General features: G+C 39.2%; 1 long non-coding RNA gene across 1 annotated transcript, besides 2 other annotated features; it reads left to right on the top strand.

Annotated features, from left to right (window-relative positions):
* Window positions 50,965–51,807: an enhancer, noted in NCBI's record as "NANOG-H3K27ac hESC enhancer chr3:105791574-105792416 (GRCh37/hg19 assembly coordinates)". NCBI's record gives its function as "activates a minimal SCP1, AML or CMV promoter by ChIP-STARR-seq in naive H9 embryonic stem cells {active_cell/tissue: H9 hESC(naive)}" and the evidence as "EXISTENCE:reporter gene assay evidence [ECO:0000049][PMID:30033119]".
* On the top strand, window positions 54,351–64,112 carry LOC105374026 (uncharacterized). The gene is made up of 3 exons (XR_924310.3): window positions 54,351–54,561; window positions 57,703–57,764; window positions 64,036–64,112. It is a non-coding gene; the product is annotated as an uncharacterized LOC105374026 (long non-coding RNA).
* Window positions 55,818–56,112: a silencer, noted in NCBI's record as "tiled region #7303; HepG2 Repressive non-DNase unmatched - State 24:Quies". NCBI's record gives its function as "represses a minimal TATA promoter and a strong SV40 promoter by Sharpr-MPRA in HepG2 cells {active_cell/tissue: HepG2}" and the evidence as "EXISTENCE:reporter gene assay evidence [ECO:0000049][PMID:27701403]".
* Window positions 64,113–72,089: the final 7,977 nt, after the last annotated feature.

Here is a 72,089-nt window from a genome sequence, read left to right as displayed (position 1 = left end):
TTGTGTTTTTCCTCTATCATTATTATTATTATAATAATGCCATTGTTACATTGGAGAGGAGGTGGAATGTGTTTAATAGAAAGCAGGGACTTTGGAGTTAGCCTAGACATGGTTTCGAATTTTGACTCTTTTCCTGAGAAGCATTATGTCCTGTCTTAGTCCAGTGGACTGCTATAACAAAATACTACAGACTGGGTGACTTATTAACAACAATAATTTATTTCCCACAGTTCTGGAAGCTGGGAAGTCCAAGATCAAGGCACCATTCATTGTCTGGCGGGGGCCAGCTTTCTTGCTTGTAGACAGTGCCTTCTTACTGTGTCCTCACACAGGGGAATAAGCAAGGAATATCTCTCCTGCCTCTTTGATAAAGCAACTAATTTCTTTTATGACCTAATCACCACCACCACCCCCGCCCAAAGTCCCATCTCCTGATACTATAAACTTGGGAGTGAGGATTTCAACATATGAATTTGGGGGGAAATAAAAACACTCAGATCATAGCCTATCTCTAGGCACGACACTTAACCTCTCTCTCAAAGTTAGGCTATTTTTAATTATAAAAAAAGGGATAACATCTCTCCTCTTAGGTATCTTTAAAAACCATATAATATAAATGGCTTATCACAAAGTAAGTTTATATTAGTATTTATAACATAACTGCTATGTGTTAATTATCCTTCATTTACCAGCATCACTATTGATTAAACCTAACAAAGAACACACCAAATATGCTTTATAGATCTTAGAATACTGCTGCTTTCTTTACCCCTGCCTCTCATATGCCAGCCATTAATTTCTGCCACAACATACATGAGTGCTAATGGCCATGGATCTTACATTTTGGGAACATCTCTCCCTGTTCACTGGTAGAATTTCCCACAAGCAGATAAAGCAAGATATGAAGATAGCACAAGGGCGTCATGGAAACTGCTTCTTTGTCCTATCTGTTAGGACTTTCTATGTCCCTACACACAAAAACTTATTGAATGACTTTATAAGGTCACAATCTTAAGAAAAAAAATTTTTTTTTTGCTTATGAATCTATTAACTTACTTATCTGTGCACAAGTGATTCTCACTTTAATTAACCCCCATTACTATCCTATGTGTTCTAAAAGAAGTGAATATGCATGAGAAAAAACAAGCATTCCCAGCTTAGATTTCTTAAAAAAAAACCAGAAAGATCTATGGATAGATAAATTGCACCGTAAGGCTGCTGTCTGAAATGAAGACTACAAATGACGGCTAAGAGAAGTAATAGAATATGCAGGCATCCTGTTTGGAATTAATATGTACAATCTCCTCATATTCCAAAACGCCACACTTGTAGGTTTTCTTTTTCCTGGAGTTTCTTATTATTCATTCAACTCACAAAAATTATTAAGCTAAGTGAGATACTAATCGTCAGTAGGGAAAAGGAAAGTTATGACAATCTATTAATATAATGACCTTTGCCCTAAAGAAACTGCACTCTATTTGAAAGTCCTCAAGTGATTTAAGTCTTTCATCAATTGTTTAACAGTTGACATGATTTAGTTTATAACTATTGGATCAGCCCTAAGATTTCTTATAGCCCCACTCAGTTTATATCACTAAGGTAGATGGCAAGGAATAGTCCAGCACAGCAGCGTCCAATAGAAATAGAATACAAAAAAAATCATATATATAATTTTTAAGTTTTCTAGTAGCCATGAAAAAAAGGTAAAAAAGAAACAAAAATCATTTTAATATTGTATTTTATTTAACCCAACATATCTAAAGTATTATCATTTCAACATGAAATCAATATAAAAATATATTAATGAGTATTTACATTTTGTTTGGTAATCGGTCTTCAAAATCAGTGTCTTTACACTTACAACATGACAATTTGGAGTAGCCACATTTCAAGTACTCTGTAGCCATACATGACTAGTGGCTAGCCTATCGACAGCATAGTTCAAGCATTTTCTCTAAGTAACTTATTCATTTCAATTATATATCTGTATCCAACTGCTCCTGTGCATTTATCCTTACAATCAAATCTGTATTATTGTAAGAAACAGAGAAGTTCCCCATCTTCTAATACCAGGAAAGGCAAAATAGGGCTTGGTGTTTTTGAGCTTAGATTTTAACCTATAAATTAACGTTCTTTGATATATCTTACTAACTGTATTCAGAAAAGTTTTAACATTTATGACAAAAGAGCCAGAATGGCAAGATAAAATTATAGTTCTGGACAGGAAATGTCAATGGGTGCTGGAAGCCACTGAAAGAACACCCAGAGTTTAGGAAAGCAGAGAATAGAATTGTTGTGCCCATGGCAACATTTATATGGGAAATGTCTCTCTCATTCCCTTTCAAGATCACCATCAGTGTCACTCTAACATTTATATATGGCCTTGATGAAAGTGTGAAATATAGGACAGGGTCTTAAATTGAAATATTACCATAGTTGACCAGGAGGTAGAGCACCTTCATCATTTTTAATCCTGTTTCTTTTTCTAGCTATTGTGGCTCCTTATAGAAGCACTCAGTTTAGATTGCTAAGGTAGGTCTCATAGGTAAGATGTGGAAATGTAGCATTTGAATGTTAGTATCACCTGTAAATAAGAACTATGAAAAGTCTGAGGTTTTACTCTGCTTTCAAGCTAGTATGTTAGCTTGCCACAGTTTCATAGATACTAGTAGATGGCATGAGACCCTTGGGTCAGAGACAGAGGGCATAATTATATGTTCCCATTAGTCCCCCTTGCCTCCAAAGTCCCAGGGGGTAATGCAGAATGGCTCGAGGAAATGCTGTACACATAGTAAATACGTGTCACACCTTAGGAATCCTAGGTTAAGAAAATCTCAATCTCCCGAAAGACCAGCTAGTCAACCTGCCCAACTTTTATCCTGGAGGGAAACATTATCTTTATTATCTTGGAGAGAAAACAAATCTTCCCTCTGCCCTAGACAGAGACACATACACTCTCTCTTTTCCAAGGCTATTTACCATACAAACATCCTTGAAAAGACAATAAGGAACAAAGCTATCAATACCTTTGTTCAGAAAATAGGCAGATGCAAGAACTACCTATGGATAAATGTCCCCCAACAAACTTATATTAAGGCCCCCCACTGGCCCTCTTATTGTCTACCAGATAAACTCCTGCTTTCCTCACTTATTCAACCTATGTTTGTTTATTGCTTTTTATGTGCTATTAGATTTGAAAGATTGTCAAATATTTGCAAAAACCAAGGTCTAATAGATGTAAAAGTTTCAAAAAATACTCAGGGAAAAAATTAAGAGAATTCTAATCATTTCCACAATAAGGACTTTGAGGAACTAATAGATCTTCTTAAGAGAACTTAGTTTCCCCAAGTTTCTGACAATCATGAGATCTGGATCTTTTGGGGGTCCAGGTTGCACGTATTAATATTTACTTACCAGGTGCCCCGATTTGGGGATTAAGTAAAATATAATTATAAAAAAAATTTAGTCTCTTGCTTCCATATGGCATTTTTACATCCTTTTTTTCTGATGGCAAATAATAACACACTTATACAAAGTGGCATTTAACATCAAATACATTTCATAAAACATGTTTTGATTGTATGAACTCATAAACAGATATTGAACCCTTCATATGCATGCCGGTTATATTTAAACATAAAAAAACCCATTTAATGTACAAATAGTCCCTGATAACTCTGTATAGAATCCAACTTTTTAAACAGCTGTGCAGAAGAGCTTCATAATTTAGGGTAGCAAAAGAAGATGGAAACTACATACAATTTTAGGCTTCAGGAGAATTTAGGTCAGTTAGAGGTCATTCTCCAAAATTGAATCAGAAAGGAATTCTAAACTATTGCTCAACTAGGACCCACTTTGGAAGGGTAAATTGTGCTGTACTCTATGATTTGTAGAGACCGCAGAGGGGTCCAGGTTTGGCTCACTTTCTAGCTGACCATAAAGACAACTTGGGAATAGATTGTCACAGGGACCCACTAAATGAATCACAGCCCATTTCCTGCAGCTCCTCCGTGTTTTTGAATGCCTTAGTCATCACACTCTTGGCTTATGGGAATCAGTTCCCAAAGGTCACATAGATTGCACTTCTATGGTAGTTTGATAATTTTCTGTCTACTTTAGAATAGTCGGCCAGCATTTTAAAAGTCATTTTATGTGACCGTATGGTGTGTATGAAAGAACAAGGGCTTAAAACTAGAAATCTGGACGTAAGTCTTAGTTTTGCCATTATTTGCCACTGGGCAAGTCACTGAAACTTCCTGGTCTTCTCACCTGTAGAATGGCAGGATAGGTAAAGAGGTTATGATTCATGACCAGTAAAGGCTTTTCCAGTCTTACCTTTGTATCATTCTATCTCATTTAAGACCTGGCCTTGTAAATTGTGTACTAGGAAGAACATATCTAGGCACTTTGCAGCGTCTGCTGCTATTACTACTTTATCAAGTAAGTTGCTTGGTGCCCCATTCAAAAAGCATTATGGGCAGAGCTACAGAAATGTGTGTAGCTGTTTGTCAGCATGGGTAACTCCTCAGTGACACTTGGATCTCATGACTTACTTCTTTTTTCTTGGGTGACTCAAACTCTCAGGGTCATCCTCCTGGGAGACATGTCACATGGTGATATAAAGCATGCGGCAGATATCATCAGTTTAACCAAAAGGTAAAGGAAAAATACAATCATCTTCCAGTCCACTCATTCTGAATCTTCTCACAGCATCAAAGGAAAGCTCAAAGATGGATTTCTTGCAATTTTCCCCCTTGACAGTGTGGGATACTTCAGTCAGATGAATAATACATGCAGTTGCAAGGAACACAATTTTAAAAGAATCTGGCATTTACAAAGCAGCTTTACTTCTGGAAAGAGTAAAGCCTTTGAATACTCTGTCAGTTTGAAAAGAGGTTCTGTGTCACCCTATCAGGTCACACAAACCATCTGATCAAGTGCCATTTGATGAAAGCATTTATTAATGTCAGAGTAAGAAAAATCAGCTTGAGGGATGGAAAAAGCCTAGAGGATTTATTTTTAAACCTTTAGGAATGAAAAGGAGTGGGGAGATTTCTGTTTCTAGAATGAAATACAATATAGAATTTGGATTTGACTGAATGGGGGAGCATGAGTCCTAAATCAGTGAAGAATTGTTTCCATTTTTTTGTTTGTTTGTTTTTGTTTTTGTCTTTCAAGTCTTGAGACTGCTTCCAGGAAGAGGAAATAGATGAACATTTCCCTATTCCTCCCACTAAGAGTACTAAAAACCTTGGGGCACACAAGAAATATGGACAATTTCTCAGACAATAACTGCTCTATCCTAGTCAAATAACACAGAAAAAAAAACTGGTCCTATCCTCCATGTCAGCAAAGTCTAAATGGGTAATTCTGACTCCATTCTCTCCTGCCTATAAAAAGGTGTGCCCACAGCCCCAACAGAGTGGTATCAGAGAAGACCAAGTAGAGAGATGAGACCTTCATGACCCCCGTCAGTATTAGTGAGCCCAGCTCCCATCCCAGTGTCAATGGAGAACACATGGTAAGCCTGGGCTTCCACCCCAGTGCAGCAGCAATGAGGTGCTTCTCCCATTCCTCCCTTGGGTATTAGTAGAGGAGGTCCAGGGGACAGTCAGGACTTTCAACATCACCTGTTAGTAACAAGGACACCTGTACATGATGCATGGTGTCACTGGAAAATATACAAGCGGGGGGCTGAAACTCCCATATCCACCTAGTAGTAAAGAGGGTTTCCCCATCTCAGGTGGCAGTGGAGACTTGAGTAGGGAACCTGGACTTTTACTTCCACTCGGTAGTAAAGAGACAGACTCTGGAGTGCTATTGGAGAAATCCAGTGACAGCAGAAGGTTAAAATGAGATTCTGTGTCTTAACATTTTAAAAGTGCACATTTTGATAAAAAATAACTCATATTAAAAGCCAGAATGAACATGCTAGCATCAAGATAACAGAGATGTTAGAATTATTTGACAAAGATTTTGAAGCAGTCACAACATGTTTGTTTTAAAAGCAATGATGAACATGTTTGAAATAAACTGAAAACTAGAAATTATCAGCAAAGAAATTGAAAGCCTCAACAAAGACAAAGAAAAAATAAAGAAGAACAAAATGGAAATTTTAGAACTGAAAAATACAACACAAAAAATAAAATACTTGGTGGATAGGCTCAGTAGCAGGATAGAGGGGCAGAAAAAAACAGTCAGTGAACTGGAATATAGAAGAATAGCGAGAAAATAGACCGAAAGAAAACAAGCCAAACCAACCAACCAAACAAAAAATGCCTCAATGACATATAGGATTATAATACATGAATTAACATTTGTGTCATCTGAAAAATTGAAAAGAGAGGGGAGAAAATGTGGGGCTGAAAAAATATTTAAAGAAATAATGGACCTGGCATGGTGGCTCATGCCTGTAATACCAGAGGCCAAGGCGAGAAGGTTGCTTGAGCCCAGGAGTTTGAGACAAACCTGAGAAATATAGTGAGACCCCATCTCTACAAAAACAGAAACAAAAAATTAGTTGGATATGGTGGCATGCATCTGTAGTCCCAGCTACTCAAGAGGCTGAGGTCAGAGGATTGCTTGAGCTCAGGAGTTTGAGGTTGCAGTGAGCTGTGATTATGCCACTGCACTACAGTCTGGGATACGGAGTAGACCCTACCTCAAAAAATCAAAATAAAACAAACAAAATAATAAATATTGAAAACTTCCCAAATTTGATGAGACATACACCTATAGATTCAAGACGTTAAGCAAACACCAACTATGATAACCCCACAGATATCTATGCCAAGACACATCATTACCAAGCTTCTGAAAACTAAAATAAAACACGAAAAACAGGACTGGGCTCATGCCTGTAATCCCAGTCATACAGGATGGGGGCAGGGAAGTGCTGAGTAGAAAAGGGTGTGGTCCCTGGTGAGGGCTCCACCCTCCAGCCTATACCCAAGAATCTAGGTGAGGATAGGCACTCCTGTTTCCACACCCAAAATTGCATTTTCCAAGACCACTCTGGCCTGCCACGCCTCCCATTCTGTGCCTATAAAAATCCTGAGACCCTAGCGGGCATGCACACAATTGTCTGGACATCAAGAGGAACACACCAGCAAAAGAGCACATAGGCGGTGAACGTTGAGAGGAGTAGAGGAGTGGTAGAGCATACAGTCAGACACCAACAGATGCCAGCAGGCCATCTACCGTGGGACAACGAGGAAGCCGGTTAGGGGCAGCCAGACTCCAGGGGAAGACCACTTTCCCACTGCCTCCCCTTCTGGCTCCCCATCCATCTGCTGACAGCTACCTCCACTCAATAAAACCTTACACTCATTCTCCAAGCCCATGTGTAATCTGATTTTTCTAGTACACCAAGGCAGGAACCCAGGATACAGAAAGCCCTCTGTCCTTGTGACAAGGCAGAGGGTCTCATTGAGCTGATTAACACAAGCCACCTGCAGATGGCTAAGCTAAAAGAGCACACTGTAACACACACACACTAGGGCTTCAGGAACTGTAAACACTCAACAATAGATGCTGGTGTGGGGTTGGAGCCACACAAACCTGCCCATCTGCATGTTCCCCCTAGGTGTTTGAGCAGTGGGGCACCAAAGAAGTGAGCCACACTCCCATTGCATGCCCTGTGAGGGGAATAAGGGAAATTTTCCCATTTCACCAGCACTTTGGAAAGCCAACACGGGCTGATCACTTGAGGTCAGGAGCTTGATACCAGACTGGCTAACATGGTGAAACCCCATCTCTACTAAAAATACACAAATTAACTGGGTCTGGTGGTGCATGCCTGTAATCCCAGCTACTTGTGAGGCTGAAGCAGGAGAATCACTTGAAGCTGGGAGGTGGAGGTTGCAGTGAGAAGAGATCGTGCCACTGCACTCCAGCCTGGACGATAGGGCGAGACTCTGTCTCAAAAACAAAGAAACAAACAAACGAACAAAAAATCTGTAAAAGCGTACAGAAAAACCATCACCATATCTAAAAGGGAAAGGGAAAACTAATTTGAATATCAGGTTTCTCATCAGAAACCTTGGAGGTCAGAGGGAAGTGTCACAATATTTTTCAAGTGTTGAAAGAAAAAAAAAGTCATCCCAGAATTCTTTATCCCGTGAAAATATCCTTTAGGAATAAAGAGGAAACCTCTAGGATGAAGGAAAACTGAGGAACTTGTGGCCAGCAGACCTGCACTAAAAGAATGGCTGAAGGAAATTTCCTAAACAGAATAGAAACAATAAAGGAAAGAAATTTGGAGCATGAAGAAGAAAGAAAGTGCATGGTAAACAAAAATATGAGTAAATACAATATGACTTTTCAAAGTTAAGTACTGTTACTTGGCCTCTGCTAGTCTAGGATTCCATCATTCTCATTGCTAAGAATCTTAGATCTGTGATAAAAAGCCCAACTTACAAAGGAGAGCCACTACTGACCACAACTGACAATAATGTTGGCCCACTACACACACAGACATAGACACGCACACACACACACACACACACACACACACACACACGCAGTGTACTAAGTTGGTAAATACAGTGTCCCGTGGGCTGACAAGATGAACACAATTGGGGAAATCTGTGAGGAAATAAAGAAATCAGGATCATGGGGAAGAATAAACTGAACAAATATTTGATTTTCAGTCATGATCTCATTGGGAGCTCTGGAGTGCAAATGGCACCACAAAGTTGTTCCATCTTGATGCACAAGATTGTTTACCCTTGATTCAGTTAGCTCTAGCTATAAGCGTCCTCCGGGCAGTTCCATAACTTCCCAGACATTTCAGGGTAAAAGATTTCCCATTGGCCAAGGACAATTCTCCAGAGAAGAATTCAGATGTTAATCATTGCAACACTTACAGTAGCTGCAATATGGGCACACCAACTCAGTAAGTAGTTCTAGGCAGGGCACCAACTGTGTTTACTGTAATTCAGAGAAGGCATAAAAATCCAAGTGGGCTACACTGGGAAAAAAAGCTATATAGTGAGATTGAACATAAGAAATGGTTAGAGTTATTTAGTAGGTAGAATGGACAAGTGATATATTCAGCAAAGTGATAGAGGCAGGATTGATTATAAAATCAATCTAAAATTATTAGAGAGTGAAGAACTCCAAAATTCATATATGGTCTAATCAAATGTTATATCTTCTTTTGGTAATTAACATTTTGTTTTTCTTTTAAATATGTAACGTAAATTCATATACATTCAAAATTCCAAAGGTACAAAAGGGTACACAATTAAAAAAACACCCTTTCAAACTTACTTATTGGTCATCCATTTCTCTTACACAGAGTCAAGTTCCTATCTCATTTCAGAGAAAGTCTATGTATAAACACATAAATATTTTATATTTGCCTTCTTATTTACATAACTGTAAATACATGTTTGAGATCAACCCATATTAATACATAAAATTGATAGTTGTTTACATTTCTAACAGTTTTGGGGAGGACAATTTGGCCTCTATCAAATTCATAAATATGCCTACTCATTGTGGTCAACTGTGCTGAGAAATATTTTAAATATTTGCTTCCATCCCTATGGGGAGATAATTATATATCCACACCCCATTGATGTCAGCCTTAACCACATGACTTTCTTTGTGAATAGAAAGAAACTGCATAATATTTTTGCAACTTCAGAATATTTTTATATGACTGCATTATATTTTATTTGGCCACTTCCATACTGATGAGCATTTAGGGTGGTTGTAATAGTTTATTATTACATATAATATAGTAACAGATATCCATGTATGTATACCATTTTATATAGTCCTGAGTATAGCTACAGGATAAATTTAAACAAGTAGAACCACTGAGTTAAATGCTATAGCTTACATCAACCAGATTACACTAAACTATTCCATAATAACAAATGATGTCAAACTCTTGGTAGCTTATAACATTAAAGATTGCTCTCTCACTCATGTTACATGTCTATTGCAGGCTACTTTGGCTTGGATTAAAGGAGTAATCCTCTAGGACATGCTAGGTTTTTGGTAGAAGGAAAAGAGAACGTGACTAACTGTGTGAGGGTACTTAAAGTTTCTCCTTGGAAATAATAATACATGTTGCTTCTATTCACAAAGAAAGGCATGTGGTCAAGGCTCAAATCAATTGGGTATGGATATATCCTTATCTCCCCATAGGGATGGAAGCAAATATTTAAAATATTTCCCAGCACAGTTGACCACAATGAGTAGGCATATTTACAAACTTGATAGATGCCAAATTGTTATCCTCCAAACTGTTAGAAATGTAAACAACTATCAAAAATATATATTTCACCCATTTCCTCACTGATACATTATGACATCAGACTCTTTAATCTTGGTCATTTCAAAAGAGAATATATTTTAATATAACCCTAATTTTAATTTATCTTATATTGAGTGAAATTCAGACTATATTCATGTTCATATTTAAGTATGCCTTGGCAGAGAAATATTTGAGAGTCTTCTTTGATTAACAGTCTTTTAACTTCTTTTATCTGGATACCACAATTCTATTAATTCAGTCTATGATTATTAATGTTCTGTTGTTTTTAAGTCAGCTCATGTCTACAGAATCCAGATTTTTTCGACATACTGACAGCTGTTAAGCTCAGTCCCTTCTAGCTGACAAGCCATGTCCTCACCATTTTGTATTTTTAGCAAATTTTAAAAAACAAAACACAAATGTGTATTTTTGTGTCATTCTTCTGGATAGAATCTTTTTGTATTCAGTCCAGTATTTCAACCTATACTGATAAAAATTTGCATTTTTTAAAATGAATTCTCCTGTTAAAAACTAATGTAAGCAGATATGTTGAAAATCCAGGCAAGAAAATAAAATAGCCTGTCTATCATTACTCAAGGATGAATATTTATTTTATCACCTTTCTTGTCAGTCAGACCACCTAGAACTGAACCATCTGGGAATCTGATCAATATGCTTTCTAAGACTTTATTCAGACACTCAAAATAATTAATAGTGTCAAGCAGGTTTCTGGCTTTTTCTCTAGCTTCTTCTCAGTTGGCAATTTTCAAACAAATGTACAGTAATTAAAATCATCATTCACATAAACTTCTCTTCCATAATGGGGTGTCTCTTTCCTTAGGGTTTTTGAGAGTGATTAAGAATTATAGGACTGGGCACAAAGTGGCAAAGAAAAGTGGAGAAGATTGAGTTATTGGGATGGCAAAATTTTTTTTCCAGAGGTAAGGTAAAAAAGTCAAACAACAATCAATTCTATAAACCCAAGGTCTGCAAATAGAAAGGACCACCTATGAATACAAATCCTAGAAGGTCCAAAAATGAGAATCAAAGTTGGCAGTAGAGAACACCTGAGTTCGATTCATATAAAGGCAAGACCAAGCCAACTGTTGTTTAGGGGCAGGGAAAACTCAAAATGTGGTCAATTGCTTTGAGTATTTAACTTGCTCTTAGCCAGGGAGGATGTCTGGGGCACAAAGGTTTTCTGTCCTGTTCTAAGGGTTCATTGTGTCAGAGCCATCTGACAGCCTCCTGTGTATCCTCCTCCTTAGAGCTAATAGGTGTTTCATAAGGATATTTACATTTATATTTGCAAATATAAAATTTTAAAGCATAGTGTAGAGTTCTTGAATGGGACATGAAAGACATTGCAAGCTGCCCATTAATTCACATCTAACAATACTTTCTAACTTTGATAAAGTTCAATAAATTTCAGTAGAAGAAACTCAAAAGTAATACCATTGTTTTAATTTTAGCTGCTATAACAAAATACTGGCAGCCGCCGCCGCCCGACCGCCGGGAGGATGGAGTTCAGCGGGCAGCGGAGCTGTCTCAGTCTTTGCCGCCGCGCCGGCGAGCGCCGCCGGGGAGGCAGCGGCTGGAGGAGCGGACGGGCCCCGCGGGGCCCGAGGGCAAGGAGCAGCCGCCTGCCTTGGCCTCCCAAAGTGCCGAGATTGCAGCCTCTGCCCGGCTGCCACCCCGTCTGGGAAGTGAGGAGTGTCTCTGCCTGGCCGCCCATCGTCTGGGATGTGAGGAGCCCCTCTGCCTGGCTGCCCAGTCTGGAAAGTGAGGAGCGTCTCCGCCCGGCCGCCATCCCATCTAGGAAGCGAGGAGCGCCTCTTCCCAGCCGCCATCACATCTAGGAAGTGAGGAGCGTCTCTGCCCGGCCGCCCATCGTCTGAGATGTGGGGAGCGCCTCTGCCCCGCCGCCCCATCTGGGATGTGAGGAGCGCCTCTGCCCGGCCGAGACCCCGTCTGGGAGGTGAGGAGCGTTTCTGCCGGCTGCCCCGTCTGAGAAGTGAGGAGACCCTCTGCCTGGCAACCACCCCGTCTGAGAAGTGAGGAGCCCCTCCGCCCGGCAGCTGCCCCGTCTGAGAAGTGAGGAGCCTCTCCGCCCGGCAGCCACCCCATCTGGGAAGTGAGGAGCGTCTCCGCCCGGCAGCCACCCCGTCCGGGAGGGAGGTGGGGGGGGCAGCCCCCGTCCGGCCAGCCGCCCCATCCGGGAGGGAGGTGGGGGGTCAGCCCCCCGCCCGGCCAGCCGTGCCATCCGGGAGGAGGTGGGGGGGTCAGCCCCCGCCTGGCCAGCCGTGCCATCCGGGAGGAGGTGGGGGGGCAGCCCCGCCCGGCCAGCCGCCCCGTCCGGAGGTGAGGGGCCCTCTCCCGGCCGCCCTACTGGAAGTGAGGAGCCCTCAGCCCGCCAGCACCCCGTCGGAGGAGATGGGGGGGCATCCCCACCCGGCCAGCCGCCCGTCCGTAGGAGGTAGGGGGGCAGCCCCCGCCTGGCCAGCCGCCCCGTCCGGAGGAGGTGGGGGGGCAGCCCTCCGCCCGCCAGCCGCCCCGTCTGGGAGGTGAGGGGCGCCTCTGCCCAGCCGCCCCTACTGGGAAGTGAGGAGCCCCTCTGCCCGGCCAGCCGCCCCGTCCGGGAGGGAGGTGGGGGGGTCAGCCCCGCCCGGCCAGCCGCCCTGTCCGGGAGGAGGTGGGGGGATCAGCCCTCCGCCCGGCCAGCCGCCCCGTCTGTGAGGTGAGGGGCGCCTCTGCCCGGCCGCCCCTACTGGGAAGTGAGGAGCCCCTCTGCCCGCCAGCCGCCCCGTCCGGGAGGGAGGTGGGGGGGTCGCCCCCCGCCCGCCAGCCGCCCCATCCGGGAGGGAGGTGGGGGGGGGTCAGCCCCCCCACCCAGCCAGCCGCCTGTCCGGGAGGTGAGGGCGCCTCTGCCCGGCCGCCCCTACTGGGAAGTGAGGAGCCCCTCTGCCCGGCCAGCCGCCCGTCCGGGAGGGAGGTGGGGGGGTCGGCCCCCCGCCCGGCCAGCCGCCCGTCCGGGAGGGAGGTGGGGGGGTCAGCCCCCCTGCCCGGCCAGCCGCCCCGTCCGGGAGGGAGGTGGGGGGGTCAGCCCCCCTGCCCGCCAGCCGCCCGTCCGGGAGGTGAGGGGCGCCTCTGCCCGGCCGCCCCTACTGGGAAGTGAGGAGCCCCTCTGCCCGGCCACCACCCCGTCTGGGAGGTGTGCCCAACAGCTCATTGAGAACGGGCCAGGATGACAATGGCGGTTTTGTGGAATAGAAAGGCGGGAAAGGTGGGGAAAAGATTGAGAAATCGGATGGTTGCCGTGTCTGTGTAGAAAGAAGTAGACATGGGAGACTTTTCATTTTGTTCTGCACTAAGAAAAATTCCTCTGCCTTGGGATCCTGTTGATCTGTGACCTTACCCCCAACCCTGTGCTCTCTGAAACATGTGCTGTGTCCACTCAGGGTTAAATGGATTAAGGGCGGTGCAAGATGTGCTTTGTTAAACAGATGCTTGAAGGCAGCATGCTCGTTAAGAGTCATCACCAATCCCTAATCTCAAGTAATCAGGGACACAAACACTGCGGAAGGCCGCAGGGTCCTCTGCCTAGGAAAACCAGAGACCTTTGTTCACTTGTTTATCTGCTGACCTTCCCTCCACTATTGTCCCATGACCCTGCCAAATCCCCCTCTGTGAGAAACACCCAAGAATTATCAATAAAAAAATAAATTAAAAAAAAAAAAAAAAAAAGAATGGACTTTCCCAGGCCAGCTGTGGTGGCTCACGACTGTAATCCCAGCACTGTGGCAGGCCAAGGCGGGCAGATCACCTGAGATCAGGAGTTCAAGACCAGCCTGACCAACACGGAGAAACCCCGTCTCTACTAAAAATAAAAAAAATTAGCTGGGCGTGGTGGTGCATGCCTGTAATCCCAGCTACTTGGGAGGCTGAGACAGGAGAATTGCTTGAACCCAGGAGGCAGAGGTTGTTGTGAGCTGAGATTGCACCATTGCACTCCAGCCTGGGCAACAAGAGGGAAACTCCATCAAAAAAAAAAAAAAAAAAAAGGACTTTCTCAAAGAAAATGTATTTAAATGTCTGCACCAATAATTCCAGCATGTGTATGAATAAATATGATATGTCCTTTACAGTGAAGGTCTAATAAGATTTACTTATATGCCTTTACCTTCTTAGAAAGTCTCTAAGAAATAAAATATCTTTACAATCAAAAAAAAAAAAAAAACAAAAAAAAAACAAAATACTGTGAGTAGCTCAGCAACATTTATTTTTTTTCCAGAAGCTATGAAGTCAAGATCAAGTTTCCCAGATCTGGCATCTCCTGAGATCACTTTTCCTGGTTTTCTCACATGGGTGGGTGGGGAGAGAGAGACAAACAGAAAGAGATAGAGGGGTAGAGAGACAGAGAGAAAGAGAGAGAGAGAGGTGGGAAAGAAAGAAAGAAAGAAAGAGAAAGAGAGAGAGAAAGAAAGAAAGAAGAAAGAAAGAAAAAGAAAGAAAGAAAGAAAGAAAGAAAGAAAGAAAGAAAGAAAGAAAGAAAGAAAGAGAAAAAGAAAGAGAGAGAAAGAAAAAGAGGAAGGAAGGGAGGAAGGGAGAAAGAGATCTCCTATCTCTTCTGATATGGGCACTAATCCCACTGTGAGGGCTGCACCATCGTGGCCTAAGTGCCTCCCAAAAGCTATCTCCAAATCCCATCACATTAGGGATTAGGGTTTCCAACATATGAATTTGGGGTGAGGGGGGAGGGAGGACAGAAACATTCAGTCCTTGGCAATCCTGGTGCTTGAATATCAATGTCAAATATTCATAATCCAATCAGAAGATTTTTACATAGAGAAATTCATGCAGTTAAGTCTAAAAACAGGAAGAGATAACCATCAAAGAATTCTTGCTGATCCCTGAAGCCTGATATCTTGATCTTTCTCCTTTCAATTTCTTATTTGCAAATTCTGTGAATAAGTGGTCGGGGTTAAATACAACCTAGACATGTAATTTGTTTTCTGTCATAACCTATGACATTGAAAACAATTTTTTTGTATTTATTTCCAAGATAGTTGTCCTGTAATTTTGACAAATACCTTATGCCTGTCCTTGTAAGGAAAAAGAGTACATGGCAGTTTTCCTAATGAGTCCCTCCTTTTATCATTTTCCCACTTCAGAGGATTATAGTGACAGGTGATTGACAGAACAGAAATCGAGTATATAAAATGTTTATTTCACAAAATATAGCCATGGATGAGGTCCTGAACTGGGCTGTGAGTGGGGACAGAAAAGAAGACATTTAGGACTTGAAGAAAAGGAAAACTGACAAAATTAAGAAATTAATTGTCTTTGGGGGTTGGGGGAGAGATGCAGGGAGAGGGAGTAGTCAAATATAATTAGGGTTTTGAGTAAGGTGAAAGAAATAAAATAATAGTAGATGATTTGTTTGAATCCAATGAAAACTTTAACAGATGAACAAAATGTTTTGATAAACATCATTGTCATAATACTGAAACCATAAAACTTGAATAAACTGGATCTCAAATTTACCATGAAAATCTTATTGAAAATAGTTCAGAAAGAAATGCTACTGTAATTTGTAATAGAAATATCTTATATTTGCTGTATGGCTGTGCTGGAAACTGGAAGAAATTATTCATTGCATTTTCTCCATATGCTTTTAAGCAAAGAGCCATACCTTAACAAAACAACTGGCAAACTACAATCAATCAATCTCTCCCACTTTCTGCTTCCAAGCAGCCTGTGAGTGATAACAATGATTTTTGCATTTTTAAATTGCCCTAAAATATCAAAAGAGCAATATTTTGTGCCCCGTGATAATTATATAAACTTTAAACCTTAGTGGTTATAATTAAAGTTTTACTAGAACACAGCATGTGCATTTGTATGCATACTACCTTTGGCCACTTTCATGCCACAATGGCAGACTTTACTCGCTGCAAGAGAACATATGGCTACAATGGTCTACAATTTTACATCAAATGCCTAAAATACTTATTATCTGACTCTTTACATAAACATTTGCTAACCTCTGCCCTAATATAAGTTATAGATTTAAAGATAAGTTAGAAAACAAATTTAAAGATAAGTTAGGAAACAATGCCTAGAATATTTATTATGTGACCCTTTACAGAAACATTTGCTGACCTCTGCCCTAATATAAGTTACAGACTTAAAGATAAGTTAGGAAACAATAACACTAGTTGAAAGCCTAACTAGAAAAATCTGTGATTTAACTTTATCACATTTTCATTCATCTATTCACTCAATAAGTATTTATGGTGAGTCTATTGTCTGTCAATCATATGTGAGGTGCTACAGATAGAAATGCAAAACAAATTTAAACAGTAGTCTATTTCCTATTAGAGAAACACTCTCAAAATGAATTCTTTTCATTATTTCTGGCAAGAGAATATCAAGGAAATAGACTGCAGTTACAATAGAGGGCTTCTTCTTAAGGCTCAGTGTTACTTGCCAGAATTAGAGTTTGGACAAAATAAAAGGGAGAATGTGTAGTGAGTCCAATTCATCCCAAATTCATAGATTGAATTTGTATTCATTTAACAACATGTAGCAGTTTTGGTGAATCTAATATATTATAAAAGATTATATTATTAAGAATCCACCTTCCTAGTATTGATTTGGTTTTTATTTCCAACCCTTTAAACAATTCAGTGAAGTAGGTATCCCACATCATGAGAAAACTGAAACAGAATAAATTGCCAAGCTTTTCAAAATAGTGTACTTTTAATATATTTGGTACATTTGAATATAATCTCTCTCACTGCTTTAGCATAAAATCATAAAATCTTACCCATAAGTATTTACAAATATTGTCAATTTTGTTGGAAGATAGATAAGCATGTTACATTACATGGCACACAATCATCAACTTTTTAAATATTCCTTTTCAGCAACTCTTTTCCCTAAAGATCTTCGCAAGTCCTCACTTTAAAAAATTACATAGAAAACCACTGATGGGCCTTTTTTTTTTTTTTTTTTTTTTTTTTAGATGGCAGAGTCTTACTCTGTCACCCAGGCTGGAGTGCAGTGGCACAATCTCAGCTCACTGCAATCTCTGCGTCCCAGTTCAAGCGATTCTCCTGTCTCAGCCTCCAGAGTACCTGGGACTACAGGCACACACCACCACACCTGGCTAATTTTTGTATTTTTAGTAGAGACGGGGTTTCGCCATGTTGGCCAGGCTGGTCTCAAACTCCTGACTCAGGTGTTCTGCCCACCTTGGCATCCCAAAGTGCTGGGATTACAAGCATGAGCTGTAATCCCCTCTGATGGGCTTTTATTTTTTTAAGTGAGTTTCTTATAGAATAACTTATATAGTAATTACATACATGTGCATACATGTGTTTCTTGTGTATAAATGCTACAACATTTCCAGCTAGTTGGATTTCAGTCTTGTTATATTCCAGTCACACTATTTTGAAAAATTTAGGCAAATTAGTTTAGAGCCTGAGTTTCCCTATATTTAAAATGGAAGCAATACTTACGCTGCTGAATGATCATAAGAATTCGAAATTAACAAGCAAATATCAATTTATTTTATCAATTCTGTTAATTTCTTAATTTCTATCTATTTCCTAGTTCAGCAAAACAAAGGAGCTCTAAGACTATTTCAAAGGCAGAAAAAAGGTAATGAAAGAAATGACAAATGGCTACACAATTAACTCTTACGTGGGGTTCAAAAGTGGTCATTTAAGAAGGTTGATAAACATTTTACACTTTATTTATACATTTACATAATATGTATACATGCATATAGTTATATTGGAATAAATGTTTACTACTCAAACTGTCCTTTAAAGAGGACAATTTGTCCATATATATTTATTTCTGGTCCCTCACAAAACTTCTAAAAAATAAAAGTAAATTGATTTTAAAATGTAACTCACAAAAATAAATAGAATAAATCAAAGCATATTAGGCACAACTTTTTGGAGTATGGAATGTGCAAGAACAAGTGATCATGGACTTAGAAGGCCCAAAGATACTCAACACTTATGCAGCAGTGGGAAAGCCAGGAAGCAATCTAGTGGTGCCTCAGAATTCATGAAAGGTAAGAAATGAGTCTGGGTGCATAACACCAAAGTATAAACTTAGCACTTTGGGAGGCTGAGGCAGGAGGATCACTTGGGGTTAGGGGTTTGGTATCAGCCTAGTCAACATAGTCAGATCTCATCTCTAGAAAAAAAATAATAATTAATTAATTAATTACTTAGTTGGGTGTGGTGGTGCACACTTGCAGCTCTAGCTACTAAGGAGACTGAGGGGTGGATCACTTGAGCCCAGGAGTTCAAGGTTGTGGTGTGCTAAGAACACACCACTGCACTCCAGTCTGGGTGAAGAGCAAGACCCTATCTCCGGGGGAAAAAAAAAGATAAGAAATGATAACAGCATAAATATCTAAGGAGAAGGAAAAGGGGTTGGTTAACACAAATTGGAATTTGATGAAAGTCTATTTGAGAAATTGTTGAAAATCCAGATCTCACTCAACATTTCAGCAGAAGTCTCTTGGAGGCTTATTTTCCAGGAAGAATGGAAAGGAAAGTCCCCGGATTTCTCAAGAGGAAAAGTAAAAAAAGGATGCTATACCCAAATAGGAGCAGCCGGTGAGTTTGTACCCAACATTAAAACTGAGCAGCCCATGAGTTCGTACCCAACATTAAAACTGACCATATTTCTCTCACCATTCAGTTTCTAGAAAGCTGGCAGCCAGACTTGTAACTTTAGGCAAAATTATTCTTCCCTAGGCAAAACTACTCTTTAGGCAAGACTACTCTTCTTTTCAAAAGAAAAGACACCGTCATTTGAGGTTTCCCAGCCAAAGATTACAACCAGTTCATTCTATGGTGAATTGGTTGTAATCTTTCAACCAAAAAAATTCAACAAGGCTATAGCTTTTAAACAGTTTTTGGTCCCCTACTTCACAGAACAGATTTAAAAAGGATTAGTAGACACCTCATGAAAGCCTGTAACATGAATGATAGAAAGAAAACCTACAAATATACAAATAGAGAAAAAGCACTAGGAGGAAACAGACTATACAAGGAGATGAAAACCTCAAATATATATGTATTAATAATCCCAGAAAAATTTAAAAAAGAAATTGCATTCACGACACAAAGATAGAATCATATACATATATGTGTGTGCTTAGAGAACAAGAAACCTATTAAAAATGTAAAATATGATATTAAAAAAAATCTCAGTGCAACAGTTGAAAGATAAGATAAAAAAATAAGGTGGGGCCAAGATGGCCAACTAGAAGCAGTGGCGATCAGAGGCTCCCATCAGAAAAACCCTTAATATGCATGTGAATCCTTCACCAGCAACCAAGGCATTCAGGTTCTCTCATCAAAATTGACTAGAAGGCTGGTGTGACCTATGAAGAAAAAGAAGAGCAGTGTGGTGTGACAGCCCACCTGAGAGCCACATAGGGAAGGGGAACCCCCTCCCCCCAGCCAAGGGAGGCGGTGAGTGAGTGCACTACCCAGCCGGGGAAACTGTGCTTTTTCTACGGAATTGTCCAACCCATGAACCAGAAGATCCCATTCGCGAACCCACACCACCAGGGCCTAGCATCCCAACTCCAGAATTGACAGATTCTTACAGCCTCTCAGCTAGAATCTGCTTAAGTCCACCAAGCTCCTGGGGAGAGGGGTGACCAGCACCAGCTGCAACTGCCTGCTGTCTAAGCCATTTGTGCTCCTTGGAGGAGGGGCAGCAGCCATCACTGGGACTCACAACTGCCTTACATGCTAAGCTCCCTGGGTAGGTAAAGGGCAGCACCCATTTCTATAGGTCCAGAATGCGATTTTCCCCTGGTGGAGCTGGGGAGGCTGGACAAGTTGGTCCCAAGACTTGTCCCCACAGCCAAACACACCGGCTGTGGCAGTCTGCGGCCAGAGGGCCTCTTCACGCCCAACCCTGACCCATCCTTCCTCACTGGGCAGGGCCTCCCTGAAGGATCTCCAGTAACTCCAGCCAGAAGCTCAAGGACAGAACCCAGATCTCTCTGGGCCTGAGCCCCTAGGTGGGGTGGTGGCTGCAGTCTCTGCAGACCAGCAGACTTAGCCTCTGGTCCTGGTAGTTCTGAGGAATCCAGGCTGCCCAGATGAGTGGGTTTCCCCTCAGTGAAACACACTCTCCACCAAGGAACAAGTGCTTCATTAAATGGGTCCTGCCCCCTATGCCACCCAAGTGAGTGAGACCCTCCAACAGGGGTTGTCAGACACCCTATATAGGAACAATCCTACTGGCATCATGTTGGTGCCCCTCGAGGTCAGAGGTCCCAGAAGAAGGAGCAGGCACCCATCTTTGCTGCTCTCCAGCCTCCTTGAGTGACATATCCAGGCAAGGGAGTGAATCATGAATCGGGCCTGAAGTGAACCCTCAGCAAACTGTGGTAGCCCTATAGAAGAGGGACCTGACTATTGAAAGAAAAACAAACAAGCAGAAAGTGACACAACAGCATCAACAAAACAACAAAAGGCCCCCACAAAAACCCCACTTAAGGGTCAGCAGCCTCAAAGACCAAATCTAGACAAACTCACAAAGATGAGAAAGAATCAATGAAAAAATGCTGAAAGCCCAAAAGGCCAGAGTGCCTCTTCCCCTCCAAACGATTGCAACATCTCTCCATCAAGGGCACAGAACTGTGTGGAGGATCAGAGGGATGACTTGACAGAAAGAGGCTTCAGAAGATGGGCAATAAAAAACTATGATCAGCTAAAGGAGTATGTTGTAACTCAATGCAAACAAGCTAAGAACATTGATAAAAATTTAGAGGAACTGCGAACTAGAATAATCATTGTAAAGAAGAACATAAATGACCTGATGGAGCTGGAAAAAAAAATGCAGCACTAGAACTTCATGAAGCGTAAACAAGTATCAACAGCCAAGTCGACCAAGCAGAAGAAAGCATATCAGAATCTGAAGACCACTTTACTGAAATAAGACATGCAGACAAGAATAGAGAAGAAAGAATGAAAAGGAATGAACAAAGCCTCCAAGAAATAAGAGACTTTACAAAAAGACTGAACCTACGATTGATTGGAGTACCAGAAGTAGATGGGGAGAATGGCAACAAGCTGCAAAACACACTTCAGGATATTATCCAGGAGAACTTCCCCAAATTAGCAAGACAGGCAAACATGCAGTTCAGGAAATACAGGGAACACCATTAAGATACTCCATGAGAAGATCAACCCCAAGACACATAATCATCAGATTCTCCAAGGTTGAAATGAAGGAAAAACTGTTAAGGGCAGCCAGAGAGAAAGGCCAGATCACCTATGAAGGGAAGCCCATCAAACTAACAGCAGACCTCTCAGTCAAAACTCTACAAGCCAGAAGAGATTGAGGGCCAGTATTCAACACTCTTAAAGAAAAGAATTTCCAACCCAGAATTTCGTATCCAGACAAACTTAGCTTCATAGTGAAGGAGAAATAAAATCCTTCCCAGACAAGCAAATGCTGAGGGATTTCGTTATCACTAGGCCTGCCTTGAAAGAGCTTCTGAAAGAAGCACTAAATACGGAAAGGAATAACTGGTACCAGCCACTGCAAAAACACACCAAAGTATAAAGACCAATGACATTTTGAAGAAACTGCATCAACTAGTGTGCAAAATAACCAAATAGCAGCATGATGCCAGGATCAAATTCACACATAACAATACTAACCTTAAATGTAAAGGGGCTAAATGCCCCAGTGAAAAGACACAGATTGGTAAATTGGATGAGGAATAAGACCCATCAGTGTGCTGTATTCAGGAGACCCATCTTACATGAAAAGACACACATAGGCTCAAAATAAAGGGATGGAGGAAAATTTACCAAGCAAATGGAAAGAAAAAAAAAAAAAAAAAAGCAGGGGTTGCAGTCCTAGTCTCTGACAAAACAGACTTTAAACCAGCAAAGATCAAAAAAAGACAAAGGGCATTACATAATGGTACAGGGAACAATTCAACAAAAGAAAAGCTAACTATTCTAAATATATATACACCCAATAAAGGAGCACCCAGATTTATAAAACAAGTTCCTAAAGACCTACAAAGACACTTAGACTCCCAAACAATAATTGTGGGAGACTTTAAAACCAACTGTCAATATTAGACATATCAACGAGACAGAAAATTAACAAGGATATTCAGGACTTGAACTCAGCAGTGGATCAAGTGGACCTAGTACATGTCTACAGAAATCTCTACCCCAAATAAACAGAATATACATTCTTCTCAGTGCCATGTGGCACTTATTCTAAAATCGACCACATAATTGGTAGTAAAACACTCCTCAGCAAATGCAAAATAACGGAAATCATAACAGTCTCTGAGACCACAGTGCAATCAAATTAGAAATCAGGATTAAGAAACTCACTCAAAACCACACAATTTCATGGAAATTGAACAATCTGCTCCTGAATGACTTCTGGGTAAATAATGAAATTAAGGCAGAAATCAAGAACTTCTTTGAAACCAATGAGAACAAAGAGACAATGTACCTGAATCTCAGGGACACAGCTAAAGCAGTGTTAAGAGGGAAACTTATAGCACTCAATGCCCACATCAGAAAGCTGTAAAGATCTCAAATCGACACCCAGCATCACAATTAAAAGAGCTAGAGAGGCAAGAGCAAACTAATCCAAAACTAGCAGAAGACAAGAAATAACTAAGATCAGAGAAGAATTGAAGGAGATAGAGATAAAAAAAAAAATCCTCCAAAAAAATCAACAAATCCAGGAACTGGTTTTTTGAAAAAAAATTAACAAAATAGATAGACCACAAGCTAGACTAATAAAGAAGAAAAGACAGAAGAATCAAATCGACAAAATAAAAAATGACATACGGGATACCACCACTGACCCCACAGAAATACAAACTACCATCAGAGAGTAGTATAAGCACCTGTACACAAATAAACTGGAAAACCTAGCAGAAATGGATGAATTCCTGGATGTATACATTCTACCAAGACTAAACTAGGAAGAAGTTGAGTCCCTGAATAGACCAATACAAAGCTCTGAAATTGAGGCGGTAATTAATAGACTACCAAACAAAAAAACCCTAGGACTAGACAGATTCACAGCTGAATTCTGCCAGGAATACAAAGAGGAGCTGGTACCATTCCTTCTGAAACTATTCCAAACAATTGAATAAGAGAGACTCCTCCCTAACTCATTTTATGAAGCCAGCATCATCCTGATACCAAAACCAGGAAGAGACACAACAAAAAAGGAAAACTTCAGGCCAATATCCCTGAGGAACATCAATGAGAAAATCATCAATAAAATACTGGCAAACCAAATCCAGCAGCACATCAAAAAGCTTATCCACCACGATCAAGTTGGCTTCATCCCTGAGATGCAAGACTTGTTCAACATACTTAAATCAATAAATGTAATCCATCACATGAGCAGAACCAAAAACAAACACCACATAATTATCTCAATAGATGCAGAAAAGGCCTTTCATAAAATTCAACATCCCTTCATGTTAAAAACTCTCGATAAACTAGGTATTGATGGAACATATCTCAAAATAATAAGAGCTGTTTATGACAAACCCACAGCCAATATCATATTGAATGGGAAGCCAGAAGGATTCTCTTTGAAAGCTGGTACAAGAAAAGGATGCCCTCTCTCATCACTCCTAATGAACATAGTATTGGAAGTTCTGGCCAGGGAAATCAGGCAAGAGAAAGAAATACAGGGTATTCAAATAGGAAGAGAGAAAGTCAAGTTGTCTCTGTTTGCAGATAAGATGAATTTATATTTAGAAAACCCCATCATCTCAGCCCAAAAACTTCTTGAACTAACAAGCAACTTCAGAAAAGTCTCAGGATACAAAATCAATGCGCAAAAATCACAAGCACTCCTTTACACCAATAATAGGTAAGCAGAGAGCCAAATCATGAGTGAACTCCCATTTGCAATCACTACAAAGAGAATAAAATACCTAGGAATACAGCTAACAAGGGATGCAAAGACCTCTTCAAGGAGAACTACAAACCACTACTCAAGGAAATAAGAGAGGACACAAACAAACAAACAAAAATTCTATCCTCATGGATAGGAAGAATCAAGATCATGAAAACGACCATATTGCCCAAAGTAATTTATAGATTCAATGCTATTCTCATCAAACTACCATTGACATTCTTCAAAGAATTTAAAAAAAAAACCTACTTTAAATTTCATATGGAACCAAAGAAGACCCGGTATAGCCAAGAGAATGCTAAGCAAAAAGAACAAAGCTGGAGGCATCATGGTACCTGACTTCAAACTACACTACAAGGCTACAGTAAGCAAAACAGCATGGTACTGGCACCAAAACAGACATATTACCCAATGGAGCAGAACAGAGACCTCAGAAATAACACCACACATCCACAACCATCTGATCTTTGACAAACCTGGCAAAAACAAGCAATGGGGAAAGGATCTCCTATTCAGTAAATGGTGCTAGGAAAACTGGCTAGCCATATGCAGAAAATTGAAACTGGACCCTTTCCTTACACCTTATACAAAAATTAACTCAAGATGGATTAAAGACTTAAACATAATATGCAAAACCATAAAAACCCTTGAAGAAAACCTAGGCAATACCATTCAGGACATAGGCATGGGCAAAGACTTCATGACAAAAATGCCAAAAGCAATTGCAACAAAAGCCAAAATTGACAGATGGAATCTAATTAAACTAAAGCGCTTCTGCACAGCAAAAGAAACTGTCATCAGAGTGAACAGGCAACCTACAGAATGGGAGAAAATTTCTGCAAGCTACCCATCTGACAAAGGTCTAACATCCAGAATTTACAAGGAACTTAAACAGATTTACAAGAAAAAGACAAACAACCCCATTGAAAAGTAGTCAAAGTATATGAACAGGCACGTCTCAAGAAAAGATATTTATGCGGCCAACAAACCTATGGAAAAAAAGCTCAACATCACTGATCACTAGAGAAATGCAAATCAAAACCACAATGAGATGCCATCTCATGCCAGTCAGAATGGCAATTATTAAAAAGTCCGGAAACAACAGGTGCTGGCAGGGATGTGGAGAAATAGGAACACTTTTACAATGTTGGTGGGAATGTAGTTCAACCATTGTGGAAGACAGTATGGCGATTCCTCAAGGATCTAGAACCAGAAATACCATTTGACCCAGCAATCCCATTACTGGGTATACACCCAAAGGAATATAGATCATTCTACTATAAAGACACATGCACACGTATATTTACTGCAGCACTATTTACAATAGCAAAGACATGGAATCAACCCAAATGCCCATCAACGACAGACTGGATAAAGAATGTGTGGTATATATACACCATAGAATACTATACAGCCATAAAAAGGAATGAGATGATGTCCTTTGCAGGGAAATAGATGAAGCTGGAAGCCATCATCCTCAGCGAACTAACACAGGAACAGAAAACCAAACATCACATGTTCTCACCCATAAGTGGGAGTTTAACATTGAGAACACATGGACACAGAGAGTGGAACAATACACACCAGGGTCTGTTGGGGGTTGGGGGATGAGGGGAGGGAACTTAGAGGACGGGTCAATAGGTGCAGCAAACCACCATGACACATGTATATCTATGTAACAAACCTGCACGTTCTGTACATGTATCCCATTTTTTTAGCTGAATTTTTTTGTTAAAAGGTGAAAAAATAGCCCAGAAAGAAGAGCAAATTTATTCCTGAAACACCAGGGTTTCAGTCTAGGTCCTGCTGCTCACAGCACAGAAAGCCAATCACTGACACAAAAAGTATTGCCAAGGAAGAAGGATTTAATTGGGTGCTGCAGCTGAGGAGATGGGAGCTCAACCTCAAATCCATCTGCCTGACCACTAAAACTCGGGGTTTACATAGCAGGGAAAAAAATATAATATGTGTAAGAAAATAGGAACGAGGGAGGAGCAAAGAAGCAATCAGGATGAATGAGGGGTCCAAAGTCTCATTGTCTGGCTGTGGTGATCTCATGAGTTTCAGTTCTTCGATACTTTTTTTTCTCCAGAGGCCTGAGGGTCCTTTGCTGAGGAAGGAACTAACATAAAACAAATGTAAGCTTCAAGCTTTAAGACGAGAAAGGTCAATTTCTATGTTTATCCAAAAGAACAGTCTATGGGACTATTGGGTCAGTTTCAATGTGACAAAAAGATGAGTTATATGAGATTTATATGAAAAGCAGTGAGTCAGCCCAAAAGGCATAACATACAAATGATAAAACAGAGCACAGTAAATCATTAAATAATCAAGAAAACTTCTCTGAACTAAAAGACATGAATTCCAAAGTTGAAAGATTCTATTAATAACCCATTAAGTGGGGTAAGAGTTTACCCCAGAGCACTTCAGAGTGTAAATTCAGAACCATGGATTAAATAGAAGACTCTAACACTTTCAGAAAGATAAAATAGGTCACACTTAAGGAATGAGAAAGCAGATTGGCTTTAGACCACTTAAGAGCAGAGCTAGCAGCTAAAATACAATGAAGACATTACTTTTTAACTGAGGTTAAAAAGATCTGCCTTGTTTCCTTTTCCTACCCCAAATGACAGATCAATGGTAAGGAGAGATTGAAGACACTTTCATACATTCAAGAGTTTCACAAATTTAGCTGTCATGCATCCTTCATGAGAAACTTCTAAAGGAGTGCTCTATGAAAATGAGAAAATAACCAAGAAAAAGGGAGATATGGGATCCAGAAGATGAGATTTTCTTTGCCATTTTATTAAGGCAAATATAAAGGCAAAGAAAAGCTCCACGATGAAGATGATAGGAGGTACCAGGAATGCAACAATTCATTGGACAGAAAGAGCAAGAATGGAGAAGCTGAGAAGGCTCCAGGAAGATATTCTATAAGAAAATTAGAACCATAGAATTGTTTATGTAACTGGGAGACTTTGGGCATCTTTCATTGGTTAGTACATAGAAAATAAAGCTAACAACAAATAAGATGATTATTAACTACAGAGGAAAAAAAAAATGCTTTAAAAAGGGAAAGTAGGGCCGGGCGCCGTGACTTATGCCTGTACTCCCAGCACTTTGGGAGGCCGAGGAAGGTGGATCACAAAGTCAGGAGATCGAGACCATCCTGGCTAACATGGTGAAACCCCGTCTCTACTAAAAACACAAAAAATTAGCCAGGCGTAGTGGCGGGCGCCTGTAGTCCCGGCTACTCGCGAGGCTGAGGCAGGAGAATGACATGAACCCAGGAGGCGGAGCTTGCAGTGAGCCGAGATCGCGCCACTGCACTCCAGCCTGGGCGACACAGCGAGACTCCGTCTCAAAGAAAAAAAAAAAGAAAAAGGGGGGAAAGTAGTCAAAGTTTATACATAGCTTACCTGTGAACAGTGCTTGCATACATTTAATAATTTTTCCTGAATATTTCCAATCAAAATTATCCAATAATTACAGAGCGAAGATAGAGAATTGGGAAGTATGTATGTTTATCTCTGAAATGTAGTAAGTGAAAGAGTTCAATCCTTTTCTTCCATTGTAGAAAGTGGAAAAGATTAAGAAATAGAAATATATTCTTCTTGTTATCAACAATTGTTCTTATTATTTTTACTTATACCAGCGGAGGAAAAATACCAGAAGTAACAGCTGAAACAGCTGAAGGTTGCATCTGAGAAAATGCTAATGGATGGAAGGGTAGGGGCAATTGCTATTTTTCTTAATAAGACTTGTAGAACCACTTGACCCTTTTAAATATGTGCAAATGTAACTATCATAAAAATAAAATTTAAAGAAAACTTATGATTACACTAAAATGTGTTATTTTTTAACAATTAGAAGTTGATTCATTGACTTGCACAGCCAGGATAGTGTTTATAGAAATATTATAGTTTCCCTTAAAATATGTATTCATATTACACAACTTCTTATAGCTGGGCCATTAAAAGATTGTAACTTGGTGCTGTTCTTATCATTATTATTAAATTCAGGATTACATGAGTCCTTTCACCTAAAATTTTGTGATTACCCATTAACTACTTCGGTATGTGAAACAAGCTTTTTTTTCCCTCAAATACCTAATATAAAACTGAGAAAAAATCTAAATGCAGGGAGGAATATAAGGATGTCACTATCATCTGTGGTCTTCAATTATGAATATTTTTGTTTACTTAAATAACCATGTTGCTGAAATTACAAAATTAAAGAATTATAGAACCAATAGTGAAAAATTTGTTATCATGATGACGTAGGTCCTGGTATAACCTAGTTGCTTTCTTGTCATATATTAGAACTCAAATGTAACATAGGTAAAAATTTCTGGCTTGGATCAAATGTAGTATACATATGTAGACTGCTCAGGAGAAAAATAGGGACACTTACCCAGTGGTCTATGTGGTGATACTTAAAGAATTATTTGTGTATGGCTCTGGGTGTATGTGTGTTTAATTCTTAGAGGAACAAAAAGGACCAAAATGGCTTGGAAATTCTTTAAGTATATTGACTACATGATAATAAGCTTGGCCTCTTTTAAAAGGATGTTATTTACTATTGGTCTCCTAAATTAACTGATCTTTTAGAAGTGTTTCATTTATTGTTTCCATTTTATGGTAAAATAGTGGAAGCAGTAAGTCATCTCCTTAATCAGAAAAAAATGATTAGTAAAATTTAATGAGTTGCAACACTTAGGGAAAACCAAGAAGATATATACTAGAGAGGATGAAGAGAACAATAAGTAGAACAGACGAGGCTTTTATTTTACCTTTTCTACATCAATAACTTGTACAACATTATCTAATAGTTTTATATTTTTTTCTGTATTCTAAAATACCAGCAAGGAATATCAGCAAGAATCTGAAATAGCAGATTCTCTCTCCTACAAACCAGGTGTCAAAAAGTTCAGTGAAGTATTTCAAAATAATAAAGCAAGTAAGAAAAAAATAAAATAAATGGATAATGAGGTGAAAAGAAAATATGTTTTCAAATGAGCTTTCAAATCTAGAAAGGACAGTATGAGCTAGATCTTGAAATAAAGAGCAATGGGAGTGATTTAGAAAACCTGTACCTAAAGATTTTGCATACTTTATAGAAGTGAACAAAGTGCCAGTGAATCTCAAGTTCAGTAAATATTACCTGAAGTCAAATTATCTGTGAAGTAGGAAAATATGATTCCAAAGTCACTTATGGCTCATTTCTCTGTACTACCAATAAGCATGATTGACTTCTTCTCTATTGCATGCAACATCAGCACACCTTAAGATCATTTAAGAAGTTACAGGTGGCCCAAACTTATCCTAGCAGCTCTTTGGAATGATCAGAGTTTTGTGACGGAAAGCACTTAAAAAAATGTAATACAATCCTTAGTCTATCTATGCCAGCTAAACCATAAATAACATTAAAATAATTATATTGATTAAAGAGTAAAGCATCCAATTTTACAATTTTAAATAAAATAAAATATTCTTAAAACATAGGTGGCAAATACCAATATTAATTTACTTTTAGGTTTCCAACAATGAGACAATGTGACTAAGGTGAACGCAAGAGAAAATGCTGTAATAAAACATAACCAGCACTAACTCTTCTTAAATTTATAATTAATTTTTTGTGTTCAACGATAGATATTTATATAGACATATACATAGATGTATATACACACAGACGGTTGAATGAGTCAAAAATTTCCATTAAAATTGTGAAATAGAAATCCATCACCTCTCTCCCTAACAACCACATTTCCCACACCTCAGAGTTCACTTTCAACATTTGTAGATGTTTCTTTACCTACATATTATCAAATAACGTTGTAATATTGATGCTTTAAAAAAAGTTAAATGTCAATTTGTTGATTTTCCACAATGGGGAATGTGAATTTAGCATTATTTTCACTGTCTAACCCTCTCTACTGCATAAATTTCTACATACTTCAAAGAGAGTTTTAACTTTAGTTAGAGCAATATTCAAGGTTTACATTATTACTATATTTTTTTAAATTCTGGCTGGGCTGCATTTTACACTAGAATTATTTTTCTTTTCTTGAGCAACTCTCTGTATACTTTGTTGGTATTAACCATAGTGTTTTTTGTTGGTTTAGTCTTCTGTGTCCTAACTCTTCCTGAGTTGTTTGAAATTCATAAAAATTGTATCAAGTTCCTGAATGCAACTCTTCAGAGGCCTCTGATCTGCTCCAACTAGATTGGTTGTGATCCATGCCTTGGAAATTCCATGATCCTGAAATTTACCTTCAACTCCAACCTGGAGCAATCTCTTTCTCTCTTTTCTGAGTTGGAGCTTCTATTTCCTGCATCCTGTTTTTCTCTTTCTTGATTTACTCTCTCATTAGGGTGAAACAAGTTTTCCAGTAGTTTTGTAAGAAAGACAGCATGGGCGATAAATTACAGTCATGTACCACATAGCGATGTTTTGGTAAACAATGAACCACATATAGACAGTAGACTCATAAAATTATAATGGAGCTGGAAAGCAGGATCCTAGCCCAATGCATTACTCATGGTTTGTGCTGATGTTGGTGTAAACAAACCAGTTTACACCAACCGGCTGCCAGCTGTTTACAAGTATAGCACATACAATCATGTATAATGCATAATACTTAACAATGATAATAAATGATAATGTTACTGGTTTACGTATTTACTATACTATACTTGCTTATTATTATTCTAGAGTGTACTTCTTTTACTTACATGAAAAATAGTTAATTGTAATAAACCCTCAGGCAGGTTCTTGGGTAGCTATTCCAGAAGAAGACAATATTATCACAGGAATGACAGCTCCATGCATGCTTTTGCCCCTGATGACCTTCCAGTGGAAAAAAGATGTGCAGGTAGAAGACAGAAGATGTGCAGGTAGAAGACAGATTACTGATGATCCTGACCCATAGTAGGCCTAGGTTAATCTGTGTGTTTATGTCTTAGTTTTTAACAAAAATGTTTAAAAAATAAATAATAATAATAAGATGCTTTACCAATAGAAAGAAGCTTATAAAATAAGTATATTAAAAACATATTTTCATACAGCTATACAATGTGCTTGTGTTTCAAGCTAAGTGCTATTACAAAAGATTCAAAAAGTTAAAAAAAGTAAAAAGTTTATAAAGTAAAAATGTTAGAGTAAATTTATTTTAATTTATTTTTAAAGAAAGAAAAATGTTTTTATACAACTAGTGTAGCCTACGTGTAGAGTATTTATAAAGTCTATAGTAGTGTACAGTAATATCCTAGACCTTCTCATTCACTCACCACCCACTCTCTGACTCACCCAGAGCAACATCCGTTCCTATAAGCTCCATTCATGGTAAGTGTTCTATACAGGTGTGTTATCTATAATATTTTATATTGTATTTTCTATATTTAGATATGCAAATACTAATCATGATGTTACAATTACCTACAGTATTCAGTTCAGTAACATGCTGTACAGGTTTGTAGCCTAGGAGCAGTAGGCCATAGCTTCTAGCCTTGGTGTGTAGCAGGCAACATCATCTAGGTTTGTGTAAGTACACTCTATGGTGTTCATACAACAACGAAATTGCCTAAAGATGCATTTCTCAAAACGTGTCCCTGTCGTTAAATGATGAATGACTATACTTGAAAGATTTCAGGTTTGAAAATATCTTTAGTCTACCCTCACACTTGACTTATATAGCTCTGCTGGGTTTAGTAATTATTGATTCAAAATTATTTTTTCTCCACATCTTGAAGGCATTTCTGCATTGTCCTCTAGCTTTACTGTAACTTCCATAGATCACAAGCCTTTCTAATTATTGATCATGTTTATATTCTTTCTGGAAGCTTTTAGAATCCCTTTCCTTTGCCTTCAAGTCCTGAAATTGAATAATTATGTACCTTTGTGTTAGCTGATTTTTGGCTATTGTGCTGGGCATAATCTGGAAATTGATATTCTTCATTTCTGACAAATTTTCTTGAATTATCGTTTCCTACTTTCTAGTTTTTCTATTATCTCTTTCCAGATTTTCTGTCAGTTTGATGTTACATCTCCTAAAGTGGTTCTCTATTGTCTTATATTAACTTCTAAAAATTTTTTGTGTCTTAGATTCTTTTAAAAAATTTGTTTTGCTCTATCTCTGAGAATATTTTTATCTTTCAAGTTTTTCTCAAGTGTATATTTCTGCTGTTTTAATTTTTAAGAATAATTCATTCTCTGCTTGTTTGTTTGACACAGCATCCCATTATTTTTCCATGGATTCAACATATTTTTCTTAACTCTGAATTTAGTAATAACACTTATTTTAAAGTTCCCCTTAATCTTTATAAAATCTGCCTCCTCCAAGATGCTTGTTTATTTTTTTCTCTACCTGTTCGTATTATAAGTGGTAGATTAAAAGCTTTTTTAGAAGCGCATACACATAGTTTTTCTATTGCAGACTTCACAGTAGGAAGATCTAGCTGGACTCTTTTATTGGGAAATTCTGAATGTTATCATTTTTAGATCTTTTCTTGGTGTGGCCAAATTTCCCAGAAAAGAATGCTCCAGAGGGTAAAGTGATCTCCACTTTTATTACATAAACATTAACTCCTAACCCATAACCTATATTCAACTGTCACTGCCCCTCTCTAATCCAAAGACCATCCTAAAGGTTCTCAACCTATTGCTTGAGTCTGCTGAGACAGAACACTCAGACAAGTCAGGCAAAGAAGATTTTATTCACAGATAGGTAGCAAGGTTTATGGGTGTTTTTCTCTTTTTCCATTTAATTTTAAGGGAGAGGATTAAGAGCACAATGGGAAGATGTTCAGTTGTATATTGTGAGAAATTTGACTTGATTTCAACTTTTAAAGCATTATTCATATATACAAGGGCTCACTTGGAGTCTCACGTACATGGGAGCAGCACCAGGCTTTGCCATTGGCACAGCCGCATTAATACTCCTCTCTGACTTCTCATGGATTAACTTTGAGTTTGATCAATTCCTGCATTATTGCTATGGTTTTAAGCCCTCCCTTTTAGTATTGTTTTAAGGCCTCTATTTTGTCCTTCCTGTCTGCTCTTCTGATTATTTTGCGTTTTGTATTGAAGGTCCAGTTTTATAAACTTTCAGAATTATGTATGTGCGTTTTTAGTGAGCACGATCTTAAATGAAAAGTATTTGCACTATAAAAAAGCTAAAGGAACTCAGGAGACAGTCATAGATAAAAGTAAATAAGGAAGGAAAACTACTTAACCACTGAAGTCACTTTGTCCAATTTACTGGCATTTAGTGTTTTTTACTAAATAGATGTTAGGCCCAGTTTCAGGAAAGTGTAAGAATATTTCCCTTTTAGTTTAATATTCGTCACCTTATAGGCTTCAAAATAGTTTTGCTAAAGGGACTGGTGGGTTAAAACACAAAATATTCAGACTCTACTGGTAAGATGGTGAATTTAGTGTCAAAAGCTTTTAGAGAAGAGTACTTATTAAAAATCAGTGGCCTTTGGTTCTTTCATTTACTCCCAGGGAATCTAAACCAGAGGTTCTCAAAAGGACTTCTAGAAAGTTGGGGGAAAGGGAGAGCCCTATTGTCTTTGGTTTTCATAGTGACAGAGTAAAGTTACTGAAAATTAATATGGGGCCAAATATCTGGCAATGAACAAGAATAGTCTGGTCCACACCCTCCTGTCTACCATTATTTCCTTTACCTTAAGGCTGCTAGGAAAATTATCTCTTAAGGAGTAGGTTTAGCTTTAAGGCTACAAACCCACACTTTGTTAAAGGAAAAAAGTCCACAGTAATTTGATTTAATGAGATTCATTTATTTCTACAATCATGATTCAAACAATGGAGAAAAATCACTTGAACTTTGAAGTGAAAGCTAGGAATATAGGTTTACCCTAACTATCTAGTAATACAGGTATAACCTTGGGCTAGTTATTTACACTGTCCAACAAAAATGAAGATGATGCTGATGTCACTGTAAGAACATCTGAATACCAGAACAATGGTGAAGTACACTTGAAAATGTAATCTTATATTTCAGTGTATAATTTTATACTTAAATAACCATGTGCTGCCCAGCTGCACCGATGCTCAGCAGTCACTAAAGTTGGAAAACAAGGAATAAGCCCAGTCATAATACCAAAGATCGTGGGCTTTCCCACCTTGTAAGGATGCTTCTGATTTATAAGCATGAGGTTCATGCCTATGGAGCCAGTCAATAAATTAAGAATAAATGATGTATTTGCCTGATGTGTCCTACAAAGTCCTCATTTTAGCCCTTCTCTCATAGCCTGAGGGAAGAAGGGGCTTTTAAACTTTTCCATAACAATGGTCTTTTTCAGAGAGTTAATGAACTACAGATATATTTTGCAATAAAGACAAGACCAGTTGTTTTCAAAACAATTCTGTCCTCAATGAACAGGATGCTAGTTCCCCTACTGCAATTTCAAGGCATCTATTTTATTAAAGCATGCCAGGACTACCAAATTTCAGGCACCAAATCCTCAAATTGAACAAATGTGTATATCTGACAGTGATTTACACAAAAGATCACCATCCCGTAAGTCGGTGTCTTGGGTTCTTGTCCCAAATCTATCTTCATTAGTTTTGTTCTCTGGAGAAAGTAATTTGTTGGGTCTTAGTTTTCCAAAATGTATAATTAAAAGTCAAAAAAGTGTTCAATGTTTGGTATAATAATAATAACCGATGGTTAATAATATATAGATCAAGCTCTAAGTATCTACAGGCACCAGGCTAAATGGTCCTCTTGTTATATTATTTTATTTAGTTCTCTCAACCATGGCATAAGGTGAAAATTACTGTTTTTCACATAGTAAATGGCTGAGTAACTCAGAGCTGGTGTTCTTAATCACTAATCTAAACCATTCCAGGATGTTACTATTTGTTCTGAACAGGATAAATTTAATTTAATATATGAATATAAATTAGGAGTAAAAAGAATTCTACAAATACAAGTTATTATTTGAGGTACTAAGGCAGTGGCCTGATAAACAGAATCTACTGGTCCAACAAGATTAATGCATTTAATGTATCTAAGGGGGTTGTGAGGTAAAAATCAAATGTTATTTGTTAGTTATTTAATAGTAAAGACCTGAGACAGGAACAAATGAAGAGCACAGCTAGAGGACTGCCAATGAGTGAACAGAGGAGCCTTTCCTTCAGCTGTAGGATCAGTTCTTTCTGAGACCTACAAAACCACGTGATTTGCCTTTTCTCTTTGGGCACCTACAGGCATTTTATCTCACTTGTAATCCTAATTACTATTAATGTCCTCACCACACCAGTAAACATAGGCTTTCTGGACATTCACAGCCCTAGGAAAGTACTCTTGCCAAGAAGGCCAAGGATGGGGAAAGTGGACCCGGGAGAGGATGATGGCACTGTACGACCAGTCACCACCCACAAAACATTGCTGATGACTATGAATTCCTACACCAGGAGATTTTTCTTTGAGTTTCAGCTTAACTATAAATTAAAATATGCACATTTATGACTATAGACTAAATGTTTGTAGATGATTTCTTACACTGAGGCTTTGCTGAGCCTCCAGTTTTTGTAAAATGAACATAGAACTGAAGGACGAAAGTCCACATAATCCTCTAGGATTTTAGAGCCTGTCTTCTCCAGGTTTTTAAATTCATAACTGAGCAGCTATTATTTGCCATTAGATGTAAAAGACTCCCTAATCTTTCTTCTCTGAGAGCCTCACAGGCCACCTAAGCTCCATCTCCCATCACACTCTGTTAGCCAAGTCCTTGCTAAGCCCTGTGAGACATTGCCACAGGACAAACTCCAGTCTGCAATTCATCAGGTGAAGCTCTGTACATTGTAGCATGGTCCTGGGCCTCGTGCCAACATCTCACAGCAGTAATTCTTAATTATTTTTTGACTCATGGACTCATAGAAATTCTAAACCCTTTTCCATAGAAAAATGTGCACCTGTATATGTATTCACAATAAAATCTTCCATTTCAGGGAATTTGAGCATTTGCTAAAGCTAACCCATGGATCTAAATTTAAAAAATGAAACACAAAAACATGTCTTAGAAACTTTTCAGTCTCTACTGTCCTAGTGCTCAGCTTGGAGCCAAGAGCCCATTATGGGCATAAATATTTCCCGGAAAATAATAATTAAATATCTCTCACATTCCCTATTTCTCCAATACATACAGTTGATTTTCATTATTCACAATATTTACATTCCATAAAGTTGTTACAAATATTGAACCATTGCTTCTAGGGAAAATTTAGGGTTAGGTTCCTGAGAGCCTCTGGTCACAACAATTCTATTTACTGATCAATACATAACCTTGTCTTATATGTGTAATCTATTTAGATATGCCTCATTTAATATATATTGATGACTCATTAACATTGAACTCACAGCCAACAGCCCTATAATTCATGCCTGAATGAAGCTTATCTAACATATGCATTTTCTTCCTAAGATACGTTACAACCTTCATGTATTTTGGAACTAGATAGCACATCAGCCCTAAGCCTGGGGGTAATTTTAAACAGTGAAATCAACAACAAAAAGCATAAAAAGGTGTGAAATGTTGCACGAAACAGACCATGAAAAAGACACTTGTTTACAGTATGAAACAAGTAGGCAGAGTATTGCCTTGTTCAACCTCAACTGGAAACGTGCGTAGGACACCTCAAATGTTTTGCTGTACATGTCCACGATAACTATGAAAGCACAAGTATTGATTCCGGCGTCACTATGGACTGAATGTTTATGCCTCTCCCCTAAATTCATATGTTAAAATCCTAACCCCAACTGTGATGGTATTAGGAGGTGGAGCCTTTGGGAAGTGATTAGGTCATGAGGGTGGAACCCTCATGAATGGGATTAGGGACCTTATAAAAGAGATCCTAGAGAGCTCCCTTACCCCCTTCCACAATGGGAGGTCACAATAAGAAGACGGTTGCCTATTGGGAAATAAAAATAAAATCCTAAGCCCTTCTAATCAACTGGACACTCTCTCGGCCAAGAGAACCCCAGAGACACCCTAAAAACTGAATTTTCAGCCATAATGGTATGAGAGGTCAGACGCACTTCAGTGGATCCCTTCTTTATTAACCTTTTTTTTTTTTTTTTTTTTTGAGACGGAGTCTTACTCTGTTGCCCAGGCTGGAGTGCAGTGGTGCAATCTCAACTCACTGCAACCTCCACCTCCCAGGTTCAAGTGATTCTCCTGCCTCAGCCTCCCAAGTAGATGGGACTACAGGTGCCCACCACCACGCCTGGCTAATTTTTTTTTTTGTATTTTGGTAGAGATGGGGTTTCACTATGTTGGCCAGGCTGGTCTTGAACTCCTGACCTCGTGATCCACCCACCTCAGCCTCCCAAAGTGCTGGGATTACATAGATGAGCCACCACACCCAGCCTCTTTGTTAACCTTTAACCAGAAATTTCTCCTAAGGAAGAGACAGAAACCAACTCCAGAAAACAAAAAGATGACTCATTCTTTTATCACCTTTAGCCAATAATGTGAGGTCTTGACCAAACTCTCCCATCCTCTTTGCAGTTTTGACACGATAGCTCACCAATTTCACATCACATCCCTTCCTAAAAACTGACCACCAGGGTTTCCTCTTTCGGCTTTGGAGCCCCCTCCCTCTGTCTCTGTACGGGGTAGCTTCTTCCTTCTGTCTTCTCCCTTCCTTCTTGTCTATTAAACGCTCCACTCCTTAAAACTAAAAAATAAAAAATAAATTTTAAAAACTGACCACCATCTCCAGACAGACATTGGCCAACTCACAGAGGATGCACAGTGAGGGTTTTTGTGTCCTCCACTTCACCTTTTACATCAAAGAGCCAAAAACTGCACCCTCAGATCACACTGATGCCACCATTTTTTGAACATGTAACCTTTGAAGCAGCATGAGGTGCCACTGCATGTACATATGTATTTTCTTTCTTAAACATTCATGACTCCTCCTGTAACTTCAGTATGTATATTTGGCCATCTCACTTACCACAAATTCCTATTCCCTTTACCCCTCCCTTGAAGTGCTTGCACTCCGGAGGCAACATTTCCCAGCCTGTGGGATGGCCAGCCAGCAGGCTACAACTCCTTATGAGATATAAAGCTCTCCTTTCCAAATTTATGAGCCTCATGATTCCTCAGCTGTTTACACTGTCAACCAGGAAGCAGGACCTCCCCAGTCACTGAATCTGCTGGCAAATTTCTTGGAATTTCCAACCCCCAGAACTGTGAAAAATAAGCTTCTGTTGTTTATAAGCTACCCAGTTATGATATTTTGTTAGAGAAGCCCAAAAAGACTAGGATAGGTTTACAAATAAATTTTGGCAAGTAGGAAATTCACATATACAGAAGCTGTGAATAATTGGGATAGATCATGTGCTCCCCTGTTAGTTTATTATTACTCATATTCTATGGGGCTCTAAATATTCCACCTCCTAATGTCAATGCCCTCATTTCCCATGTTTGGAACCCTTCAGTACACTAGGTTTTCAAATCTTGAGATTTTATTTTGGAAATAACCACCCAAGAGGACACCAAATTTGGCCCAGTTAACCCCTAACATAGTGAACCATATAACCCAGAGGTCTGCAAGCCTATTCTCTGCAATTCGTGATACTTGGCAACACCAAGCATATAATTCTTTGCAGTTCCATGCATAAGTCAGTCTTGTGAGTTAATTTCAACAGTACTAACATTTCTCTATTCTTTTATTGCAAAATGGAAATATAGAAATTCTTTAAAGAAATATGAAAAATAATGAAACTATGACTAAGTGGAAGGCTAAGATATAAGTATGTAAATACAGACCTTATTGTTCAGTTTTAACTCAATCACTTTATCTATTGATGGTGCGTTTTAATACCCCATATAATACTCGATATTGTTAATGGCCTATCATGACTGAGAGTAAAATAACTGGGGTTTCCAGAGGAGAAGTAAAATTTCTTCCTTAGAGTTTTTTTTAGTGTTGTGATTGTGACCCAAGTAACAATTTGCAGTAAATAGAAAGAAGCTTTAAAATATAATTATACTCTGTTTTCTTAAACGAAAATGACACATTTTTCATTCAAATATAGGCTAAACCTAGGCTTGTAATAGAAGCCAATGTTGTTTTATTTCTTTTGTGCCACCTAAAAGAATATCTTGTAAGATGTCTTACGACAGACCCTTTGTACTAAAACCCCGTTAGCAATTCATAGATGACAAAGGATCTGAGCCTTAGATATATGAAAACTCATCACTGTGGCATCTATAGAGGCAGTGTGGCAAAACAGAACTCAGAATCCTAGGTTACACATCACACATTAACAAAGTATCAATAGAACTTGACTCCAGTTCTACTGTTGACCTCAAGACCAAAAAAGCTAGAGAGCAAACACAGCCTACAGCTTTCAAGGAGAAACACTTGTGGCCTCTTTCTTAATCAACTTCACGGTGACTTAAAAATATTTATGTTATGTCAATTGATACAATGATTGGGATATATTCTATTTTCTTAAATATTCAAGGTAAGAGCCATCTAAATTTTCATTGATGTTTTCTTGGACAAAAAGACATTTAAAAGATATGAAAAGATAACTGATTTTAAAGGGCAAAAGATTGCAGTTAAATTTTTGAACTTTTATAATGAGTTCCTTCTTTTATAAGACTCAGTCATAGATTAAGTCTTATATTTCATATGTTGAAAGTAATGGCAAAAACTGCAATTACTTTGCACCAACCTAATACATAGGCTCTGCCTTCAGAGTATTTACAGTCCAGAACTGTGCTGTCTAATATAGACACTAGACACATATGGCTATTGAAATAGAAATTTAATAAGATTAAAAATGTATTTCCTCAGCTGAACTCATCACATTTCAAACACTCAGTAGGTCCATGTGAATAGTTATATTTGATAGTGCAGATTACCATCACCATGGAAATTTCTACTAAACTGTGATGATCTAGAGTAACGCTTATTCAAAGGCATTAAAATATAAGTGGTAAATTTGGAGTTCAGTCGAATAGTTTAATTTCTTAATTTTTAAGAAGTTAGGGTGGTTTATCATGGTTGTTCATCTGTAAGATGCAACAGTATTTTTCTCTACAGTGGTAGAAAAACTTACATGATTTCTAGAAAAATTTCCTTCCTCGCTTCCTTCCTTCCCTCCCTCCCTCCTTCCTTCCTTCCTTCCTTCCTTCCTTCCTTCCTTCCTTCTTTCCTTCCTTCCTTCTTTCCTTCCTTCCTTCCTTCTTTTCTTCCTTCCTTCCTTGTTTCCTTCCTGCCTGCCTCCCTCCCTCCATCCCTTCCTCTCTCCCTTCTTTCTTCCCTCCTTCCCTCCCTTCCTTTATTCTTTCCATTTTTTCCTCTTTTTCTTTTCCTTTGTTTTAGTTTCCAAAAAGGATCTGAATCATTCACATATGGGAAAGGGAGAGGGACATTGCAGATTCTCTATTGGGAGGAAATGAAACAATGAGAGGAACACTGGTTCTAAACACTTTCTGTGACTGATACGAGGTGTCCCTGGATTTCTCTACCTGTACTTGCTGCCTGTGAGTGAGTCCTTTCTTTCCTTCTAACCTAATAAAGTTGGCCTTTTTTATTTTTGTGAAAATATTTTCCAAATAAGGGATCACATTTTCTTAATGGCTGATTATTCCATTACTTTCTTTATAGTAGTAAAGTCTTCCTATACTTTTATAGAAACTAAAATTATACCAGCTTCCAGTTTGTGTCTCTGTCACATTTTAAACCTCCTTATGAATTACTTGAGTTGTTAGTTTAGCACCTAATTTATGTTCAGGAAAATGTTTGGCCACAATGCTTGTCACATGATAGGTTATTAGTAAATGCTGCAGATTGTTTAGAAACTGGAATGATTATTGACCCTTCTCAAAGCATGACGAAATTGCTCAACATTACAAGGTCCTTTTAAAAGCAAAAATGAAACCCAATTTGCTATTACTAAAATGTAGTCTTTGCAAATCACTTTAAAAATATCATGGCTATAATTCCTGACAAAATGAAACTGTCTTTAATAAGAAATAATATACAAGAACTACTTATTTTCTGCTGTGTAATTATTTCACAACTTTCTTCATATCCACTTTATTTCTACTCCTCCCCAATTTGTATCATTGAAATATTAAGGCTCCTTGTGTGTATTAGGATAGTTTCATTGTATTAAAACTCAACTCTTTGATCTAGCAAAGATTTCAAAGTCATACCAACTATCTATGCTTTGTATTAAATGTTTGCATTTGCTGCAGTTTTGTTCTTTCTAATGTCTGTAAATTTTTATCAGAGTTAAATTTGTTTTAACCTATAAGTTGTCAATGGCTCCTGAAATTAATTTCAGGAACAACGTTTCATATAATTTTCTCTGCAATTCAGACAACAATCTTAATTCACTAGTGCAATTGCCCATTTCTTCAGCACAGACACCTTCCAGATTCAGGAATTCAGTTATTCACAGTTCCAGACATTTGCTGTGCCAAGAAGAGCTGTCAGATATAACTTTATCACTTGCTCTTACTCTGACAACTACTACCATCTGTAGTGTATTTTGCCTTCCTAGTTAAAAGTAAATTTATAAAGCACTAAACAAAAGTATTAAAGAAGAATAGGCACCCAGTGGAATCTTTCAGGAGATAAGAGAAAATTTTCAAAATAAAGTCACTTTTGTATGCTGTTGGTGGGAGTGTAACTTGCTAGCTTTTTTCAAAGTGCAGTTTCACAATGCACAGTCAGAAGCCCATCTAAAGAAGTGTTTGGGGTTTTGTTCCTCTTCACTTTTTTTTTTTTAAGGGTACGTACTTGAATAGCCATTTAAGAAATACTGCACAGAATGTGTAAATTGAGGATTTTTCTACTTGATGGGACTTATAGATGCTAATTCCAGGTCTAAAATGTGTCATCTCAATCTTACCTTTCTTGTGTCCCCAGGATATTTAACTCTGCTACAGTGGAGGACAAGTCCATATTAAAAAACTTATCCTTCTCAAAACTATTTTGTTTAACTGTTGATCATGGAAGAGTAAATGGAGAACCACAAGTTCATTTGTCAGAGTGCACAAATATCTGTTGACTATAATTTAGTTAGCATTTTTTTGCATAATCTGGATCATTGTTTTCTACCCTTTGAACCTGGAGACAGAAGTTGTAGAGATTTAATCTGCTGTACCTGAGAAGATTAGCAGTATTATAGGTCAATGTTCTTGACTTGATTTTGCAGATTTTCAGGCTGTTCTGATTCAGTTCTGGAAACAGTCCTTCACAATGATCAAAACCTGAATAAGGCATTCAGGAAAGATGTCCTGCACATAGATCTATTCGAGGACCACTTATAATGGCTCTGGTGATTACTCATTTATTCATCTTTGTAATTTTTACCAGTATAGTACTTCGTGCTCAGTATTATGGTTTCAGCTATAACATTCTTTTTCAAAGAAACACTATTTTTTATATCTCAAATGACAGGTAGATAAGGGTATTAAAATATTTGTCCAAAGTACCAAAATGGACTTTTCAAATCAATCTTTTACATGTAAATTAAGTAGACTTTAGGCATATCTATTCCACTGTAGATTTCAAACTTACAGCAAAATCTAAGAGTAATGAAATGATTGTTTGAAAGTTCTCAGTCTTTGGATGTTAACTGGCACTGCTTGGCAAAGCTACATGAACTTGACATAGAACGCTAATCATCACTGCTCTTAAGAGCCTGGACTTAGCATCTTGCTAATGATTTGATGATTTCCGTAAGTCCTGGTTCTAGACCAGCACCTCCTCACTCACTCTTTAAGTTTTTCTTAATTGCTCAGTACATTTTTAAGATGAGTTGAATATGAATCATCCCAGCATAAAGACAAATATTCTTTTATACCCAGATGTTACTTTTTATCATTTTATTTACTGTGATGTTAATTTAGTTCTTCAGAAAGAGGGAAGTGGGCCTGGACATAATATTTAATGAGCTGTGTTTCTAATTATAGTTATGAGTTATTAATATGAAATTAATTTTATTGCTTTTGATAAACAATCCCCAAAATAACTGCTTTATAAACAGTAATCCTTCCTCTCTTAGTCAGAAATAATGATTTATGTTTTCCCATGAGTTTGTCTAATAGAGTACTGTTTCTATTAGAAAAAGTCTAGTTGAGTAGGTTTTTGGCTTTTTTGTTTTTTTTAATTGGCCATTGAGACCTTCCAACTACTTTGAAATTTTTGCATTTTGTGGGAATTAAATGATAAGAACACATGGACACATAGAGGGGAACAACAGACACCGGGAACTGTCAGAGGATAGAGAGTGGGAGGAGGGAGAGGATCGGATCAAGAAAAAATAACTAATGGTTACCAGATATAGTACCTGGGTGACAAAATAATCTGTGCAACAAACCCCCGTGGCATGAGTTTACCTGTAAAACAAACCTGCACATGTACCCCTGAACTTAAAATAAAAGTTAAACTTAAAAACATTGCATTTTTATGTATTTTATAATTTGATATAAGTAGCCTTATATTATTATTTGAACAAAACAAGGTATTTTTAAAAACATAATTTCTTCCTTTTCATTGTTTTCATTGTCATATGATTATATCATCTCCTCTTCCAGGGGAGAAGGGAAAGATAGCGAAACTCTTTATATCAAGGTTATAAGCATGAATATTACATTCAAATATTTCTATTAAAACTTTACTTGTGTAACTGCAGTGTTCTAGTACAGTAGCAAGAGTAATTATTTATACATCCTTGGATTTAAGACAGTATGTTAAAAATTATACAGCAAGAATGTTGCAAGGGCTATTAGTTCCAACTTATGTAGGAAATTGTAAATAGCATAACCCTAGAAAAAATTATGACATATTTTATTACAAATCAATTTCCATGTGCCAATATGTGCAGTAGAAACTACATGTTGGGAATATAAGGAGTCTAGAGAAGGGAAGATGCATCGTCTTGGATCTGTTGCAGCTACTTAAATAATTGCCCTCATGTGAGTGTTTGGGTTATACATTGGCATAAAACCAATAATTGAAATACTTCCAACTTTCTTCAATGTAGAGTCATTGACCCAGGGAGCTGTATGCTTACTGATGTCAATATCAACACAAGCTCATTGTGTATATAAAGTAGAAAAGAGGTTCTGCATACGTGTGTGCCTATGAGCTTTTATGCATATGTAATGTCTGGCTTTTGGAGAAGCAGATTGCTAACACAGGAAAAGCACAGGACAAGGACTAAATTTTCACGTGTTCTAGTTTTGAGTCCCATTAAGTGGATATGTGCCCCTGAGTAAATGATTCAAAAATTCTTTCTGACCCCTAATTTCCCTCCCTATCAAAGAAGTTAATAGTACCTGCCTTATCCACTTTAGGGGAGTATAAAATGATGCATGGAAGGAGTTATACAAAAGATAATTTTTAAATAATTTCTCTTCATTTCGGAATTAAAAATGGGAAAATATTCAACAAAACCTTGTAAGTTACTCAGCCATCATTATTTCACATTTAAGAGGAAAGACTCAGAGAAGATAAATGACTTGACCAAGGTGATAATATTCAGTTATAGATCTTATGGTTTTCTGATCCAGAAGTGTTTCAGAATTGTAATTTTTATATTTATTCCAGTTGTGTGGGTCTTTTTCTTTGGCAAAATACCTAATTATTTTTCCATAGTACTTACAAAGATCTATTATACTAGAAGGAATAGAAATACATTAAATCCCTGTTTATGTAATTCAACATTTTATTCTTGTGTTGAATATTTCATAAAGGCTTCTGACAAGAAAAAGAAATATCTGATTTGTTTCAGCTAATGATTAAATGGTAAAAAGTAGATAGAGTACCTCAAAGAAGGAAGGGGGCCAGTTACAGTGGCTCATGCCTGTAATCCCAACACTTTGGGAGGCTAAGATGGGAGGATTGCTTGAGCTCAGGAGTTTGAGACCAACCTGGCCAACACTGCAAAACTCCTTCTCTACTAAAAATACAAAAATTAGCCAGGTGTCTTGGTGCATGCCTGTAGAACCAGCTACTGGGGTGCTGAGGTGGGAAGATTGCTTGAGCCGTGGAGGTGAAGGTTGCAGTGAGCCAAGATGGTGCACTGCAGAAAAGGAAGGAAAGAAAGAAGGAGGGAAGGAAGGAAGGAAGGAGCAAGAAGAAGGGAGGGAGGGAGGGAGGAAGGAAAGAAGGAAGGAAGGAAGGAAGGAGGGAGGGAGGGAGGAAGGAAGGAGAGGAAGGAAGGAGAAGAAGGGAGGGAGGGAGGAAGGAAGGAAGGAAGGGGAGGAAGGAAGGAAGGGGAGGGAGGGAGGGAGGAAGGAAGGAAGGGGAGGAAGGAAGGAAAGAAAGAAGAAGGAATGAAGGAAAGAAGGAAGGAAGGAAGGGGAGGATGGAAGGAAGGAAGGGGAGGAAGGAAGGAAGGGGGAAGGAAGGAAGTAAAGAAGGAAGGAAGGAAGGGGAGGAAGGAAGGAAAGAAGAAAGGAAGGAAGGAAGAAGGAAGGGAGGGAGGAAGGAAATGAAAGGCAAAGAGCTTATATAATCTATAGGGAGGGAGGAAGGAAGGAAATGAAAGGCAAAGAGCTTATATAATCTATAGACTAAACATTGAAATCTGTTAGTGAAGATTTAATTTGTCATGCTCTTTCTTTTCAAATACTTTTGTATAAGGGAGCAGTACATAGAATTTGGTATTCTTCTGTCCTTCAGAAAAGTTTTTATTATCTATGTCAATCTTTCTTGTCAATAATGGGTAGGTGTAATTCTTGTTTAGGATTAAATGGAATTTTTAAGTCATTATCTGATTTAAATAATACTTTAATCCTTTTATTAAATAAATCAGAACAATCTACAATGCAGCCTAGCACACATTTATATATTCATTAGTTTGGCCAAAGTCATTTGAGCATCTACCATGTTACTTACTCTGTTACATGTTTTTATGGATGCAAATGTGAACCAGAGGGATAACCTGTCCTCAGGAAACTCATAGTTTAATGTAAGAGAATAAAAAGAACACAATTAGACATAACATAACGTAAAAAGCATGAAATACTTTTTTAAGAAAGCAATAAACCAGTTCTTGAAGCCTAGATAGGTTTTGTACCCGTAATTGGTAGCATAACAAAGGTACAGCAGTGGCAAAGCAAGTAGGTGTAAGTGGAAAATAGACTTTCTAAAAGCAACTGGTAGAAATAACTATTTTCCAATTGCTTCTTTGGACCCTGACCCTTCATACCCCCAACCCCCTACCCCTGCCCCATATACCATGTTTGAATTATGTTGCCCAGTTTCATTTTTTACCATGAGAGCAGTACAGAGAGTTAAATTGGCAATGTAAGAAATTCTGTATCATTTGGTTATGTCCTCAAAAAAGCACAGAAAATTCTCTTTGAATGTATTAAAATATGTATTTTTAAGACACAGCAGCCAATATTTGTAGAATATATTATTGCTTTGCTTTAAGGAAAAAAGCAATTTTACCTACCGTAACTAAAGCAAGGAAGCCTCCAAGGATAAAGTTAAATTCCTGTACCACTACAGAGTTTTAATCTTACCTTCTCTATCAACAGCTTGCATCTCACAGGAGGGGTTAAATCAGTGTGAAAAAGAAGAGGAGCTAGAAAGTGGCTATACACATTACTAGAGTTGAAAAAAGAAACATCTAAAATGTTACAACCCCATAAATATTTTTAACCTATTTTCTATCTTTATTATTTTGGATCTAGCGAGATTCTATAATGTCTTCAAAACTAGCTGTAGTACAGTCTATTTGTTTCTGGGAGACAAGGTGAGATTTCAGGACAATCAATGCTGATATTGCTCCAAGATGCCTAAAGAAAAGAGAAAACTGTATGGATTACTACAGCTCAAACTCTTTACACTTGGTGTTTGTGCTGGGAAATTTGGAAGACTAGATTTATGTCCAGTTTCATTTACCTTTTATATTTATAGAGACCAAAAATGGAAGAAAACATTTCTGCATTTTAAAAATATGAAAATAACTGTGGCAGTTTTTTACTTAAATACAATTTATTGTGTGGCTAGATTACAAAACTGAAGACTCTTAGAGAATGAGCACCCAAATGTGTGACTCTGCACATTCGCTATGGAGACACATATGTACTCAGTGGTCAGTATTTGCTGGAGCAATGAATAGAGGTGTCCACACCAGCCTCTACACAAAGCACAGATCCCCACTATAAATGTGAGACTGCCCTTTAACACATAATACACTCTGATATGGTTTGGCCCCGTGTACTCACCCAAATCTCATCTCACATTGTAATCCCCTAATCCCCATGTGTCGAGGGAGGGACGTGGTGGGAGATTTGGGTTGGATCATGCAGGTGGTTTTCCCTATGCTGTTCTCATGATAGTGAGTGAGTTCTCACGAGATGTAATGGTTTTACAAGTTTTGACAGTTCCTCCACACACTGTCTCTCACTGTCTGTCTCTCTCCCTCTCTCTCTCTCTGTGTGTGTGTGTGTGTGTGTGTGTGTATGTGTGTGTGTATGTGTGTGTTTCTCTCCCTTTCTCTCTCTCTTTTTCAACTGCTGCCATGTAAGACATGCCTGCTTCCCTTTTGGCCATGACTGTAAGTTTCCTGAGGCCTCTCCAGCCATGAGGAACTGTGAGTCAGTTAAACCTCTTTTCTTTATAAATTACCCAGTCTTGAGCAGTTCTTTATAACAGTACGAGAATAGACTAATACACACTCTTTGACACTCTGACCTAACTTGGTAAGGGAAGCACCAGAATTGGTTAATAATAGTGATGGTAGAGTCCATCATATTCAGTTACATGTATATACCAATAACTCTAAAGTGTTAGTTTATTTTAACTTCATGTTATATTAAGATGATACAAAGATTGAGAAGGACCTTTAACAAGCTATAATGAGTACATGGTGTGTTTTGATACTAGTCAGTGGCCCCTATTTACAAAGCTATATACACTCCTTAATAATAGAGATGCTACTATGTGACAGTTTTATGCCTAATACCTATCGAAGTACCTGAAACACAGATAACCCCTCAAATATTTTTAAATAAATACATAAATTAATGAACAAATAAATAAAATTAACATGTGTAATTATCAATAAAGTTATGAGAATAGTCCCTTCCGGTATCCAGTTCTCTTCCATATATTTCAGGTTTTGGAATCTGTATCTCATGCCTATTCTTGAAGACACTTTAATGTAACCAAGGCTCTGAGAAATTCTCAGGAAAGGTACCTCTTCAACTTTTCTATCACGTCTTAGTTTGTAGAAAGGGATCAATATTCTTTAGTTCTGGCAAGTGCATTTTCTCCTGCAGCCCAAGACAATTGAGAGGATAGGTGGGCTGAAGATAAGCGTGGAAGGCAGAATCCTTTTTTAGGGGAAATTATCTTTATTTGGAGTCTTTATTGAAAATTAATCCTCTCCCTCTCCCTCTCCCTCTCCCTCTCCCTCTCCCTCTCCCTCTCCCTCTCCCTCTCCCTCTCCCTCCCCCTCCCCCTCCCCCTCCCCCTCTCCCTCTCCCTCCACGGTCTCCCTCTGATGCCGAGCCAAAGCTGGACGGTACTGCTGCCATCTCGGCTCACTGCAACCTCCCTGCCTGATTCTCCTGCCTCAGCTTGCCGAGTGCCTGCGATTGCAGGCGCGCGCCGCCACGCCTGACTGGTTTTCGTTTTTTTTTGGTGGAGACGGGGTTTTGCTGTGTTGGCCGGGCTGGTCTCCAGCTCCTAACAACGAGTGATCCGCCAGCCTCGGCCTCCCGAGGTGCCGGGATTGCAGACGGAGTCTCGTTCACTCAGTGCTCAATGGTGCCCAGGCTGGAGTGCAGTGGCGTGATCTCGGCTCGCTACAACCTCCACCTCCCAGCCGCCTGCCTTGGCCCCCCAAAGTGCCGAGATTGCAGCCTCTGCCCAGCCGCCACCCCGTCTGGGAAGTGAGGAGAGTCTCTGCCTGGCCCCCCAACGTCTGGGATATGAGGAGCCTCTCTGCCTGGCTGCCCAGTCTGGAAAGTGAGGAGCGTCTCTGCCCGGCCGCCATCCCATCTAGGAAGCGAGGAGCGCCTCTTCCCCGCCGCCATCCCATCTAGGAAGTGAGGAGCGTCTCTGCCCGGCCGCCCATCGTCTGAGATGTGGGGAGCACCTCTGCCCCGCCGCCCTGTCTGGGATGTGAGGAGCGCCTCTGCTGGGCCGCAACCCTGTCTGGGAGGTGAGGAGCGTCTCTGCCCGGCCACCCCGTCTGAGAAGTGAGGAAACCCTCTGCCTGGCAACCGCCCCGTCTGAGAAGTGAGGAGCCCCTCCGTCCGGCAGCCACCCCGTCTGGGAAGTGAGGAGCGTCTCCGCCCGGCAGCCACCCCGTCCGGGAGGGAGGTGGGGGGGGTCAGCCCCCCGCCCGGCCAGCCGCCCCGTCCAGGAGGTGAGGGGCTCCTCTGCCCGGCCGCCCCTACTGGGAAGTGAGGAGCCCCTCTGCCCGGCCAGTCGCCCCATCCAGGAGGGAGGTGGGGGGGTCAGCCCCCCGCCCGGCCAGCAGCCCCGTCCGGGAGGGAGGTGGGGGGGTCAGCCCCCCGCCCGGCCGGCCGCCCCGTCCGGGAGGTGAGGGGTGCCTCTGCCCGGCCGCCCCTACTGGGAAGTGAGGACCCCTCTGCCCGGCCAGCCGCCCCGTCCGGGAGGGAGGTGGGGGGGTCAGCCCCCCGCCCGGCCAGCCGCCCAGTCCGGGAGGGAGGTGGGGGGTCAGCCCCCCGCCCGGCCAGCCGCCCCGTCCGGGAGGGAGGTGGGGGGATCAGCCCCCGCCTGGCCAGCCGCCCCGTCCGGGAGGTGAGGGGCGCCTCTGCCCGGCCGCCCCTACTGGGAAGTGAGGAGCCCCTCTGCCCGGCCAGCCGCCCTGTCCGGGAGGGAGGCGGGGGGGGGTCGGCCAGCTGCCCTGTCCGGGAGGGAGGTGTGGGGGTCAGCCCCCCGCCCGGCCGGCCGCCCCGTCCGGGAGGTGAGGGGCGCCTCTGCCCGGCCGCCCCTACTGGGAAGTGAGGACCCCTCTGCCCGGCCAGCCGCCCCGTCCGGGAGGGAGGTGGGGGGGTCAGCCCCCCGCCCGGCCAGCCGCCCCGTCTGGGAGGGAGGTGGGGGGGTCAGCCCCCCGCCCGGCCAGCCGCCCTATCCAGGAGGTGAGGGGCGCCTCTGCCCGGCCGCCCCTACTGGGAAGTGAGGAGCCCCTCTGCCCGGCCAGCCGCCCCGTCCGGGAGGGAGGTGGGGGGGTCAGCCCCCACCCGGCCAGCCGCCCAGTCCGGGAGGGAGGTGGGGGGTCAGCCCCCAGCCCGGCCAGCCGCCCCGTCTGGGAGGGAGGTGGGGGGATCAGCCCCCCGCCTGGCCAGCCGCCCCGTCCGGGAGGTGAGGGGCGCCTCTGCCCGGCCGCCCCTACTGGGAAGTGAGGACCCCTCTGCCCGGCCAGCCGCCCCGTCCGGGAGGGAGGTGGGGGGGTCAGCCCCCGCCCGGCCAGCCGCCCAGTCCGGGAGGGAGGTGGGGGGTCAGCCCCCCGCCCGGCCAGCCGCCCCGTCCGGGAGGGAGGTGGGGGGATCAGCCCCCGCCTGGCCAGCCGCCCCGTCCGGGAGGTGAGGGGCGCCTCTGCCCGGCCGCCCCTACTGGGAAGTGAGGAGCCCCTCTGCCCCGCCAGCCGCCCCGTCCGGGAGGGAGGCGGGGGGGGGGTGTCGGCCAGCCGCCCTGTCCGGGAGGGAGGTGGGGGGGTCAGCCCCCCGCCCGGCCGGCCGCCCCGTCCGGGAGGTGAGGGGCGCCTCTGCCCGGCCGCCCCTACTGGGAAGTGAGGACCCCTCTGCCCGGCCAGCCGCCCCGTCCAGGAGGGTGGTGGGGGGGTCAGCCCCCCGCCCGGCCAGCCGCCCCATCCGGGAGGTGAGGGGCGCTTCTGCCCCGCCGCCCCTACTGGGAAGTGAGGAGCCCCTCTGCCCGGCCACGACCCCGTCTGGGAGTTGTGCCCAGCGGCTCATTGGGGATGGGCCATGATGACAATGGCGGTTTTGTGGAATAGAAAGGCGGGAAGGGTGGGGAAAAAATTGAGAAATCGGATGGTTGCCGTGTCTGTGTGGATAGACGTAGACATGGGAGACTTTTCATTTTGTTCTGTACTAAGAAAAATTCTTCTGCCTTGGGATCCTGTTGATCTGTGACCTTATCCCCAACCCTGTGCTCTCTGAAACATGTGCTGTGTCCACTCAGGGTTAAATGGATTAAGGGCGGTGCAAGATGTGCTTTGTTAAACAGATGCTTGAAGGCAGCATGCTCGTTAAGAGTCATCACCACTCCCTAATCTTAAGTACCCAGAGACACAAACACTGCGGAAGGCCGCAGGGTCCTCTGCCTAGGAAAACCAGAGACCTTTGTTCACTTGTTTATCTGCTGACCTTCCCTCCACTATTGTCCTATGACCCTGCCAAATCCCCCTCTGCGAGAAACACCCAAGAATGATCAATAAAAAAAAAAAATAAAAATAAAAATAAAAATAAAATAAAAAATAAAAGAAAAAATGACCTTGATATGAAAAAATGTCAAACATAAATTGTAGAAATAAAAAACAAAATTGCCGAAATTAAGACTTCAACACCGAAAAAAAAAAAATTAATCTACTATTTTCCACATCATAAAACCTTCTACATGGTCAAGAAGTAAGATGGCTCACTCAAACAGTTGAGAAGAGTTTGATAAAGAACTATGAGCGAAGGCAGAGTTTTAGGAAACCATCGAGGGAAAGAGTGGTACTCAGGGCTAATGACAGTAGCATGGTTATATCTAGGACTGAAGGGGCAATCACACAAGGATGGTTGTAAGGGAACACAGCCTGACAGGAGCCATGACCCGTGGTAGAGGGACATGGGCAACATACAGCAGCCCAAAAGGGAGGGTCCCAGCAAAATGAACACTCATTCTCTCCTCCCACCTGGAGATCTTCCATCAGTATTAATAAGAAGCCAGAAGGTGAGGAAGTCTTTAATAAGTCCATGAGGTCATTCTCCCCAGATCACAGTGTGTCCGGAGTTGGTTCCTTCCGGTGGGTTCGTGTTCTCACTAACTTCAAAAATAGAGCCGCGGACCTTTGCTGTGAGTGTTACAACTCTTAAAGATGGCACAGACCCAAAGAGAGTTAGTGGTAGCAAGGTTTATTGTGAAGAGTGAAAGAACAAAGCTTCTACAGCATGGAAGGGGACCCAAGCAGGTTGGCGCTGCTGACTGGAGTGGCCAGCTTTTATTCCCTTATTTGTCCCCTCCCATGTCCTATTTCTGTCCTATCAGAATGCCCTTTTCTCAATCCTCCCGGTGATTGGTTACTTTTAGAATCCTGCTGATTGGTGCCGTTTTTACAGAGCGCTGATCGGTGCATTTTACAATCCTCTTATAAGACAGAAAAGTTCTCCAGTCTCCACTCCACCCAGGAAGTCCAACTGGCTTCACCTCTCAACGGGTCTGAACAAGCAAGAGTCAGCTATCTCACTAGACATTACTTCCCACCAATCTACCTCCACTCCCACCCTAGGCCCCATAGTAGTTCAGGGGGATCTTCTGAGAAATGTAGCTTTTTTACGACGTGGGTAATCCTATGATTTAAGAAAATATGACTAACTCAATTCTGACTTCCAGAACAGATCAATGAAGAAGTGATTACTCACAATCCAAAAGAATTTACACAGAACTCCTTTTACAAAGAGCTCCCTTAATGAAGTTATGAAACGGATTTAAACAATTTTAGGGAACACATGATTTACAGAGTTCCGATAAGTGGAAATCCGCTGCTCATACACTTAGCAAACCTTTGTGAATTATATATTCCAGTTTCTATGACTCTCTCAGCTATTTTAGATGACTTACTGCCAAAACAATGTAGTCTTCTTGCTTATTTTGCTTTTATTCCTAGTACTAGCTAAATGCCTTATTTATGGAAGTAAGTGTTTAACAGTCTTTCATCTGTTTTTCTTTCGTGTCAAATCATAATAGGGTGAAAAAGGAGGCTATCATGACTTCAGAAATAAGAGAATAGAACACTTGTCTTCTTTGACTTCTTTTTTTATTTTTTTAGACGGAGTCTCACTCTGGACGGAGTCTCACTCTGTCGCCCAGGCTGGAGTGCAGTGGCGCGATCTCGGCTCACTGCAACCTCCGCCTCCCGGGTTCAAGTGATTCTCCTGCCTCAGGCTTCGGAGTAGCTGGGATTATAGGCTCCCGCCACTACGCTCGGCTAATTTTTTGTATTTTTACTAGAGATGGGGTTTCACCAGGTTAGCCAGACTGATCTCAATCTCCTGACCTCGTGATCCGCCCACCTCGGCCACCCAAAGTGCTGGACTTTTCTTTGACTTCTTGATGGTTGAAGTATAGGCTAACTCCCATGGTTTTCTCTACAATATTACAAAAACAGTAACTAATTGAAAAATGAAGAGAATATGACTGATATAAAAGCTACTTCTAGTAGTTTAGTGATATTCCTTTATTAAGAAAAGTGTGATGGAATAAAGGCCCAAGATTAAAATGAAACAGAGGGATTCCCTAGGAATTGTAACCCCAGAGGTTTGTGGATTTTCAGTGGTAAAGTTATTTTTCCCTGACTCTTTGTCATGCCTCCCTTTATAGTAATTCCATTTTGCTCTTAATAACAAACATTAGTTTTGACTATTATGCAATTTCTCTTTTATTTCTTTCAGAAAATGGAAGATTTCTCCTTAAAAGACAAGGAGAGAGAAATATGCCAAAAATGAGAATAGGGAGTAGAGGCTAAAACCAAAATTAGTATTCAGAAATTTCAAATGATGCTGAAATTCCCAGAGGGAAGTATTTATTTATATAAGTATATTCGGTTAATTATTTATAGAAATAAAACTCAGGAAAATTCCACTCTCACTGTTTTTATCTGCGTACACTGTCCCTAGAGGGCTTGTATGTGGGTTTCCATTCTCAGAATCAGAAAGTCCCTGTTTGTTCTTGTCCTTGTTATCATTTTATTTTAAAATAAAATTTGTGAGAGTAGTGATCACACTAATTTTTCTCTGTGTTTAGAAGGCCCGCTATTTTAAAGACTGATTATTCATATTTTTAAAAATCACATTTTTTTCATATATATATGAAAGACATAAATTTGGAATGCTTTAATAAAGTTCAAAAGTCAGGATATGTGCTCATTAGGCTGACATCATCAGCTGAAATGACGCCATTCACATCCAAGACTTAATGCACTTGCTGTCGATGTTTGATGTATGCCAGGCACAACCTTATTCTCCACAAAAAGCCAAGGAAAGACCCAAGTAATAACAAACTCAGAGAATGGGAAGCAAGAAAAGGAGAGCATGAAGGTAATCATTTATTTAAAACATATGAAACTTGGAATTTTCTTTTTGCAATAAAAGAGGAGCGAGGCGGTGTTAAAATGTAGCAGGTTTTTGATGGTAAAAGCATTCTAAAAATATCAAGTGTTTTATGACAATATTTCCCAGAAAATTATAGCATTCCCCAGGCAAGAAAGGCACTTCCTGCATGAGTAGTTTCCACTTTTGTACACTCCATTTCTTTTTTCTGTGATTTAAAAAATTTCCATCCGAAAAGTTATAATTTTATAATGGCCACTCAAGTGGAAAGTATTAAGAGGAATCATCTAATGCTAATAAAAATAAGAGTCAAGGGTACAGATCACTCCCACTCACTCTCATATTTTAATGCAATGGCCTTTAGGGATCACTCTGAAAATTTATCATGAAAGAGCATAATGGTAGCCATTACCTATTCAAAAGCAAATGTGAAAACATGGTGGTCTAAAATACTTTATTAAAAAGATTTAGGCTTGTAACAGAGACACACAGCCTTATTGTGCCCTTTGTATAACCAATAATCTCCAGTTCAATCCACTGAAGCAATATTTTACTTAAAAGATTAGGTTTGTATCAACACTCCCTTTATAATACCTTAATAATACCAATAATCCCTAGTTCCATCAATTGGCTTAAAGAATTTTCACTTTAGGAAAAATAAAAAAACAATTATTGTTTTTATTGTTATCAAATAGGAAGGCCATTGCCATCCTTATTACGTACATCTTTCTAGTCTGATGTAAATTGCATGCAAAACCCAAACATGAGCAAGATTGTGATTCAAAATCTTTAAGTGTGTTGAACAGGGTCCCACACTGACAGTGTTCATTTTCATATTTTCTGGAACAATTCAAAGATTACTCAATTCTAAGAGAAAATGATAGGGAAAGCAAGCCAGAATTCTGGGCCGAAAATTGCTTTCATTCTTCAAAACATGGCCTTCTATGTGTTGCAACTGAGTGCCTGGAGACGTCAAAAGGGAAAGAGAAAGATGCTTACCAAAGTATGAAACCACTTTGGAGAGAATGACATACAGATAGGCTGTGAAGGTGTTATCCTCATAACAGAGGACACCCTTGAAAGAATTATTTATAGCTGTATTGTTCAAAGCTTTGCCAATCTTAATGTCAGCTGTGGTTTTTTCTTCTGAAACTCTACCAAAACATAGTACTAATCTCTAAAACGATATGTAGTTAGATGGATTTGTGACTATACTCTAAAATGGTATGTTGAAGCACTTATAGTCTCTGCTCCAAATACAAAAGGATATGAGAACATCAGAAATATGATGGAAATTGCCATTGAAATGAGTTAAGGCCTACCCTCTGGTGACTTAGAGCTTTTGTGAACAAGAATATTTCAGTTGTAGAATTGGCACAGAAAGTAAGCAGTAATGGGTAACCTTTGGCAAGGAAAGGGAAACAATGATCTGGGGCCAGTGCCAAAAGAGAGAAGGACTGGGACTCAAATGAGAATAACTGAAAAGAAAATTCCTAGGCTTAGCACATGCATTAAAATTCTAGGAAATGCTAAGAGACTAAAAAAAGAAGTAAGGGTATCTCAAACCTCACTACACTGCATGAAAAAATGAACAAGCCATTGGTGAGTTTTTCCAAGAATTTTGAGTCTATATGTAGATGATGCTATTAATTTTTTATAATTTAGGTAGTATTTCCCCCACCACCTTTTTTGGTTTTTGTTTGTTTTTTAGAGACAGGGCTTTGCTCTGTCACCCAGGCTGGAGTGCAGTAGTTAGAACTAGAGGCATGCACCACCACACCCAGATAATTCTGTTTTATTATTCTTTGTAGAAATAGGGTGTATTAGTCCATTCTTACATTGCTATAAAAAATACTTGAGACTGAATAATTTATAAAGAAAAGAGGTTAAATTGGCTCATGGTTCTACAGGCTGTTCAGAAAGCATGGCAGCATCTGTTCAGCTTCTAGGGAGGCCTCAGAAAACTTACAATCATGACAGGAAGGTGAAAGGGGAACCAGTGCTTCACACCATAGCTGGAGCAGGTGAAAGAGAGGGCGAAAAGAGGTGCTACAGCCTTGTAAACAATCAGATCTTGTGAGAACTCTATTATGAGAACAACACTGGGAGGATGGCACTAAACCATTAGAAACTGCCCCCATGATGCAATCACCTTCCACTAGGCCCCACCTGCAACATTCAACATGCGATTTGGGTGGAGACAAATCCAAACCATATCACAGGGTCTCCCTACGTGGCCCCAGCTGCTCTTAACTCCTGGTATCAAATGATCTTATCTCCTTGGCCTTCCAAAGCACTGGGATTACAGGTGTGAGCCATGATGTCTAGCCAAATTTCCATTTAATTAATATTTTAGTTGTGACTAGTAGTAGTTATTCCCAAAGGTACTATGAATGGGGAGGTAGAGGAAATATGCTATCTAGCAATATTCCATAAAATTAATTATCTGGCTGAATTTAGGAAAAAGTGTAAAGATGGGTACATTATATATTGTATATATATTTAAATCCAAGGTTGATAGTTACTGCGATCAGTGCTTTCATATTCATCATCCTTATAGACCAAGTCACGAAGAATGTAAGTCATTTAACTGATATTACAAACATTCTAAGTGACCCCAATTAAAATCACACTATTATATTCAGATTCAAGCCCCAGATCCCTCATGCAATTTATCATGAATTATATAGTCCAAGGTGTGGGAAGGAATTTGCATACATCACTATGGAAAAGCTATTAATGATAGTTTGGTTAGGTTTAAAACCTATCTTGTTGGTCTCAAAAAAGATAAAATATGAATTCTCTTTATAATAAATCTGAATTCTAGAAAGAGGGTCCAAAACTATGACACACATACATGAAAACATTTAGAGTGGGATTTTAAATACATGATTTGTTAAGCTGGTACTCACCAGGAAGCAGTATGGATACTGTAAAGACATGACAGTCTGTTCAACAAGGCATCTGAGGAATTGTCCATGTAAGATAAGCTAGAACAATATATGAACTTACTGGATTTGTAGCCAGTTGAAAAAATCTTATGTAAAGAGGATTAAGACAACGTACAGGTTATTTTCTATTGGAACAGCAAGACTCACTATTTCTTCTTGTTTTATATTTCTATATAAGTACACAGATGATAACAAATAATCCAGAATTATCAAGTCAAGATCAAGGCCAAAACCAGCAAGGTAAAATTTAATAAATGTAATATTCTGCATTACTCTTCAAGTAAATCAGTTAAATAATTCACTTAGAAAAAGAAATAAGCATTTTAGTTACCTAAAACTCAGTATAAGCCAATATATGCAACTGGTTACCAAAAACATTCATAAACTCCTAATCTATACTAAAAGAGGAAAGAATGAACTTAGACCTGTGCACTCAATATTGGTCAGATCATATGTAGTGTATTTTGTTAATATATGTATTTTTTTATTTTTGTGAGTACATAGTAGGTATATACATTTATGGGTACATGAGATGTTTTGATACAGGTATGCAATGTGAAATAAGCACATCATGAAGAATGGTGTATCCATCCCCTCAAGCATTTATCCTTTATATTACAAACAATCCAATTATACTCTTATAGTTATTTTTAAACGTACAATTAAGTTATTATTGACTGTAGTCACTCTGTTGTGCCACCAAATAGTAAATATTATTCTTTCTTCCTATTTTTTTGTACCCATTAAACATCCACACCTCCCCACCTATACCCCTAGTACTCTTTTCATCCTCTGGTAACCATCCTTCTAGTCTCTATGTTAATCAGTTGTTTTGTTTTTTAGATCCCACAAGTAAGTAAAGACATGCAATGTTTGTCTTTCTGTGCCTGACTTCTTTCCCTTAACATAATAATCTCCAGCTCCATTCATGTTGCTGCAAATAGCTGGATCTCATTCTCTTTTAAGGATGAATATTTACTCTTTTAAGGATAAATATTTACTCTCTTAAAGATGACTATTTACTCTATTGTGTACATGTACCACATTTTCTTTATTCATTCATCTGTTAATGGATGTTTCAGTTGTTTCCAAATCTTAGCTATTGTAAACAGTGCTGCAACAAACATAAAGGTTCAGATATCTCTTCTACTGACTGATTTTCTTTCTTTTAGATATATACCCATCAGTGGGATTGCTGGATCATATGGTAGCTCAGTTTTTAGTTTTAGGTTTTTTTTTTGTTTGTTTTGTTTTTGTTTTTGAGACAGAGTTTTGCTCTTGTCACCCAGGCTGGAGTGCAATGGTGTGATTTTGGCTCACTGCAACCTCCACCTCCGGGTTCAAGTGATTCTCCTACCTCAGCCTGCTGAGTAGCTGAGATTACAGGCATGCGCCACCACGCCCAGCTAATTTTTGTATTTTTAGTAGAGACAGGGTTTCACCATGTTGGCCAGGATGGTCTCAATCTTTGACCTCGTGATCTGCCCGCCTCGGACTCCCAAAGTGCTGGGATTAATGGCGTAAGCCACTGCGCTGGGCCAGTTTTTAGTATTTTTGAGGAACCTCCAAACTGTTCTGCATAGTGGTTGTACTAGTTTACATTCCCACCAACAGTGTACAAGGGTTCCCTTTACTGCACATCCTTACCAGAATTTATTATTGCCTGTCTTTTGAATGTAATCCATTTTAACTAGGGTGAGATGATATCTCATTGTAGTTTTGATTTGCATTTCTCTGATGATAAATGATTGTTGGACACCTTTTCATATGCCTGTTTGCCATTTATATGTCTTATTTTGAGAAATGTCTATTCAAATATTTTGCTCATTTTTTAATTGGATTATTAGATTTTTTTCCTATAGAGATATTTGAGGTTCTTATATATTCTGGTTATTAATCCCTTCTCAGATGGGTAGTTCACAAATATTTTCTCCCATTCTGTGTGTTGTCTCTTCAATTTGTTGATTGTAACCTTTGTTGTGCAGAAGTTTTTTAACTTGATGTGATCCCATTTGTTCATTTTTGCCTTGGTTGCCTGTGCTTGTGGGGTGTTGCTCAAGAAATCTTTGTCCAGACCAATGTCCTGGATATTTTCTTCAATGTTTTCTTGTAGTAGTTTTATAGTTTGAGATATTAGATTTAAATCTTTAACCCATTTTATTTGATTTTTTAATATGGTGAGAGACAGGGGTCTAGTTTCATTCTGCATCTGGGTATCTAGTCTGGCACTATTTATTGAAGAGACTGTCATTTCCCCAATGTATGTTCTTGGCACTTTTGTCAAAAATGAGTTCACTGTAGGTGTGTGGATTTTTTTCTGCATTCTCTATCCTGTTCCATTGGTCTGTATGTCTGTTTTTACACCAGTACCATGCTGTTTGGATTATAATAGCTCTGTAGCATACTTTCAAGTCAGGTAATGTGATTCTTCCAGTTTTGTTATTTTTGCTTAGCTTCATTTTGGCTATTCTGTGTCATTTGTGGTTCTATGGAAATTTTAGGATTGTTTTCTCTAGTTCTGTGAAGAATCCCATTGGTATTTTGATAGGGATTGCATTGAAACTGTATATTTCTTTGGGTAGTATGGACATTTTAACAATATTTATTCTTTCAATCCAATAACATGAAATAATTTTCCATTTTTTTGTGTCTTCTTCAATTTCTTTCATCGGTGTTTTATAGTTTTCATTATAGAGATCTTCCACTTATTTTACTAATTCCTTGGTAAGGAATTATCACATTATAAATGAGATTACATTTTTAATTTCTTTTTCACATTATTCGCTGTTGACATATAGAAATGTTACTGATTTTTGTATGTTGATTTTGTATCCTGCCACTTTACTGAATTTGTTTATCAGTTCTAATAGCTATTTTGTGGACTGTTTAGGTTTTTCCTAATACAAGATTACGTCATCTTGTATTAGGATACAACAAGGATATTTGATCTCTTCCTTTGCAATTTGGATGCCCTTTATATCTTTCTCTTGTCTGACTTCTGTAGGTGGGACTTCTGGTATGATGTTGAATAACAGCGATGAAAGTGAGCATCCTTGTGATGTTCCAGATCTTAGAAGAAAGGCTTTCAGTTTTACCTCATTCAGTATAATACTAACTGTGGGTCTATCATATATGGCTTTTATTATGTTGAGATATGTTCCTTCTATACCAGTTCTTTAAGTTTTTTTAATCACAAAGCAATGTTGAATTTTTTCAAATGCTCTTTCAGCATCAATTTAAATGATGATATGGTTTTTATCCTTCATCCTGTTGATATGATGTATCACACTGATTGATTTGTGTATGTTGAACTATACTTGAATCCCAGGGATAAATCCTACCTGGTCATAATGAATGATCTTTCTAATGTATTGTTGAATTTGTTTTACCAGTATTTTGTTCATGATTTTTGTGTCAATATTTGTCAGGTATATTGACCTGCAGTTTTGTTTTGTTTGTTTTGTTTTTGATGTGTCTTTGTCTGGTGTTGGCATCAGGGTAATACTGGCCTTGTAGAATGAGTTTGGAAGTATTACCTCCTCCTCTATTTTCTGGAAAAGTTTGAGTGAGATTGTTATTAGTTATTTAAATGTTTGGTAGAATTCAGCAATGAAGTCATTGAGTCCCAGATTTTCTTTATGGTTATTATCCCTTTGAATAAACTTTCTACCTCTATCTCTTTCTCTGCCTCCTCTTTAAGGCCAATAACTCTTAGGTTTGCCCTTTTGAGATTATTTTTTAGATCTCATAGGTGTGCTTCTCTGTTTTTTAGTCTTGTCCTTTGTCTCCTTTGACTATGTATTTTCAAATAGCTTGTTTTCAGGCTTACTAATTCTCTCTTCTCCTTGATCAATTCTGCAATTAAATGACTTTGATTCTTAAGTACGCCAATTGCATTTTTCAGCTCCAGAATTTCTGCTTGATTCTTTTTATTTCAATTTCTTTGTTAAATGTATCTAATAGCATTCCGAATTCCTCCTCTGTGTCATCTTTAATATTTTTTAGTTTCTTTAACGTAGCTATTTTAAATCCTGTCTCTGAACGGTCACACATCTCTGTTTCTCCAAGATTGGTCCCTGGTGCCTTATGTAGTTCATTTGGTGAGGCCATCTTTTCCTGGATGGTGCTGATGCTAGTAGATGTTCTTTGGTGTCTGGCCATTGAAGAGTTAGGTGTTTATTGTAGTCTTCATTGTCTTGGCTTATCTGTACCCATTCTTTTTGTGAAGGCTTTTCAGGTATTTGAAAGGACTTGAGTGTTGTGATATAAGCTGTTTCTGCTTTTGGAGGCACCTCAAGTCCCATAATACTGTGATTCTTGCAGACTTGTAGGGGTACCACCTTGATTGTCTTAGACAAAATGTGGGAGAATTATCTGTATTACTAGGCAGAGACTCTTGCTCTCGTCTCTTACTTTCTTCTAAACAAACAGTCTCATCTCTCTGTTCTGAGCCACCTAAAGCTTGTAGTAGAGTGACACAAGCACTCCCATGGCCACCACCACTATGACTATGCTGGGTCAGATGTGAAGCCAGCACAGCCCTGGATCTCACACAAGAGATACTGTAACTACTCCCTGGCTACTGCCTATGTTCACTCAAGGCCCTGGGCCTCTGCATTCAGCAGGCAGCAAAGCCAGCCAGGCCTGTGTCCTTCCCTTCAGGGCAGCGAGCTCTCCCAGGCCCTGGGTGGGGTCCAGAGATGCTATCCAGGAGACAGGAACCAGAGCCAAAATCCCTAAAAGTCTACCTGGTGTTCTACTGTACTGCAGCTGAGCTGGCACTCACACCACAAGATGCAGCTCTTCCCACTCTTTCCAAAGGTAGAGGAGCTTCATCCCATACCCACTGCCACCACAAGCCACAGGGAGTACTGCAAGACTACTGCAAATATTCCCTTAAAGCCCAAGATGAATTCTGCCTGGATTCACTCTTCAGGACAGGGGGCTCCCCTCTGGCCAAGGACAAGTCCAGAAATGCCATCCACGAGTCAAGTCCTGGAATTGGGACTCCAAGAGGCTGCTTGGTGCTCTACGTCCCCATGGCCATGATGGTACATAAGGTGTAAGACAAATTCCCCTTTACTTTTGCCTCTGCTTTTCACAAGCCGAAGGAGTTTCACCCCACAGCCACCGCGGCTGATGATGTGCTGTATCTCACCTGAAACAGGGAAGACTCACAGCCTCACTCAAGGCCCTCAGTATAGTACCTGGGTATTGCTGCTGGTTATTCGGGGCCCAAGAGCTCTTCAGTAAGCAAATGATGAATGTTGCCAGAACTGGGTCCTTCCCTTCAAGGTAGTGGGTGCCCTTTTCACCAAGAGTGTGTCTAGAAATGTCTTCCAGGAGCTAGGTCTTGGAATGAGGGCCTCACAAATCAGATCAGTGCCCTATCCTGCTGTGGCTGAGCTGGTATCCAAGATGCAAGACAAAGTTCTCCCCACTCTTCCCTCTCCTGTCCTCAAGCAGAAGGAAGGGATCTCTTGTGAAGCAGTCTGGGATTAGGAGGGGGGTGATGCCAGCATTCCCTTAACCACCTTGGCTGATGTCTCAGGTCGCATGCACTCCACCGAATCCACTGTGTCTGGGCTCATTTGAGGACTAGAACTTACCTAAGAATTGCAGTCCTTATGGCCTACACTACCTTTTAAGTTTACTTAGAGACGCAGAGCACTGTGGCCCTTGGTGGCAGAGTTTGTGGGAAGTCACGTTCAGACCTCCGGAATTGGCAACTGCCCTCTGGTTAGTGCGAGTATAAATGCTCCCTCCATGGGTGGGTGTCAGATGAATTCGGTCTGGTCTTCCATTCTGCTCTAATAGGACAGCACTGAGTTCATTGTCTCCCAGTTGCTGTGTTTGCCCTCCCGCAGGGCCCAGAGATGCTCTTTGCACCACGCCTTGGCAGCTGGGTTTGGTGGACGAGTGGTATCAGCAATTTAAGGCTGTTTGTTTTTTCTATATCTTCTGTGCCTATTTCAGTGATACAAAGATGAAACCAGGTATGAGGAAGGCTCATCTGATTTCTGGTTCTTATGAAGATGTTTTTACTGTGTAGACAGTTGTTAAATTGGTGTCCTTGAGGGAGGAGCAGAACCTTCTGTTCCACCATTTTGCTTTACCTCTTCCCTGAACTGTACTGTGTATTATATTTATTTCTGATTACCATGTTTTAAATGAACTGTGATAAAACTGTAGAGACTTTTGAGAATGGTGACTATAACACTAAGAGACCTTGCCATTTTATGTAAGAAATGTTACAAGACACTAGGATGTTTATACTGGAATTGGGAATACTTTCTGAGAATAGGAGAGCAGTCCTTAAATATAGAAGAGGTGCTTATAAAAGCAAAACCAGAATTACTTTAAAATTAGCAACCTCAAAGCAAGCATAGATCAATGTATGGAAGTTTAGAAAAAGACTTCATATCAATAACAAGGAACACAATCTTATATTTCATAATAAAATAACAATGAATGAATGCATTCATAACATAACAGAATTGTTTTCTTTCAGGTCCATAGACTCCCTATCACTGGATGATCAAAGCAGGTGTTCTACTAGAGAGAAGATAAAAATGTGGTCTGTTGTGTTTTATATGCATTTTGATTCTGCTTTTTTGAATGAGCAGCTTATTCTAGAGAGTCTATTTCTGTATTGTTTCACTCACCACTGCAGGATTGTGTGCAGCATTCGGCAGGGACAGAGGACACTAATATCAATGCCAAGGAAGTCACTGCAGGAACAATGATCTGAGGAGACCCAACAGTTTTAAGGCAAGTCTTTGAAGGGCCCCTCTGTGTGGAAGCCTCAGATCTGATTTGACTGGTTTGCTGCAACCCTGATGAGTTGAGATTCTTTGAAGTGAGAGGTCTGCAACTTAACTCTTCCTGATAACTTTTTCCTCTGACCAACTTTCTTATCTTATTGTGGCAATGAAGATAAATCCAGTTTAGTTTGTTTTGAGGAGCAATAACAGCACTCCCTACTTCATCTCCTCTACACACAAATTTACACAGCCTTTCTAAAGATGCATACCTGGGCAACTCGAGATAAAACTTTCCCCTTTCATCTAATCCTTTGTGCTTGTATAATAAATAAATCTTGTAGGAAAAAACTGAAAGCTTCAAATGTTGATAAGCCAGTAACATTCCTCTTTTAGCCACCTCTGAATTTTAATAAATTTAATTTTAATAAACTAGCAGACTATCTTTGCTAGCAACACTTTGTATTTCCATATTTAAAGAGCATCATAATGGAAATTGATTTATTAAAAACAATTCCAAGCATACAGCATCTGATGCTATTTATCATAACAATGTTAACTTGGTAAGAAGCGTAAGGTAATGGTAAAGATGTTGGATTTTTTTTGCCAGCAGTTCTTGGGGGAAAATTTTTTGCTAAAATTTCAGGGTAGAAACTTTAAAACTCAAAATTATAAGGTTTCTGTGCAGGCTAGTGAGAAATTATCTAAGAATAATATTCAAGTCTTTTTCAAAGAATTGTGTGAAATGAGGTCAAGAAAATAACCATAGCATTGTGCCCTTGGGTGATTATTTATTTCATTCTATTGCGTGTTTGTGGCATACTTGTGGGTTTTTTTGTTTTTGTTTTGTTTTGTTTTGTTTTGTTTTGTTTTTTACTTTACGTTTTGGGATACACGTGCTGAACGTACAGGTTTGTTACATAGGTATACATGTGCCACGGTGGTTTGCTGCACTCATCAACCCGTCATCTAGGTGATTATTATGGAGGAAAATCATTGTTGTTTAACATTGTCATAAAACACTGAAAACTAGCCTCCATACCCTCAGCCACTTTATCCTTCAGGTAAGAGGCAAGGATTTCCAAAGATAATATAAGTTTTGGAAGCTTATTAGTATAGAGTGTAGAATGGATAATTCTCTCCTCTTATCCTGTGAGGTTATAGACTCTATGAGATGATTTGGGCCTATATCAACTGAGAAGGGGGCACCAGAGGCCAACCAGGTGATGCTCTGTTAATTCCACTAATCCCTAACAAGCATTAGGCATGTTGATGCATAAAATGCCCACTCCAAAGGCAAAGGATAAAAGTCTAAGCACTGTGTAATAATAAGTCCTTAAATAAACCTGATCTAAAGTTAATAAACCAATACTAACCTTCATAAAGTTAATAAACCAATACTGATTTTCATTTTAACTACCTATTTTAATTCAATTCAACAAATATTTGATAATTCTCTAGGACTTGCTTTGGTTGATTTATTTGTTTGTTTGTTGCCTAGGCTATGCTGGCTTCTGAGCCCTGTCCTTACTATTATGAAAGGGCCTCTGAACCCTCTAGCTCTTCCCGCTCTGCATGCTTCCCAGGCTCACTCTCCAACATGCCTGCTGACTTGCTCTCTTGCTACTCACAAAACACAGAGACTACCACACCTCACTCCTCATTTCTTGAGCTAGATCTACTGCCACAAAGAGAGGAAACTTTTTTTTTCCTTCCAACTCTTGCAGACCTTTAGGTTTCCAGATTGCCACCCGAGGTTTCAGTTTTATAGTCTTGTTTATTAGGTAATTGAAGGAGTTCTATAGAAATAAAATCAAAGAGAATTAAAGGTTACAAACTAATGCATATTTTCCTTATTGATCATAAGCTACTGTTTCAGGTAAGAAAACAAGCTTAAAAATCCCCCACTCCACTGTCATCCTCAGGATGACCTCTTGCATAACCTTATCAGAGTCATTTCTTCTTTCTCTCATGTTCTAAGGGGACAGATTATTGGGCTCTATATTTCCTTGCTCTCAGGAAGCAATTAAACACTCACAAAAATAGGACTCCAGATTAACCCGTTATCTCAGAATTCATAACTGGGAGTATCATACAAGGCCACCAGGACATTCACTTCATTCTCCGTAACTCTATGTTAGCTTTAAATATGATGACCTATAATTGGAGAAATAAAGAACCAATGGAGCAGCAATCTTCTCAGATTTCATATATGTTAACTTTCATTTGAACTATAATCCTGATACTACATACTCATCTAACCAAAATTATCAACACCCTTTATTCATATATGTGTTCTCAAATGCTTCTCCATAGTTCTGACTCTCCTGTTCATCTTTTCACTGACTTTCCTTATTTCAGATTATGTGAAAACAATAGAGAGATGCTGTTAAACCCTAACATTATCTCTTGATTCTCCAAGGCTAAATCCTAAAATTAACAATAACCAACAATCTGACATGATTTTAATAATTTTATATAACATGTAGATACTCAATTGTTTGTCAGGGTAAAAACCAAGTTAAATAGTTTTTATTCCACCAAAATAGTGTAGCCAGGTTACTGAGTACCTATTAACCAAACCATACCTCCTTCCCTCACACCAAGCTGCTAGAAAAACCTTATCAGACCATTTGTAATGGAGTTAATTTGAATTAATTCAAATTAATTATTTGAATTAAAATAGGCAGTTACTGCTGAAAACTAAAATAGAAGCATAAACTTTTTATGAAAATGCACATTGATGTAAATACCATGTCACATCTGTAGGCTGTTTAAATGCCTCATAAAACATATTCCAAATGACTGTTAAGTAATCATTAATTCCCAAGATGAAAATAATTTAGAATAATAGATTTGAACAATTAAAGCTGATAAAAACAAAGACAATCAGATAGAAGCTTTCACTGAAAAAAAAAAATGTTTATACTATATTTAGCATAGATCCTAGAGCAAGAGAGCTCTGTACTTATTTTAAGTGTTAGAAACTGGTCCCGTTTTAGACTAGAAAATGAAGGAAAAGTCAGACATGATTAAAAATGACATGTGCCTTGAGGATAAAGGCTACAACTCTTTAGCTGTCTGAAATACTTCTGATGCTTGGTTCTGCCAGAGATCTTCAGAACCCATAAAGAAACACTCGGAATGTCAAGATTTTCAAAACTATTGCCCAAGGGAGGCCTACAAACACAATTTAAAGATCATTGAGCTGTTTCTCTATTGACATCTTTTTCTACCAGCACTTTTTTCAAATTGGAAGCATCGATTTTTTAAAACTCAGAAATGTTTCATAAAAGCTCATAATGCTTTCTCTAGAACAACAATGTAACTATTACCAGGACATGATCATCTCACTTTTTAGATAATTTTTAATGAAAAATAGTTGCATTAATATTCTCTTACGTCATGGATTTTTTCTTTATGTCTAAATTACACAAGTGTTAACAAACTTATCAATTTTATGATTATCTTGAATCTACAACAACTTAATTATTTACATTTGTATTGCTCTCACATATTCCAATATACATACTCACCTCTATGGTCAAGTAAGCATTACAATTTCCATTTATTTTTTAATTAATAAGTTATATTTATTAGAGCAGTTTCAGTTTCTCCCAAAACTGTTCAGAAAGTACAGGAGGTTTTCATATACACTTAACCCCATCCACACAAAGCTCCCTTTCCCCACTGTCAACATCCCTTAGCAGAGTGGTACATTTGTTAAAATGAACCTACATTGGCCCATCATTACCAATCAAAGTCCACAGTATATATAAGGATTCACATTTGATGTTATAAATTCTATACATTCTGAAAAATAGATAATGACATACATCCATCATTGTAATATTATACAGGATAGTTTTACTGCCCTAAAAATACTCCGTGCTCAGCCTATTTATCTGCTTCTCCTCCCTCACCACCCCCAACCCCTGGCAGCCACTAATCTCTTTTACACTTCCATAATTTTGGCTTTTCCAGAATGTCATTTATTTGGAATCATATTTTTTAGATTGGCTTCTTTCACTTAGTAATATGCATTTAACTTTTCTCCATATCTTTTCGTGGCTTTATATATAGCTCACTTTTTTAGTACTGAATAATATCCCATTGTCTAGATGTGCTACTGTTTATTTATCCACTCATATACCAAAGGATGGTTTGAAGGCTTTCAAGTTTGGGCAATTATGAATACAGCTGCTATAAACATCTGTGAGCAGGTGCACAAAGAAGTGCAATTGCTATATTGTGTGGTAAGAATATGTTTAGTTTTATACAAAACTGCTAAATGGCCCTCCAAAGTGGCTATACCATTGTGTATTCCCACTAGCAATGAATGAGAGTTCCTGTTGCTCCACATTCTTGCCAGCAATGGATATTGTCAATGTTCTGGGTTTTTGCTATTCTAATAAGTGTAATGGTACACTGTTGTTGTTTTATTGCATTTCTCTAATGCCATAAACATATGTCATTGAACATCTTTTTATATGCTTACTTGTCATCTGTATATCTTCTTTGGTTTGGTGTCTGTTCAGGTGTTTTGCTCATTATTCAATCAGGTTGCTCATTTTCTTACTGTCGAGTTTTAAACTTTTTCATATATTTTGGATAACAGTCATTTATGAGACATGTCTTTTGCAAATATTTTCTCCCTATGACTTGTCTTCTCATTCTCTTGACACTGTCCTTCAAAGAGCAGAATTTTTTAATTTTAATAAAGTCCAGCTTATCAATTATGTCTTTCATGGATTATGCTTTTGGTGTTGTGTCTAAAAAATAATTGCCATATTAAAGATCATCTAGGTTTTCTCCTATGTTATTTTCTAGAAGGGTTATAGTTTTGCATTTTATATTTAGGTTTATAATGTGTTTTGATTTACTTTCAGAAGAATGTAAGATCTGTGTCTAGATTCCTTTTTTTTTTTCTGACATGTGGATGTTTACTTGTTCCAATGCCATTTTTTGAAAAGACTATCTTTGCTCCATTATATTGTCTTTGCTCCTTTGTCAAAAATCTCTTGACTATATTTATGTGGGTTTATTTCCAGGCTATTTTGTTCATTTGATCTATTTTTCTGTTCTTTTGCCAATACCACCGTCTTGATTACTGTAGCTTTTAAGTCTTCAAGTTGTTGTTAGTTCTCCAACTTTGTTCTTCTCTTTCAATATTGAGTCAGTCATTCTAGGTCTTCTACCTCTTTATAAAAACTTTTTAACCAGTTTATCAATTCATGAACAAACTGTCTGGAATTTTGACAGGGACTGCATTGAAGCTATAGATCAGGTTGGAAGAGCTAATATACTGACAACATTGAGTCTTTCTACCGCTGAATATGGAATATCTTTCTACCTTCATTTAATTCTTTTTTTTTTTTTTTTTTTTTTTTTTGAGACAGAGTCTTGCTGTCGCCGAGGCTGGAGTGCAGTGGTGCGATCTCAGATCACTGCAAGCTCTGCCTCCCGGGTTCATGCCATTCTCCTACCTCAGCCTCCCGAGTAGCTGGGACTACAGGCACCCCCCACCACGCCCGGCTAATTTTTTGTATTTTTTGTAGAGACAGGGTTTCACCGTGTTAGCCAGGATGGTCTCGATCTCCTGATAGCTCTCATCAGAGTTTTGCAGTTTTTCTCATTGATATTTTGTACACATTTCGTTAGACTTACACCTATGTATTTCATTCTGGGGTGCTAATATAAATGGTAATGTGTTTTTACTTTAAAATTCCACTTTTTTATTGCACATATAGAAGAAAGTGATTGATTTTTGTATATTAACCTTATATCCAGCGATCTTACTATAATAACTCTTGGTTCCAGGAGTTTCTTTGTCAATTTTTAAAAATTTTTACATAGTCTGTGGTCTGAAAAGCAGTTGTATTTTTTCTTTCTTAATCTGCTTACCTTTTCTTTTTTTACAGCATTATCTAGCACTTTTAGTACTGTATGGCAAAGCAATAGTGAGAGGGAATATCCTTTCTTTGTTCCTGATCTTAGCAAGAAACCTTCAAGTTTCTCATTATTAAGTACATTGTTAGCTTCATGTTGTTCATAGATATCTTTCTCAAACTGAAGAAGTTTCACCTGTGTTCCCAGTCTTCTGGGAGTTTTTATCATCAATAGGTGTTGTATTTTCCTATATGCTTTTCCTGTATTTATTGATATTATCATGTTATTTTTCATCTCTAGTCTGTTGATGTGGTGGATTGCATTAGTTGGTTTTTAGTTGAAACTGCCTTGCATAACTGGAATAAATCCTACTTGATCATGGTTATACTTTATTTTTACATTTTTGGATTTAATTTGCTAGTATTTGTTGAGAATTTTTTGCATTGTATTAATAAGAGAAATTAATCTGTAACTTTTGTTGTAATGTCTTTGGTTTTGTTATTAGGATAATGCTGGCCTCATAGAATGAATTTGAAAGTGTTCCTCCTGCTTCTACTTTCTGGAATTGATTGTAGAGAACTGACATAATTTCTACTTAAAATATTTGGTAGAATTTACCAGTAAACTCATTTGAGCCTGGCATTTTCTGTTTTGGAAGATTATTAATTGTTGATTCCATTTCTATAATATATATGCCTATTCGGATGATCTATTTCTTCTTCTCTAAGTTTTGGCAGATTGTGCATTTTATAGAATTGGTCTATTTCATCTAGGTTATCAAATTTGTGTACGAGGACAAGTTCATAATTTTTTTATTATTCATTTAGTATCCATGCAACCTATAGTGATGTTCTTTCTCTCTTTTCTGACATGAATAATTTGTGTCTTTTCTCATTTTTCTTAATTAGATAATCTAGATTTTCTTCTATATTATTTTCTAGGAGTTTTATGGTTTTGCATTTTATATTTATGCTAAGGGTTTATTGATTTTATTGATCTTTCCTAATAACCACCTTTTGATTTTGATAATTTTTTTATTTCTTATTTTTAATTTCACTGGTGTCTTCTCTAATTTTTATTATTTTTTTTCTTCTGCTTACTTTGGATATAATATACTCTTTCTAGTTTTCTAAAGTTGGAGATTGCATTATTCATTTTAGATCCTTCGCTTTTCTAATATATTCATTCAATCTTATAAATTTCTCTATAACAGCTGCTTTCACTGCAACCCACAAATATTGATAATTGTATTTTTATTTTTATTTAGTTTAAAATATTTGGGGAGGATTTCTCAGTTATCTTTTTGTATTGATTTCTAGTTTCTTTCTGTTGATTGACTTCTGGTATAGTTTCAGAGCAGATATTGTATTACTTCTATTCTGTTGAACTTGTTAAGGTGTTTTTATGGCACAGAAAGTGGTCTATCTTGGTGAACTTGCAAAGAATATATAATCATCTATTGGTTGAACTGTGAACTTGAGAAGAATATGTTATCTTCTGTTGGTTGGAGTAGTCTATACATGTCAACTATATCCAGTCAGATGTTGTTGCTGTATAGCTCATCTACAGGCATACCTCTAAGCTATTGTGGATTTGGTCCCACCCACAATAAAGCAAGTATCGTGATAAAATGAGTCACACAAATTTTATTGTTTCTCAGTACATATAAAAGTAATGGGCTGGGCATGGTGGCTCACGCCTGTAATCCCAGCACTTCAGGAGGCCTAGGCAGTCGGATCACGAGGTCAGGAGATCAAGATGATCCTGGCTAACATGGTGAAACCCCGTCTCTACTAAAAATACAAAAAATTATCCGGACGTGGTGACACGCACCTGTAATCCCAGCTACTTGGGAGGCTGAGGCAGGAGAATCGCTTAAACCAGGGAGGCGGAGGTTTCAGCGAGCCGAGATGGT

Source organism: Homo sapiens, chromosome 3 (assembly GCF_000001405.40).
Source record: "Homo sapiens chromosome 3, GRCh38.p14 Primary Assembly".
Lineage (NCBI taxonomy): Eukaryota > Metazoa > Chordata > Mammalia > Primates > Hominidae > Homo > Homo sapiens.
The sequence above is the reverse complement of the archived record's forward strand: the minus strand, read 5'-3'. Positions and strand labels throughout refer to the sequence as shown.